Source organism: Quercus suber, unplaced genomic scaffold, assembly GCF_002906115.3.
Source record: "Quercus suber isolate HL8 unplaced genomic scaffold, Cork oak 2.0 scaffold_334, whole genome shotgun sequence".
Lineage (NCBI taxonomy): Eukaryota > Viridiplantae > Streptophyta > Magnoliopsida > Fagales > Fagaceae > Quercus > Quercus suber.
The window spans coordinates 177,636-249,724 of record NW_027069787.1 but is presented as its reverse complement, the minus strand read 5'-3'; the positions used below and the strand labels follow the sequence as shown (position 1 = coordinate 249,724).

Here is a 72,089-nt window from a genome sequence, read left to right as displayed (position 1 = left end):
TTATGTCAAAATGGAAAAAGAAATGTAACTTGTACTTAAAATATTTTTTAAAAAAATTGACGTGGTAATTAATTTAATTAACTATAATTTTATAACAATATAAATAATTTTTTTAATTATATTCCAATAAAAACAATTTATATTTAATGAATAAAGAGTAGCCCACCAATGAAGAAAAGAAAGGTTCCAAAAATTGAAAAAAAAGACAACAAATAAAAAAGGAATGTAATATTACTAGGTTGGACCGTTGGAGAGAATATATGGGAAAGAAAAGCATAAAAAGAACAGCNTCCACTCTTTCTCTTCCTAAAAAGCGGCAGAGCTGTGCCATCAAATATGGGAATCCTAGTTTCTTTCTTTAAAAGCAATAAATTTTAATGTACTCCTCATCTTGTCTGGTGCTTTCAGCCAAATCACACCTTGAGGTTAAAAAACCGGACCAAACAGACGGTGGTGGTCAAACTGCCACAAAGGTCAAGTTGCTGTTCATGATTAGAAATTGTGGGAATGTTCTGATAGTGGCACTCATTAGGGTGTATAAGCAATTCTGATGAGGATGTAATGGCAATATTGTACAACTCCCCCTTTGAATTTACTTTCTCTTTAGAGTAAAATTCATCAAGAAATTTATAATCAAGTCAAGAGAAAATTATATTTGCTGAACTTGTAATCCATTCCCCCCAGAACTTCACTGAAGTACTTTTATTTCTTGCATAAGTGACCTCTTCAAAGTTGGATTGTTCTTTAGATAGAATATTTGGTTAGCTTTCTTTGCCAGGTTGAATTATTTTGCTTCCTCACATGAATTTTTGAAAAGCCAAACTGGATATAGCAAGTTCTATTTCGGACCCCAAAAAAAAGTTTGAACTTTCTCATTTAACATTAGTCATTTGGTATGCGTCATATTGCATGTGACACTATTAAGAAGCAAAAAAGAACTACAACTTTTCTATCTTTCACTTCCAAAAAAAAAAAAAAAAAAAAAAAAAAAAAGAGACTACAACTTGGCTTGTCCAACAAGAAGCTTCTGAAATCTAAATCTGGTCTGTACTATGTGCTTTCGAGAGACAAATTACGCGATGGTTTTTCTGTCCAAAGACTTTTAATTATATATTTATTATACGTTTTATCTCTATCTTCTTCTTTTTTGAGAAAAAGACTGCATTAAAATTAAGAAATACTGGCTAAATCAGCTTAGAATACAGAAAAAGACTAGGAGGGGACATCTTCCATCCAAGCTAAAAAACTTGGCACTTGAACAGCAAATTGAGCTAGACTATGAGCTACTTTATTGCCTTTTCTCGTAACATGAGAGTAATGCAATTGAGTAAAAAATTTAGACCTATACCGAACATCATCCAAAAGTAAACTATAAGGATAGAGATAAACACATCCACTCTTCAAAGTTTTATCTCTACGTATATTCAATCAATTGTACAAAATTTATGTTATTGTTTTTACGTTTTATAATTTGTTAGTTCTAGAATGTTCAATTCAGAATATATTGGAGTTTTATTATATTATTAATTATTTATTTGTATATGCGAAGATATATTATTTTCTGAGTTGTTCCAATAATTAGAAACACTATCATTATATGAAAATTTCTGAGTTGTTCCTATAATTAGAAACATTATCATTATATGAAAACATGACATAAGATTCAAGTTATTTTGATGGTTACAACTCATAGACTTTCATCCTAACACGATTATCATCCACCAGCAGTCAATAAATAAATAAAATTAAGACAATACTTGATTAAGAAAATTTCATGAAGCTGATGTAATCAAGTTAGCTTCATTAAACAATACTTGTCACAAATTAAGACAATACTTGTCACAATTAAGACAATTCACTGTGGAGCTTGGTTTTACGCATTTATATTTGAAGGCAACTTTGAATTTGTTATTAAAGCCCTTTCTGTGGGAAACTTTTATCTCTTGAGTATAGGACATCTTGTTAAAGACACTAAGTTTATTGCGAGTTCGTTACGAACTCATTTCTTCTCTCTTGTTAGGAGGCAAGACAATGTTGTAACCCATGCTTTAGCATAAAGAGCTAGACTTTCTTTTCCCTTACTAGTTTGGATGGAGTATGTTCTACAAGATATTTTACATTTTGTTGATGATGATTTCCAGTTTAATAATTAATAGTTTAATACCAATCGTTACTGTTTCTCAAAAAATAAAAAAGAGCCTTAGATTTTATTGGTATTATAAGAAGATCTATGGTTTGAATTTCCCTTCACCACTTATTGTAATAATCTTAAAAAAAAAAAAAAAATTCACCCACTGTAATAATAGAATTATTATAAAAGAAGGTGATAATATTATTTTTGGAATTTATAAAAGTGTATACTGTATACGAAAGATTTTATTCCAATTATATGTATAGAATATTATCATTACATATTGAATTATTATAAAAGAAGGTAATAATATTATTTTTGGAATTTATAAACGTGTATACCGTGTACTAAAAGATTTTATTCCAATTATATATATAGTATAGAATATTATCTATATATATAGAACATAACAACAATTATATTTTTATACAAAAAAAAAATTGAATATTAATCTTGAATAAAATACCATTATGTCAAAATGGAAAAAGAAATGTAATTGTACAAAATATTTTTAAAATTGACGTGGTAATTAATTTAATTAACTATAATTTTATAACAATATAAATAATTTTTAATTATATTCCAATAAACAATTTATATTTAATGAATAAAGAGTAGCCCACCAATGAAGAAAAGAAACATCAATCACATTGGCCTCCTCTCACTCTCAGATTTGAGTCTTCAGCGTTCACAGTTGCTAACTTTTTCTCTCTATCTTTCGCATTTTCCGGTACGCATTTTCTTTCTTCCCAAACACTCTCTAACTCTGTCTTTTAGCTTCTCAATTCCGTTGAAACTTTCTGAACTATCTGTTACTGATCTACTGAGAAACTCCTTTCTTTCGGATTTTGCTTTTTACGTGTATGTAATATCGCAGCGCTAAATTTTCTTGTGCTTGAAAATTAAACCGAAAATTTGGAATTTGCTGTATCTAAGAAGCTGGGTGGGACACGGCTGCCTGCGTGTCCGATCAGTTTTTTAAAAAAAAAAAAAAAAAAAAATTCATTTTAGATGTTAGTTGGTGTATCCTACTATTTCCGCCATGTTGTGTACTAATTTTTCAAGGATTGTTGTGTTGATGTGTCCTGTGTTGTATCGTGTTCGTATCTCTGCTTCTTAGTGACGCATGTTTTATATTAATTGGTTATTTTTGAATTAATGTATAATTTATGTTATCTCAATGTCATAATTTTTGGTGGTTTTGATTTCTGGCTATTATCATGTTAAATGAAAAGTTGATTATATATGTATATGACATATTTTGAATGCAAGAGTTGAAATTCAATGGGTGCTTATGATTGTGTCATTTTATTGGAATGTTTTTGAGAGATGTAATTTTGATCTTCATATACTGCGTATATATGAAGTTGATAATATCAGAAACTCTCTATGTCATTTATTTACCTCTTTTTTTTTGGGTTAAATAGGGTTTGTATCTGCCAAAGACATTTAGATGTTCATCATTGAGCTGTGATAGTTTGGACTGATAGAGATGGGTTGGTTTAGAGCTGGGTCTGGTTTAGCAACGCTTGCTATTAGGAGAACACTATCTCAAGGTGGGTCATATGCAACAAGAACACGGATCCTTCCCTCACAGAATCGATATTTTCACACCACTGTATTTAGATCAAAGGCGCAGGCGGCACCTGTTCCTCGTCCTGTGCCCTTATCTAGGCTAACTGACAGCTTCCTAGATGGGACAAGCAGTGTTTACTTAGAGGAGCTTCAAAGGGCTTGGGAAGCTGACCCAAGTAGTGTTGATGAGTCGTGGGACAATTTCTTTAGGAATTTTGTGGGGCATGCTGCCACTTCCCCTGGAATCTCAGGCCAAACAATTCAAGAGAGTATGAGGTTGCTGTTGCTTGTGAGGGCTTACCAGGTTAATGGTCACACGAAAGCCAAGTTGGATCCTTTGGGTTTGGAAGAACGAGAAATCCCAGCAGAATTGGACCCTGCTCTTTATGGGTTCACAGAAGCTGATCTTGATAGAGAATTCTTTTTGGGTGTGTGGACGGAGTCTGGGTTTCTGTCTGAGAACCGACCTGTACAGACCCTTAGATCCATATTGACCCGACTTGAGCAGGCTTACTGTGGGAGCATTGGGTTTGAGTACATGCACATCGCAAATCATGATAAATGCAATTGGTTAAGAGAGAAGATTGAAACCCCCACGCCAATGGAATACAACAGGCAGCGCCGTGAGGTAATGCTTGATAGGCTTATATGGAGTACACAGTTTGAGAACTTCTTGGCTACTAAGTGGACAACAGCAAAGAGGTTTGGGCTTGAAGGTGGGGAGACTCTGATTCCAGGCATGAAGGAGATGTTTGATAGGGCAGCTGATCTTGGCGTTGAGAGCATAGTTATTGGAATGCCTCACAGAGGAAGATTGAATGTATTGGGTAATGTGGTTAGGAAGCCACTGCGTCAGATATTTAGTGAGTTTAGTGGTGGTACAAAGCCTGTGGATGAAATCGGGCTTTATACAGGAACTGGTGATGTTAAGTATCACCTAGGAACTTCTTATGATCGACCAACTAGAGGTGGAAAGAGAATACATTTGTCTTTGGTTGCAAACCCAAGCCACTTGGAAGCTGTGGACCCAGTTGTTGTTGGAAAAACTAGAGCAAAGCAATATTACTCAAATGATGAGGACAGGACCAAGAATATGGGTGTTTTGATTCATGGAGATGGTAGCTTTGCTGGACAAGGTGTAGTATATGAGACTCTACATCTTAGTGCTCTCCCAAACTACACTACTGGTGGCACTATACACATAGTGGTGAACAACCAAGTTGCGTTCACAACTGATCCAAGGGCGGGGAGATCTTCACAGTATTGCACTGATGTTGCCAAAGCCTTGGATGCCCCAATTTTCCATGTAAATGCTGATGATATGGAGGCAGTTGTTCATGTTTGTGAGCTTGCAGCTGAGTGGCGTCAGACTTTCCATTCAGATGTCGTGGTTGATTTAGTGTGTTATCGTCGTTTTGGGCACAATGAGATTGATGAGCCGTCCTTCACACAGCCCAAAATGTACAAGGTTAGCCCTTTCTCTACAGTTTTTCCAAAGTTTTTTGTTCTTCTTTGATTTGAGTTACATTCTTACTGAATTTTTGATATTTTTTTCTCCTCCAAGATGATCCTCATTTGTTCTCACTGCTTATGGTTCACATAGATTACTCACTGCTGCTTTTGAGTTTAGTCAACCAAATTGCTTTGATTTCTAACTTGATTGAGTGCTACAGGTTATCCGGAATCATCCATCAGCTCTTGAGATATACCAAAACAAACTTCTAGAATCCGGGCAGGTGATGAAGGAAGACATTGATAAGATACACAATAAGGTCAATACAATCCTCAATGAAGAATTCTTGGCTAGCAAAGATTATGTTCCGCAAAGAAGGGACTGGCTTTCGTCTCATTGGTCTGGGTTCAAATCACCTGAACAGCTTTCACGTATCCTAAACACTGGGTATGTTTGTGTTTTAATTTTTGTTCAAGTTGACGGAGTGGAAAGAGCTAGAGGGTGGCCTGAAATAACATATTTATAAGTAATGAAGAAGGATATAAAAATTAGAGAGGCATAAAATATGGTTTGAGATATGATAGAATGGAGAAAAGAATACACATGGCTGATTCTAATTAGTTGAGGATTGGTAGTGAACCCCAATATAATTGGGATCAAGGCTTAATTAAGTTGAGTTGAGTTGTCAATTTTCATCTCTACTATGATTCTGACTTCAAATGTATTTATATACGTACTTAGTGATGTATGTATGCGTGTATATGAGATGTATGTATGTGTGTATATGAAAATAATAAAATTGCTTCGCTGATATACAGGGTAAAACCAGAAATTCTGAAGAATGTTGGCAAAGCAATCACACATTTTCCAGATAATTTCAAGCCTCACAGAGCAGTAAAGAAGGTTTATGAGCAACGTGCACAAATGATTGAAACAGGTGAAGGCATAGACTGGGCAGTTGGGGAAGCACTTGCTTTTGCTACCTTGCTAGTAGAAGGTAACCATGTTCGATTGAGTGGTCAGGATGTTGAAAGAGGTACATTTAGTCATCGCCATTCAGTAGTTCATGATCAGGAAACAGGGGAGAAGTATTGCCCTCTGGACCATGTTATCATGAACCAAAATGAGGAGATGTTTACTGTTAGCAACAGGTAATCTGTGGTAACTTTCTTCTTGTGTAATTAACTTAAAACAATATTAGCCTCTGTTTTTAACAAAATTCTTAATTTTGTTTCACAATTGTGTTCACCGCAAGTTCTGCTGTGTATGAGCTTTATGTCTGATACTTTCTTCTGAAGCCATGACAGACCTATTTTATGGCCATTCCAGAATGTGAGTGCCTTATGTCAGAATGCATGTCCATATTTTGATGGTGGTAGGGATGCTGTTGGATTTTTGCATCACAGTGCAGAAGCAATTTGTTTCCCCTTACCGTAATAAAAAATAACCTCAAAATTATATTAGAGTTATGTGTTATTGTCTACTTTAGTGTTGATCAATTTGAAGTGTGAGGTCCCCCCCTCATTTATATATTTTCTGTGTCAACCCTCATGCTTCAATGTATATAGGAATTGCAACTTTAATTTTTGTGGTTTTATAAACCTTAAAAGGTCCTTGTAATAAATATATAATGTTGTGCTGTTTCAGTCAGTACTTATAAAATGTATGCAGTTGTTTGATAAATAATTTGAGGGATGATATTTATTCATTTCATCTACGTTCTACTATCTTGTTTGTAAGAAAGAATGTTATAAATTTAGATTATATTATTCCTTAGATAGGGTCCTTTGAACAATTTAATCATGTGTATTTTTTCATGTGTACTTAAATGTTGATATAGATTAGGACTAAGTTTTCCTCAAATATGATCCAGTCCTTTACATGGTGATTAGACGATCATTCATGTGTATTTTAATCACATAACTTCTTAAGTGATTTAAACCAGTTACATGCCAATTAAAAATACAATCACATAACTTCTTAAGTGATTTAAACCAGTTACATGCCAATTAAAAGTACACTTGGATGGTTAGTTAAATTACCACATAGTGGGTCAAAGGGACTTTCCTTCAAACTGGTTTTGAGGAAAATTCTTTCATATGGATTGTACATGGATATTGTTAATGAGACATTGTATACTTGTTTCCCAAACTTCTGTACTAGACAGCTAACTGTCAGCCCAAACATTAAAGACTGCTGAACTCCTGGATAGCTCTTGATACACAGTAATTTTGCTTAATTGGTGCTTTTAATGTCTCCTACATGAGCAATATATATATTTTTGTGTGCAGTTCTCTTTCGGAGTTTGGTGTTCTTGGATTTGAGTTAGGTTACTCCATGGAAAATCCAAATTCATTGGTAATCTGGGAAGCTCAGTTTGGCGATTTTGCTAACGGGGCCCAAGTTATATATGATCAGTTTTTGAGCAGTGGGGAGTCTAAGTGGCTTCGTCAAACTGGACTTGTTGTGCTGCTTCCTCATGGATATGATGGGCAGGGCCCTGAACATTCTAGTGCACGGTTAGAGCGTTTTCTTCAGGTACTCTGCCCAAAGAGTTCATTGCATTATTTATGTATATTGAGTGCTTTCCTGTTATGTCTCTTTATAAAGAATTTTTCTTCATAATTTTTTTGTCAACATTCTCTAGCATGTTCTTGTGCTTATATATATATTTTTAAATTTTACGGCAGATGAGTGATGACAATCCTTATGTTATTCCTGAGATGGATTCAACTCTTCGAAAGCAAATTCAGGAATGCAATTGGCAGGTTGTGAATGTCACAACTCCTGCTAATTACTTCCATGTCTTGCGGCGTCAAGTGAGTGCAATTAATTGGAATATGAATTACTTTCTATTTTTTTTTTAATAAAAAGTTTCTTATGATTTTCTGTTTCATTACCCAGATACACAGGGAATTCCGTAAGCCTCTAATTGTGATGGCTCCTAAAAACTTGCTTCGTCACAAGGACTGCAAATCAAATTTGTCCGAGTTTGATGATGTCCAAGGCCATGCAGGTTTTGACAAACAGGGCACCAGATTTAAGCGTCTCATAAAGGACCAGAACAACCACTCTGATCTTGAGGAGGGTATTCGACGACTGGTTCTTTGCTCTGGAAAGGTTGTGCTTCTGATTGCTGCATTTCATTTATTTATTGGTTTTTGGATTTGGGAGGGATGGAGGGAGAGGAGAGGAGAGTAGAGCGGAAAATGGCCCAAACTAAAAATTTAGGATATTTTGGCCACCTGCTGCTCTTCTCTCCTCTTCATTCCTTTTCACCCTCCCTCCATCTGATCATAGGTTTTTTGGCCTTTTCCTTTTCTTTTTTTTCCTAATAAATGCAAACAAATATTTAGCTTCTTATAGTTAAACTACTTTAGTGCATGTTTGGTTTTATTCAATTTTCCAATAAATGCAAACAAATATTTAGCTTCTTATAGTCAAACTACTTTAGTGCATGTTTGGAACGAAAGGAGATGGTGGGAGAGTAGTGAAGTAGGCTGGAACTAATAATTAGTACATTTTTGGTCACCTTATACTCTCCTCTCCTCTCCTCCCTCCATGCAAACATATATATATATATATATATTACCTGGGAGTTTATTGATTTCAGATGTTTTGGTTTTTCCATCAGTTCAATTTCCTCTCTTTCTCTGGTTAGGAGCTAACTTAAATGCAAATTTGTTTGTTGCAGGTTTATTATGAGCTTGATGAGGAACGGAAAAAGGCTGATGCTAAGGATGTTGCAATATGTAGGGTGGAACAGCTGTGCCCCTTCCCATATGACCTCATCCAGCGAGAGCTGAAGCGATATCCAAGTATGTAGTTTGAATTTACAACAAGAAAAACAATCAATTAGGTTTTAATAAGGAATATCCCATAAATAGTTTAGGAAAATTGTGCTGTCTCCCCATTTATAAATAGTAAGGAAAATTATATTTTAAACCCCATAGTTTAGGAATGGAGAGTTCATCCTTTTGGAGGTTTCAAATTAAATCCTACACTTGCAAAGACTTTTCAATTCAAACCATACACTAATTTATGGTGACGCTGTTAACAAAAAAAATACTCAAACAAAATGACGCCCTATCATATATTACTTCACTCTATCTAAGCCCCAAGATGTCGTTTTGCTTAATTATTTTCCATTAATGGCATACCTAAGAGGTTTATGGTATGAATGGAATTGTTTTTTGGAAGTGTGTGGTTTGATTTCAAACCATCCCTACATTAATGTGTTTAAATGTATTTAAGTTAAATAGTATTATATAGCTAGGCATAGATGGTCATCCAGGACCCTTGCAAATCTTTTAGACCAGAGAAGCAACCATGGAGTATGAACATACTAGAATATAGGTAAATTTCAATGGGGGCATCACATTCTAGTGGCCGAGTCATTCTGTTGTTTTTCATCAATTGAGTACTATAAATTCTGTTGACATTATGAGGCTTACTAATTCTTCTTGGATTCTGTTAGATGCCGAGATTGTTTGGTGCCAGGAAGAGCCAATGAACATGGGTGCTTTCTATTACATTTCACCCCGCCTCTACACTACTGTGAGAGCACTGGGGAGAGGAACTATAGATGATATCAAATACGTTGGCCGTGCTCCATCTGCTGCCTCAGCCACCGGTTTCTATTCAGTACACGTTAAGGAACAGACTGAGCTTGTGCAGAAAGCCTTGCAGCGTGAACCAATAAACTTTTGAAGTTCTTTCCAAAAATTACTTCTCAATAAGAAAAATGGCATTTAAAGGTCCATATATATTAGTCTCTCCCAAGATTGGACCATTCATTTTACTCAATGCTGGCGTTTCAGTTTTCCCCTCAGCCAAGGAACGACGGTTTTTTTTTTTTCACACAAGTTGAAACTGCATCTATGGGTATACGCTACATAAAGAAAATTGTTTAAAGTCGCAATAATGTTAACTTCGAAATTGTATTATCTTTTGATAAATTACCAGTTATCCTAAAATCTTAAGGGGGTGTTTGTTACTGTTGTTTAAATAACAGTTTTCAGTGTTTAAACAACATTACACGTATTTTTATATACTTTTTTACTTATACGTATTTTCACAAAACAATAACAATGTTACTAGAAATCTTTTACTAAACAGGCCCTAAGTTTTCAGAAAAGAGGTCCAAACTATGGTCGTCTACTATAATACCATAATAAGTTATCAATTGCTCTAAAAACTTAAGTTGTTATATAAGAAAATTTAAATTTAATTGCTTAGCTATTACTTTATTACTAAAGATTTTGGATTGAATGATGCACACACACACACACATATTATATATGAGAGATGCTATGTTTACAACAATTTTACAACATTTTTACAACAAATCACAGATGGTTAGTTGTTATTGGTTTAGATTAGAAACTAAAAGATTACTTTTTTGCCCCAACAATAACAACCAGTAATAATCTGCCATTTAGAATTTGTTGTAAAAATGTTGTAGACATCATTTTTCTATTATATATATATACGACGGTGATAATTACTAAATTATATCATATATATAATGTCACAAAAATTACAAATCTAAAAAATTTAAAAGACAAATGGATATATATGGTGATTTTCTCACGTATGTGTGAGTCATACTTGTGGATCTACGTTTATATAAGACGTACTCGTCACATGAGATTCTAACCTACAAGAATTTCAAATCACCTGGCTTAACTATCTTAATTGCGTCTTGCTTTCAATGCCACATGGATTGGTCCTTGCAAAAACAAGTAAATATATGGTTGCAAATAAAACCAAGGGGAGAGAGAATTAGTTCTCAGATAAGGATCATATTAAATTTAGTGCTTCTTCTTTTGAAAAAATGATTAAACTTAGTGCGGCATGATATATGGATTGATAAGAAAACTTGTAGTAAAAGCACAGAACAGAAAAAGATTCCAAAGTCCAAACAGTTTGCTTTTTCCTCTTAACAAGAAGCAAGAGACATGGTTTCTAACTTTCTATTACTAGATTTATTACTAATATGAGATCTTAAGGCTTGATCCTAGTATGGTTATGACTTATGAGAGGAATATACTTGTTTGTGTTGGTAAATAAGCCTTGCTTATAATGATTAGCTTTGGAGAGTGTTAGATCTGTTGAGATTGAAGATATTTGTTTTGAAATATACATATAATATAGACTCCTAATTTGAAATATACGCATGATATTGTTGTGTTAAGGATCACAAAAAAAAAAAAAAAAAAAAAAAAAAAAAAAAAAAAAAAAAAGAAGAAGAAGGAAGATGCTTGATAGGTTGTGTATGAAAGGTGTTGGCAAATGCTTTGGGCAAGCTCAAAAGGGCATCTATTTGGGCAGCCTAATAAGCTTAAAACATCCTATCCCTAAAGTTTTAGTATAGCAAGGGATAGACATAAAAAAAGTCGCACAAACATAGCCAACCACCTTGAAGAAACCATAGCCATTTAATTAGGGATGGAAAAGGTTTTCTGTCTTACTTGACTTGTCCTATCTCTCTTTGCCCTACGAGTTTCCATGCCATGAAAAGGTGTCGTGGCGAAGATGAGGTTTGTTCGCTCCGTCTCATGTATATATTTGCTTTATGTACTATATATTTACATTGTTTATATATATGATTTAATATTTTTTTATCCACATTTAATTTACAATTTTTTTTTGTATATATTCTATTATTATTCCCAAAACACTTGTGTTATATCCCTTTTAGTAGTCTTACGACTATATGTCCTTTTTTTTCTTTCATCTTTATCTCACTAATGTTGAAACCATCTCATTAGGGATAACAAAATACATCTACCTTGCCTTGACTTCAATCTTATACACTTTTGCTCTAAGGGGTTTCCCTTGGTTGAAAAAGGGGATAGATCATACAGCACCCTTGACTTGACCCCATCTCGCCTTGTTGTCGTCCCTATATTCACTGTTTCTATCATCTTGAGGCTCTCTTTTGCCCTAGTGTTCCATATGCATGTATGTTGATTATGGGATGTTGATTATGTGAGATGAATTGCATTTTCATTCAACAAANGTTGCAGTCACCACTCCGATAGATCCAGCACTGACGACACAAAATTATGGCATATGCGACTTGGCCATATTGGTGAACGTGGTATGTTAGAGCTGCATAAGAGAAATTTATTGAAAGGGGTGAAGACATGCAAGCTAGACTTCTGCAAGTATTGTGTGTATGGGAAGCAGCATAGAGTCAGTTTCAAGACAGGCTCTCATACAAGTAAGGGTGTTCTTGACTACATTCATTCAGATGTTTGGGGTCCAGTATCAGTTTCTTCTCATAGCAGTGCTCAGTATTTTGTCAGTTTCATTGATGACTACTCTAGAAAGGTATGGATTTATTTTATGAAGCATAAGTCTGATGTGTTGGCATATTTAAAAGGTGGAAAGCACAGGTTGAGAATCAGACTGGCAGGAAAATAAAATACCTTAGAACAGATAATGGACTAGAGTATAGAGATAAAGAATTCGTAAAATTTTGTGAATTAGAAGCATTACTCGTCACTTCACAGTTAAAGGAACTCCACAGCAAAATGGGGTTGCAGAGAGAATGAACAGAACCTTAGCAGAAAGAGCCAGATGCATGAGATTAAATGCAGGGTTGCCTAAGGTGTTCTGGGCAGAGACAGTTAACACAGCAAGCTTCATTATTAATAGATCTCCATCATCAGCCATAGATTTCAAGATTCCAGAAGAGGTTTGGTCAGGTAGACCAGTTGATTATTCGAGTCTAAAAATCTTTGGTTGTCCAGCTTATGTACATGTGCAGAGTGGAGAGCGTTCTAAATTAGATTCGAAGTCAAGAAAATGCATATTTCTTGGTTTTGAAAAAGGTGTTAAAGGCTACAGGCTTTGGATCCAATCTCAAAGAAAACGGTGACTAGCAGAGATGTCATATTTGATGAAGCCTTTATGTTGAAACAGAATGAAGCAGAGACATGTGATGATAGTCCACAGGAGAAATTAACTGTTAAGGTGGAGTTTGACGAGAATAGTTCATCCAGTGATAAGGTGATGCTGAGATTGATCCACAGCAGCGACAAGAAGAGTCTTATTCAATTGCTAAAGGTAGAGAGAAGCGGGTTCACAAAGCACCACAGAGATATGGCTTTGAAGATATGGTTAGCTTTGCTCTCATAACTAGCAGTGGAGATCCATTGTCTTACAAGGATGTAGAAGAGATGGGGTCACTACAGAAGAATAAGATTTGGGAATTATCTAGTATGTTGATAAAGCCAATTCCAACAGACAAGTTCAAGAGCTACTTGGACTTGGTTGATGTTTGCAGCTTGTAAGCCCTTAAGGGCTAAGGTGGAGGCGATGGAGGAGTTTGCTCGTGTAGCTTGATCAATTCAAGCCAAGGTGGAGATTTGTTGACGTTGGGCCCAACGTGTGGCTTGAATTGCCAAGCCCATGTCAACACAATACCTAATACTTGTTATATTAGGAGTCCTAGTGTTGCCGACTTTGATATATATATATATATATATATTAGGTTTGAGATGAAGAAGCAGCCGTGGAATTAGAGAATTCCAATTAACCTAGTGAGCAGCCGCATGAGAGAAAAATAGAGAAAAGAGAGGCAGCCAGCTTCTATTCTTATTGTTTCTGTGAGAGAGTGCTAGGGTGTAATTGGAATTTGGGTTTCTTGAGAGTGTTATTGTGCACTATTGTATCTCCCTATTTTTTATAGTGAAATTTCTCCGTCGTCTCCGTGGAGGTAGGCAGTTTGCCGAACCACGTAAATTCTTGTGTTCTTTGTGTGTGCTTGTTATTTAATTTCCGCTTATTTACTATTATTGATTGGAGTCTTGGGGTGCTATCTGCACAACAACCAGAAACCTCTAAAATTACCAAAATAGGGCTTTGGGGTATCTTAGTCATTTTTTAGGTTTAGGGGGTATTTTGGTTATTTTTTTTATGTTTAGGGAGTATTTTGGTCATTTTTTTAGTTTTATGGGGGATTTCGGTAATTTTTTAGGTTTAGGGTGTATTTTTATTGACTTATAGGTTTAAGGGGCTTTTTTGTCATTTTATAGGTTTCAAGGTATTTTGGTCAATTTTTAGGTTTCGAGGATATTTTGGTCGTATTTAGGTTTCAGGGGTATTTTGCTCATTTTGTAGGTTTCAAGGGGTATTTCGGTTAATTTTTAGGTTTTGAAGGTATATCGATCTTTTTAAGGTTTAGGGGCTATTTTAGTCATTTTTAGGTTTCTAGGTTATTTTAGTCAATTTTTAGGCTTCATGGTTATTTTGGTCAATTTTTAGGCTTTGTGCTTATTTTGGCCATTTTAAAGATTTCGGAGGTATTTTGGTCATTTTTAGTTTTCAGGGTTATTTTGGTCAATTTTTAGGCTTCGAGGTTATTTTGGCCATTTTTTAGGTTTCAGAGGTATTTTAATAATTTTTTAAGGTTTTGGGGGGTATTTTGGACTTTTTTTTGGGTTTAGGGGGTATTTTGGTCTTTTTTTTTTGTTTCAGGGGTATTTTGGTCATTTTTTATGTTTCGGGGGTATTTTGGTCATTTTATGGGTTTTGGGGGTATTTTGGTAATTTTTAGGTTTTAGGGGTATTTTAATCTTTTTTGGGTTCCAGGAGTATTTTGGTCATTTTGTAGGTTTGAGATTATTTTGGTAATTTTTAGATTTCAAGAGTTTTTTGGTTATTTTTTGGGTTTTAGGGGTATTTTGTTTTTGTTTTTGTTTTGTTTTGTTTTTTGTTTTTTTTAATGTTTAGGGGGTATTTTGGTAATTTTTAGGTTTCGGGAGTAGTTTGGTAATTTTTTGGTTTTGGGGGTATTTTCGTCATTTTATTGGTTTTGTGGGTATTTTGGTAATTTTTAGGTTTTAGGGGTATTTTGGTCATTTTGTAGGTTCTAGGGGGTATTTTGGTCATTTTTTGGGTTTTGGAGGTATTTTGGTCATTTTTTGGTTTTGGGGGGTATTTTGGTAATTTTAAGGTTTGGGGATATCTTGGTAATTTTTAGGTTTTTGAGGTATTTTGGTCATCTACTTGGGTTTTGAGGTATTTTGGTCATTTTGTAAGTTTCGTGGTTATTTTGGTAATTTTGAGGTTTTGGGGTATTTTGGTCATTTTTGAATATTTTAGTGTACTTTGGTCATTTACACTTTAGAGGCATTTTGGTAATTTTGATAATTGGGTAATTGGACTGGGTTGGGGTTTACCCATAATAATTGGGTTGGGTTGGGTTTGGGTTAAAAGCAATTATTTAAATAGGTTTTAATGGGTAAATGAGTTTTATATTCCCAACCCAATTATGCCCACCCTAAACCCACCCAAACCCACCCATTTGACCCCCTAATATTAATACACCATTACTCTAATAAAAATAGTGATACATGCATTTAAGGGGGGGAAAAAAAGATCTATTATTAGGATTTCAGTAAAACTTCATTAAGATATAGAAAATAGAGTTATTCGTTGGGTGGAGGCCTAATGGACTAAGTCCAGCATCCTGTTAGAGATGGAAGCTAGGTTGTGTCGAGTCTCAATCAGCTTGTTAGTACTGGACTGCCACACTTTAAGGGAATAAAGTTGCACCATTACTATTAGCTATAACTTTTGGTGTAATGAGTAAGCGCTTGATGATCCTAATATTATTATTTTATTAAACTCTCAAACCATGGAATGAAAAGAATATTCTTTAAAAATTCTTTTCCTTACATTCCGTTCGTCCTATTCCGTTTTCAATATAAGTTAGTATAAAGAAAGAAGGACGTGTTAAGATTGATTTGTATCCATGAGAAAATGAATAAGAAAAAAAAAAAAGAAAAAAGAAAAAAAAAAAAACAGTATTTAAAGTGAACTTTCATTCTTCATTTTTCTCGTGACCTTTTTGCATTAGAGAGAAAGAAAGAGAGACTTCATTTTGCTCGTAATCTATTTGCATTAGAGAGAAAAAAAAGATAAATTTAGCTTAACGTGTCTATGGAGTCCATAACTCAATTGTATAATAAGCTGAAGCCATTTTTGGCAGCATTTCTATTGCAATTAGGCTATGCAGGGATGGCCATAGTTAGTAAGTTTGCTCTAAACAAGGGAATGAGCCAACGTGTGTTCGTAGTCTACCGACATGCCATTGCCACCGTTGTCATTGCTCCTTTTGCCATTGCCTTGGATAGGTCTCCATTTCCTCTCTTCTTATTGTTTACATTTGTTTCAACTCTTTTCTTCAGCATTACATGTTGAACGAGATGAAAAAGCTAATCACATTAATTTATTACTCTTAACAGGAATATTAGACCAAAGTTGACCTTCTCTGTCTTTGTAAAGATTGCATTGATCGGCTTAATTGAGTAAGAATCTGGACCATCAAGCAAATAACCTTCAAACAAACACTTTACTATTATTTTTCTCACTTATGCTTTCATTTTCTGCTACTCAGGCCTGTAATGGACCAGAACTTGTACTACACTGGGATGAAAATGACTACAGCAACTTTCGCAACTGCCATTTGCAATGTTCTTCCTGCCTTTTCATTTGCAATGGCTTGGATTTTAGGGTAACTCTTTTTAGCCCTCATTCACGTTCTTGCATTGTACGCATACATACATATATAAGGTACAAAAATTTTGGGTTGCTTCAAATTTATGAATGCTTTTGTAGTCTTGAGAAAGTATATCTTAGGAGACTGCGTGGCATGGCAAAGGTATTGGGGACTATAGTCACGGTTGGGGGAGCTATGTTTATGACTCTGGTTAATGGACCTATGTTGAATTTGCCATGGACTCATGGAAATGGCCATCAAGAATCTACTAGTGCAGCAAATAATCAAGATGTCATCAAGGGTGCTCTCATGATGCTAGCAGGTTGTGTCTGCTGGTCTGCTTTCATTATTCTTCAAGTAAGAGTCTAACCGGCATTAATTTAATTTTCAATTTCAGTTTAAAATTATCACACGCACAGACAAGTGGATCAGGTTAGTGGTCATCGAAAAAAATTAATTTAAAACCCCAAAAGCTTATGCATTGGATTAATTGAATAAATAATTTAGGAGGTGTTTGGTTGTGTTGTTTAAACAATAATTTTCGTTGTTTAAACAATATAACAAGTATTTTCATAATACTTAAACAACGTTACTAGAACAACATTACCAAACGGTCCTTATATTTCAAACAATTCTTCCAACATAGTAATTTAACAATAGTTATAACATAACCAAATCTAAAGCAATAATATTGAAAGTAGTGAACAAACAACACACAAACTTTTCAAAGCAAAAATCACCTTGGGGAATCCAACCCCGCAGAAAATCCACTAAAAGAAACAAACGTCTCACTCGCCTTTCCACTGTAGTGGTTCCGGAACCTTTAAAAATCTTCTACGCAAACTCTGCAACTTGGAACTTCGACAACCAGCAAAAAGGACTCACTACTGAAGAGAAAACTCTGGTTTCAAAAAACTATTTAAGCTCAACGTGAATAAATCACACAATGGGTTTTCCATTTAAGAACAAGTGCTAAAAGGGCTTTTTGGTTTTTTTTTTTTTTTTTTTTTCTTGGGCTCAAGGAGAAAGATTTTCAGATTTATGTGGCTGTTCTCTCTCCTTCAAATATCGTCCTTAAGAGATTTCATATAGGTAGGTTAAGGACTTAAGGTTAGGCAGAAAATAGATTTCTAATAGAACTTGAAAACATGTTTTTACAATCTTACTCAGGAGAGGGTCAAGACTCAAGTGAGTGTTGTGTGAAATTTCTGCCTACTTTAATGTTTCACTTGAGCAATCTTGCTTTCGTTGACTGAAATTCTTCAACAAGCTCTTGACGCATTTCTAACCAAATTCATTGTCAAAATCTAAAACGTACATAACAATAATCAACATCATTAATTATTGTTGCCGCTAAAATTATTATGATTTTTTTTTTCTATTATAATAGAGTTTACCCCCAAACTGGATCTAATGAACATTTCTTTAACCCACTACATGGTGAATAAAAAGACAATCCACGTGGACTTTTAGTTAGATGACTTATTTAATGAGTCATGGTATAATATATGTGGATGATTTTATAAATTGTCACATAAGGAGTAAAACTATGTCCATTATTATTATTATTATTATTTTATAATCATCAAAATTATTATGATTATCAGAGTACGATAAATGAATCCCATTTTTAAAAGACAATTCACATGCACTTTTGGTCATATGAAATATTTAATGAGTTATGTAATTTAATACATTTAAATGGTTTTATAAATCGCCACATAATTTTGAAAGAAATCCTTGTCCATTTGTTTTATAATCACCAAAACTATTATGATTATTAGAGTATGATACATAAATCCCATTTTAAACATTACAATCAACTTCTTCTTGCACAAGACATTCCAATATATATTTTTTTAAATAATAATAATTTGATAGTTACAAAAATGGGGAAAAGTGGATTTGAGCCATGGATGTTTATGTTGAAAATACTATAAACTGCAAATTAAGCGACAAGTTAACATTTCAAAACGTTTTTGTTAGCTTTAATTAGTGATGAAATATAATTGGTGATTTGTAGGCGATTACACTGAAATCATACCCAGCAGAACTTTCCCTAACAGTTTTGATATGTTTGATGGGCACACTGGAAAGTTCCATACTAGCCGTTGCAATGGAATGGGGTAACCCCACGGCCTGGTCAATACACTTAGATTCGAAGCTCTTAGCTGCTGTATACGCTGTGAGAAAATCTAACTTTAGTTACATTTTCTTTTGATGTCTTTTCTCTTTGCATTGCTTCTTACAATTTTGTGAGGCCAGCTATGTCTAAGACTTGTATTAATACTCACAATTGAAATTTTCTGCAGGGTGTAGTATGTTCAGGGTTTACCATTTACATTCAAGGCCTAATAATGAAGCAAAGGGGACCTGTTTTTGTGTCTGCTTTTAATCCCCTAAGCACAATTCTAGTCGCAATTTTAGGCTCCTTCATTCTGTCCGAGATTATGTACTTAGGAAGGTATGTATATCCTACTAGGCCTACTAAATCCAGTGACACAACATTTTTTTACAACTGTTAACATGACTTGCTGACATTGTGCTTGAAATGCCCATTCAAAATATTTTGTGTCATTTGGGACATTCATTAGATAACACACTATTTAATTGTTGTAAATGATTTTGATTCATTTTCGTAAAGGGAAATTTTCGAAAAAATATTTGGAATGATAAATACTATATTTGTCTTACTCAGATAATTGAACTATTTTCAGGGTTATTGGAGCAATTATCATATTTGTTGGCTTATATTTGGTTTTATGGGGCAAAAGTAAGGATCAACTAGGATCGAAGTCAGACAATGAAAAAATACTACCAACAGCTCAAAATGTGGCTACTATGGATGAGAGGATAATGACTTCAAATCAAGAATTTAGGACCATCAACGTGACAAGTATTAAATCTACAAATGGGACCGCTTGAAAAGAGCGGATATTGTACATTTATGCTAATATATAGTTGGAATTGCTTTCTTCCATGTGGAAAAAGTTTCACTCTATAAAGATATTTCATTTAGTACTTTTGTTTTTACACCAGTTTTAGACGTGGTTTCAATTTAAAGGAAGTGCACCAAGTGCAACTAAAAAAATATTCGTAAATTTTTTTATAAAAAATTAATTCTTTTTCAATAATTTGTCTAAAAAAACATAAATAGTGTATATATATAAAATGTAGGTTATAATGTTTCTCAAAAAAAAAAAAAAAAAAATGTAGGTTACAATATGTGTTGAAAAAAATTAAAAGAAATAGAGAGAATTTTTAAATTTTATTTTTGAGAGGGCCGCTTGAGTGGGCCCTAGGCACAACTAGAGTGAGTCTTGTGGTGGTTCATATTGGAGGAGGGAATGGAATGGAATGAAAAGGAATGAAAGGAATCATTTTAGAATATTCTTTCATTCTCTTGTTTAGGAGTTTTAATAGAGAGAATGGAAAGTTCATTCCCTTATTTGAGAGTTTAAGTGGGAGGAAATGGAATGAGTAAGAGGGAACACTCATTCCTCTCTATTCCCTTAAAACCTCAAATTTCATTTTCCCCCGAAATTGGGAGGAATGGGAGGAAACTGAATTAGATTTAATGATTTTTTTACTAAAACTCCCAAAATACCCATATATATTTAACTTTTTATTTTAAAATAGGGGTCTAATAGTAATATTGTCATAAAATGATTCCATTCCATTCACTCCATGTTACTCCCAAACATGATTATTTATATTTCATTCACTTTCATTTCTTTCTATTCCTTTATTTTAAAACATCCAATCAAAGTTACTTAATTCCATTCCATTCCATTCTTTTTTCTTCCCTTATGATCGTTCCATTCTATTCCCTTTCCTTATGAACTCCTAAGCAGAGCCTTAAAGGAGTGCCAATTGTGAGATCCCTTTTTTGGCTTGATTTGGAAATTGTCGGTGAATTACGTGTGTTATGCACGCGTATAGAGATGCCACTTATTTCACTATAGAAAAATAAGAAAATTTTATGAAAATACAATTTTATTGAATAATTTGAAGAATTACATTGATGGAGAATAAAGATAAAAAATTATATGGCTTTAGTCCTAGTTAAGAAAAGAAATTTAAGAAACTTTGATCATAATTATGTTTTGAGAGATCGTTTCAATCTATGACTTCTATTTTTGATGATAGCTCCTTATCATTAGACCAAGACACCAATTGATTTTTGGTGTCGACGGGAATTAAACTCCGGATCTTTTATTTAATTATCAAAAACTTTGTCAATTGAACTAACCAAAATTTATAATCACAATTACATTCTAAACAAAGAACAAAAAAGGTAAATTATTTTGATTCCTTAGTTACAATTTTCATAAATTGATGGCTATGTTATATTACTCACCTTTTCATCTAACATGTCGTTATGCATGCAATGCTTGAATTTAAAAATGCTCCACCATGTGATATTGACAGAAATTAAAATCTAATATAATACATGATCATACGATTATATCCATAAAAATGCTAATTAATCCATATCAACCATGAAAATGATATAATTTTAAACCTGCATGCACAACCTCTTTCAAGTGGTGTGATGATAGACTTCTCAATCCACGAGTCTTTCACTTGATTATTTAAGGGAGTTGTGCGTGTTGATATATGTAGGAGATTGTGGTGTATGATTTGAAGAAAATAATGAGGCTTTTAGCCCCTTTGGTTCTCTTAGGGAATTTTTGGGCCTTTGGTTTATGGGTTTTCTAGCCCACTCCGTGTAGAGACTTATATGGATGTGGGTCCAAAAATTCTGAAGTGATTAGAGAGGGTGGTGTTGGGCAAAGACCAACCCGGGTAGTGTAGGGAGTGATGTTATTGGGTCCATTTTTTACCCTCATTTTTGGTCCTTTCTTTTAATTGTTGACTGGGCAACTATCCAATTAGATTACGCCATGTGGCATGAAAAAGGAAAAATTATCCAATGAGATTAGGTCACCTGGGGTGATAAAAAAAAAATTTATCTGAATAACTGACAAGAATCTTGAATTCCTAATAATGCGGTTTTGCTTTTTATTGGGTGGCAGATAAAGAGGTTTCCATATACGTTATAAACAAAACTAGGGGCGTTTTGAACTAGTGCCCCTTAGCCTACACTCGGCAAGGACAAATTCTTTTTCCTTTCTTTTTGCGGGTGTTGGGGTCTCTTTCTGTCTTCTTTTTCCCCACTTTTGGCTATTAGTTATGTCTAAATTTGTCGTCTTGAATAGTGGGGGTGATTTATTTTTGATAGGTATTCATCAAATTTGATGCAATTTTCAATTTGGCTTTTGAGAATTATTGCTTGATTGGTGAATTTAGGTGGTAGATGGTATCAATTAAGTTTTAATAAGTTGAGTGGAACCACAATTAAAATTCATAATGTTTTCAAGTTTTTGATTAATCTTATTTTGAATCTTATCCAGAATTAGGGAGTCATTGAAACTTTTTTTTTTTTTTTTAATTTATAAAAAAAAGTGTATTACACAAATGGGAATTTGAAGGGGAAAAAAAAAACCTTTGAGCATATATATATTAGAAATAACGCAGTAAGCGAGATTCAAATGATCGTTTAGTGGTAATTAGCATTTTTTAATGATGTCTTACCTCCTACGTCTATACTCTATTAGTTCAAAATCCACCTCCTCCTCCTCCGTCCCCCACCCCATTATCTAGATATAACAAAAAGGAAAGAAAAAATATGCAACAAATGCGAACACGCCCTGAAGACATTGCTTTAAGTATGAGATGGATGGCATTTTCATTCAACAAAGTCAGTTAAACAAAACTATTATCACCACTAGTTTAAAAAAAGGCTGCAGAGTTTGGCTTGGCCTCTTCCGATGCTTTAATTAGTGCCACTAAAGCAAACTCAACATTTAGATTCCAGAAATGAAGCTTTATAGATCTTATAATATCTTGAGGTACTCAAACTCGTATGGGTAAAGTTTGAAAATTAAAAGCAAAAATAATGTCTTGCATCAATAATTAAAATCAATTCTGATTCATCCTTAGTTACGTTTAGGCAAATTCAACCAATCCCCCACATTGCATATGGACACGTTTTCTTGGTGCACTGAGTCCTCACTCCTCACCCTGGTCAGCGCTGAGTCACAGTGCTTAGCGTGGTATTAGGAAAAGATTGCAGGTTTTCTACGGGGAGTGTCAAGATTCTTAAAACTTAAGAAATTTATAAACTAGTCTCTGAGCATGCGCTCATACGCGTGCGCAAAGACTATCTTTTTTTTTTTTTTTTTTTTTTTTGTGTAAAAGTTAATAATTTATATCTATTATAATGTAGAAATATATATTTTTATTTTTCAAACAAATAAAAATGATAAACTTTAGAGATAAGTAGTAACTGTAATTTTTTTTTGAATGTGAAAGAAAAAAAATCCTAAATTGAAAAAAAAAAATCCTTAATTTTAGGAATTCTCTTTTTGAATTCAAAATGAAATTTGTTATTTGACATTTATGACCTCATTTCTAAAAGAAGTTACCCTTCATTAATGATGATATTTTTGAACCACATAAAAGTCCAGTTAAAAGAGATGAATATAGATGATATGAAATGGATAAAATACACTAATATAGGGGCGGCGCTACAAGCACGTTTGAACCCTCTCACCTGGAAAAAAGAAATTATATATATATATATATATAAAATATACTTCACTAGTTAAATTTACCTATAAAAATATTTTCGCACACGCTGAATTAAATCTCGCACACCCTAATCTCAAGTCAGTTCAGCCTAAAATCAAAAAATAACAAATATTAGCGAATTCCAAGACCATATAACGACATGTATTAGTTAATAACGAAACCAAATAACAACACAAAGTACAAAGATCTCTCTCTCTCTCTCTCATGAATGTGTGCATGTATAGTATAAATATAATATAATATATAATTTTATATAATTTAATAATTAAAAAATACAAAAGGTTTGTTAAATTTGTGTGTATTATTATCACGTTATAATAAATTTTTGTTATAAAATTAGTGATTCTAGAAAAAAAAGTAAAGTTAGTTATCATTCAAGCATTTGATTGTTTTAAATAGCTACTTAGTATATTGTTTATGTTTGGTTGTATAGGTCAATATTTAATACAGTGTAGTTGAATTGAATTTTATGATTTAGCTTACAATATTTATATAAAAACTATGACAAATAGATATGACAACTGCAAAATAAAATTGTAACACCGATTCACATTGACAATAGATAATAACAACTAGTAATAAATTGTCATGTAAAGATTTTAAAATATAAATTTTTTTTGAAGGAAATTGTAAAAATTTATATATTTACATTTTTTCATTTGGTCGATAACTCGATATATTCAAGTTCTCTTTTTATTAAATTTTATTTAATTTAAATTCCTTAATAATCCATTGAAAAAAGTTTCATGGAGCTGCCATTGATAGAATAGGAAAAGAAAAAAAAAAAAACATACAAGAATTACATATTTGCCTCCTTTTTGTTTAAATGTTTGTAAAGAAATGTAAAGTAACAATATTTGGGATTTGAGTGGAAAAAATAATAATTTTATGACATTATTCTTATCATCATCATCATCATCATCATCATTATCATTATGTCATTTCTTTAACAAAAAATATTGTAAAACATATTTCTTTCCATCATTTCCTCCAAATTTTGGAGGGATTAAAAAAAGACTTACGACGAAAAGAAATAGCAAAAATGTTTTATTTTTTCTCTCCTATCTCTCAGGAATGAAAATAATTTTTTTATTTCTTTAATTATTTTTTACATCCCATTCCCTCTTTTAATTCCCCTCTCCCAAACAAGTTATAAAGGTGGAAGTATTATGATTGATTTTTATCCATGAGAAAAAGAAAAAAAAAAGGACTCTATATATAGCGAGCTGCATACTTCATTTTTCTTGAACCTTTTCACATTAGAGACTAGAGAGAAAGAAAGAGAGATTTAGCTTAACATGTCGATGGAGTCTAGGACTCAATTGTATAAGAAGGTGAAGCCATTTGTGGCAATAATTTTAGTGCAACTTGGCCATGCAGGGATGTCCATAATCGGTAAGTTTGCTCTAAATAAGGGAATGAACCCACGTGTGTTCATAGCCTACCGATATGCCGTTGCCACTGTGGTCATTGCTCCTTTCGCCATTTTCTACGATAGGTCTCCATCTCTTCCCTTCTTATTAAATTTACAAGATTGCTTTTGGTCTTAAGCTTCAACCAAAACATTTTACATATATATATATATATATATATATTTTTTTTTGCCCAGTTGGATTACACTTAAACTTTCATTTTTTACCACTCAGGCCTGTAGCTTACCAGAACTTGTACTACGAGGGGGTGAAGCGTACTACAGCAACTTATTCAAGAGCATTGTTCAATGTTGTTCCTTTGTGTACATTTGCAATGGCTTGGATTTTACGGTAATTCTCTTTAGTTCCATTCACGTACGTTTGTGCATGCATATATATACATGATGTATTAAATATACGGGGTGCTTCAAATATTTGTGAATGCTTTTGTAGTCTTGAGAAAGTAAATATTAGGAGACGGGCTAGCCAGGCAAAGGTATTGGGGACCATAGTCTCGTTTGGAGGAGTTATGCTTATGACTCTGGTTAAAGGTCCTTCTTGGAATTTGCCATGGACATATGGACATAGCCATCAAGAATCTGCGAGTGCAGCACATACGCAAGTTGTCGTCAAGGGTTCTCTCATGATGCTAGCAGGTTTTTTCTGCCAGTCTGGTTACATTATTCTTCAAGTAAGAGTCTAAAAGGCATTTATTAATTTAAGGATAAAGTTTAGATACAAAATCGATTGTAGCTTTAGGCTACAAACTCACTCAATATCTTTTTATTGGAGATGAATTTTGACAAATCCACTATTGGATTGCATCTTCTTCTTATATCCTCCATGTTTACAAAATTTCAAGAAAATTAAAGATCAATAGCTGTGTCATCAATAAATTTTTAAATTGCAAGTTTTTGTAACTTAAAATTATGCATAAAATATAAGATTATAGATTATATAGTAAATGATATCCGATTGACACAAAAATTTACATGTGCATTAAGAGCGTAAGGAACATGTAATTCAACGGTTAGATTTTCAAAATATACAGTAATTTTATTTTATTAAGTGAGTTTGTAGCCTAAGGCTACAACCAATTTTGTAACTAAACTTTGTCCTTAATTTAATTTAATTTAATTTGCAACTTCAGTAATTTAAAGTGAGCATGCTCGAACAAGTGGATCAGGTTAGTGGCCATTGGAAAATTTAATTTAAACCCCAAACACTCATGCAGTGGATTAATTGAATAAATTACGCATGTTCCAAACAGATATTCCAACACAGGAGGAATGCAATCATTGGTATAACATACCAAAACCTTCTACACATATTTCCTCCACAAATGAACCTTTTTTGCAATGACTCAAACACAAAAATTTGCAACCCTCTTTCACGCAAGTTTTTAGTTTTGTCGCATGACCTTTGTAAACATCTAAAACATTATAGTAATCAACATAATTATTGTTGTTGCCAAAATTATTATGATTCTTTTTTTTTCCTAGAGATTACTTCTAAACTAGTTTGGAGGAACATTTTTCCAAAATTATCATTGTACTTCAGTCACTTGACATATTTAATGAGTCATATTTAACATATGGATGGTTTTATAAATCACCACAAAATTTTGGAAGAAAACTCTATCCATTTTTTTTTAAATAATCAACAAAATCAGAGTATGATAAATGAATCTCATTTTATACATTACAATCAACTTGATCTTCTTGCACAAGGCTTTCCAAAATTTATTTTTTTTCCCTTTTTTGATTTTATAATTTGATAGTTACAACAATAAAAAAAGGAGATTGTACACTCTAGAAGTTTCCGTTAGAAACACTAAAAATTGCCAATTGAACCACAATGTTCTTAGCATTCCAAAAAAGTTTTAGTTAGACTTAATTAGTGATGAGATATAATTGTTGCTTTGTAGGCAATTACACTGGAATCATACCCCACAGAGCTTTCCCTAGCAGCTTTAATAAGTTTGATGGGCACACTAGAAAGTACCATAGTGGCTCTTGCTATTGAACGGAGGAACCTCACGGCTTGGTCAAGGCCCTTAGATATTATGCTCGTAGCTGTTGTATATGCTGTGAGAAACTCTACATTCAATTACATTTTCTTTTGATGTGCTTTTTTCTTCACAATGCTTATTTCAAAAAGATTTTGAAGCTCTAGCTATGTCTAAGACTTGCGTTTATACTCTCAACTGAAATTTTACGCAGGGCATACTACCTACAGCGTTCAGCATTTACATTTACGGAATGGTAATAAAGGAAAAAGGACCTGTTTTCGTGACTGCTTTTAGTCCACTAAGCTCGATTCTAGTTGCAATTATGGGCTCCTTCATTTTGTTTGAGGCAATGTCCTTAGGGAGGTACGCATTGATTTTTCTATCCTACTAGGCCTAGTAATTAGTACATAATAAAAGTGATATTAATAGTGAAAAAATAATGTTGCTTTAATTATAATATGCCATATTAATATTTGTAAAAAGAATTTGTCCCTAGCATTACAATTATGCATAGAGAAAAAAAAAGTGTTTGGAATTTTGATTCAAAATCTTTGTTTCATTTGGGGCATTCATAAAAAAAACACATTATTTTTTTTTTTAAGAAAAAAAAAGATTTAATTATTGTAGTTGATACGCTTTATTTGGTTAAAGAAAATTTTTGGAAAAAGATTTAGAATTATAAATATTGTATGACTCTGGACTAACTTAGGCAACTGAACTATTTGTAGCGTTATTGGAGCAATTGTCATTATTGTTGGCCTATATATGTTTTTATGGGGCAAGAACCGGGATCAACCATTGAAGTCAGGTGCTGAAAAGGTAGTACCAACTGTCCAAAATACGGCTACTGCAGATGAGCGGATGCCGACTTCAAATCATCAAGAATTTACGGCCATCAATATGACAAGTGAAAAATCTACCGATGGAACTGCATGAAAATAGCGGATATGATATATTATAAGCTTTTTTTTTTTTTAGAAAAAGGTAAGGGACGATATATTATAAGCTGATTGCTGTAATTGGTGTTTTCTATATGAAAAATGCTCCATTACTTGTGAAATCATATGGTATATAATAAAATTTGGATTTTAATAGTAGTGGTCACACTAAGTGGCTATTTTAATTTTCTCCATGACAAGTGGTTACACTTTCATTAATTATTAAATTTGTTTATCTCATTTATTGTTAAGATAGTTTAATTTAGTTAAAACTCTATTACCTAATAAGTTTTAAGAAATTAAAAATTCTTCCCTAACTATAAATATCTATTTCTTAATATTTCAAGATATTAAAACTAAAATTTTATTTCGTTTTAATAATCTATCATAATCCTATATTTGATATAATAAAACTTGCACACTACATATTGTAAGTGGGTCAAATGAGTATCTAGTAGGGTAGGTAATTTAGTTTCAAGTGACTCACTAATTATTATAATAATAATTTCAATAATATTTGTAAAATATTTTTTTACATAAAATTTTTGATTAATCAGTCACACGAGCATACTATTAGTATGATTGTATCTCTTGTAATACTTTGTCTTTGCACTTCTAGTGTTATATATATGGCTTGAATTTTAAGGTATGTGCACGAATTGCATCTCCATTTCTACCAAAAGATTGTTGCATCTCCATTATTTGGTTTTGTCCGTTACTTTCTCGGCATTGAATTCACGCCTTACGTTTCACTTGTTCTTTAGGCAAGGAATGAAGGAAAGTACACACTACATATATGATTTGTTGACTACAAATCACATGTAGGATGCTAAGCTTGTGTAATATGTTTGTTTATAGGTATTTAAAAAAAAAAAAAAAAAAAAACTGGACTGGACAGAATCTGAAGAGAGTGATTTTTGATTGAGTTCGTTTGGTTAAGGTGAAATGGGGGTGAATAAAAAATCAAGGGAAAAAATGCATGAGGTTTTTAAGTTTTCCTTTGTTTGGTTAGATTGAAAAAATAGAGGAAAGAAAAAAGGGGGTAATTGGACGTTATTTCTTGAGCCCATCAAAATGTATTTATCCGAATTGGAAAGAAAAAGAGAGTAAAAAACAACTGGATTGGGAAAAATTAGACCCAAACTCATTAACCCCCCTGAATTTGAAGGAATATATATCATATATATATATATATATATAGATAGATAGATAGATAGAGATTTTTGGACCTGTGAACAAAAATAGGTCACCCTATACCCAAACCACTAAAATGGCTAGTTGGGTCAAGTTGCGGGTCACATGAGTTGAAACTTTTTTTTTTTTTGGTAATGCATGATTGGCTACCTAAACTAAAATCATCATAACATTTTACCCCCTTCCATTTGTTTTGGGGTTAAGTTTCTAAGGAAATTGAGCATTAAAAGACCAATTTACTCCTCCCTCCAAATAGATGGTGTAGATGACTAAATTTCTAGTTTGAACTTTGAAATAAATCAAACAAGTAAAATAGTTTCACAAATGCGAATCTGTATTGATGAATGTGTGGTACAATTCTCTAAAATTACAAAAGAATGATTCTCTGATTCGTTCTCCTTGAAAGACTCGTTGATTGGAATTGTAATAATGTAATTTTGACTCAAACACAATATATTCTTCAATTTGGTTGAAGGATGGATCAAAGACACTTGAAACAGAATCACAATGAATCTCTGGAAGTTCTTCAGTGTTTTAGAGGCTTAAATCCATAAAGTTTCATTGATTTATGGTTTGTTGAGGTTTATGGAGGCTTTTGAGCTTGATTTCGATAAACTTTAGGATCCAGGCATATAGTTTGGATAATTCTGCTTTGAATGTTCTTCGATTTTGAAGTTGAAGTTCTTGAAGGCTTTGAGGCTTGATTCTTGCAGAGCTTCTGTATAGTGCTTTTGAATCTTCTTTGATGCTGCTTATGCTCTAGAAGGCTTTATCTCCTTAAATGTCTTAGAAAGGCTTCTATTTATAGGAGTTTAGGGTTGGGTGAGTGACATGTGGCAGAGTTTGATTGGTGACACATGTCACAGCCTGATTAGTTCGCTTATGTCATCGCTTACACGTGCTGGGTTGCATTTTTCATCGCTTACACGTGCTGGATTGCTTATGTAATCGCTTATACGCACTGATGTATGATTGGTTTTTGCATGACACTTGACAAATTTCTGTTGGTTTCTAAGTAGTGATAGCAAAACCTAGCAGCAGTACGTGACGCTTTGTAATTGGCTGTATTTTGTGGACTTGGTAGTATGATGTGTCAGTTTGTGATAGATTGGAAATTTTCCCTCTCTACAGATGGTTGAGGATAAATTGATCTTTTAATGCTACATTTCATTGGATTTAATTGAGAAAGTGACAGGAGGGAGTAAAGCATTACAGGTCACATGAGTTGAAACTTTTCCAAAGCAATTTTTTTTTTTTTTTTCCTATAATGCATGATCGGCTCCTTAAAGTGAAATTAGCGTAGCATTTTAACTCCTTCCATTTGTTTTGGGGTTAAGTCTCTAATGATATTCAACATTAAAGACCAATTTACCTCTCCTTCCAAAATAGATGGTTGAGGGTAAATTGATATTTTAATACTACATTTCGTTAGATTTAATTGAGAAAGTGACAAGAGAGAGTAAAGCGTTGCACGAGTTTTAATTTAGATGAAAAAGTGCATTTTTTTCATAAATAAATAATAATAATAATAATAATAATAATAATATCGCAACTAATACAAACACACCATGAAAACACTACTTTAAACCTTTAACTATGAGGTGGATTGCATTATTATTACAGCTGAACAAAACTATAATCACCTTTAACTAAAAAAAAAGGCAAGATAGAGATGGCATGGCCTCTCTTGTCTCTATTGCTTTCAGTGTGCTTTCGCAATCAATTATATGTTAGTTTTTTTGTTTAAATTATCTATCGTTTGTGGGTCTCATACTACCTTTTGTCTTAATTTTATTCAAATAATCTAAGTTTCAGCTTTTTAATAATAAATTAATTTTTAGCTTGTTGTCACACATTATACAAATTAGCTACCAAAAATAAATAATTTTCAAACATGTACATAATTAGAGCCACTAATATATATGTATATATCTTTTTTGAGAAGGAAGTCTGAACTTTCATTTAATCGAATACAAGCTAAATCAGATGAATCAAAAAATCAATTTCTGTGGGAACATCCTCCACATTCAGACTAAATGTCATAACATAAATTTGCCCTCTGTGCAAGCACAAGATCTACTACATTTCCTTTTCTCCCTACATGCTTGAAGCTACAAACCTTCACATCTTGAGCTAAAACCATAGCATCATCAATAATCTGCCCAAACTGTGTAAACAGAGCCGACCCTTTCTGCAATGCTAGAACAATGAAGAATAGCCTTCAAAAAGTACTTTTGACAGTCCGATCTCCCTATAAAACAAAATGGCACGACTTCGCCGCAAGAGCTTCCACAACATCCACATAGTGAGGTAGAGGGATTTTTTGAGTGAGTGCAGCAATAACCAGACCTTCGTGATTGTGGACGACGACCCCAATACCTGTCATGTTGGACACTTCAAACGTAACTCCATCAAAATTAATTTTGGAATGCCCCTCTACCAGAGCAATAAATTTCACATAACTTGGATGAGAAGGAACCACCTGAGAGCAGATAATGTGATCTTGGAACTCCAGAAGCCGCTCTTGAGCTTCGTTCACCGGTACCACAGCCTTATTGTGTATAATATAATCGGCAAACTCTTCAATAGAGGTCAGAAATGGAGCTTTTACATGCAAAATGTTTAACTCCAAATATGTTTGGAGTTTTGAGTTCTAACAACTAATAGAAAAATTACATTTGTTCCTAGTGGCGAAGTCAGAAATTTATCTTTGGGGGGTCATATATAAATTTTTTTTGTGTGTACGAAATTTAAAATAGTAATGTACATTATTTCATAACTCAATATGTGCTATAAGCAACTAGACATGGCAAAACGGGCGGGTCGGGTCGGGTTCGGGTCGGGTCAATCGGGTTACGGGTCAAACGGGTCACGGGTCAAAAACGGGTCACTTTAAACGGGTCAAAATCAGGTTCGGGTCAATCGGGTTGCGGGTCGGGTCGGGTTGACCCGTATTTTTCACATGAATTTTTTTTTATTTAATTTTTATATAGAAAACAACATGTATCTGTCATTTGGAAAGTTATGCAACAAATTACTTAATGTAAAATGCATTATTTTGAATTCACCACTTATATCAAGAATGAATTCAATTAAACTTATTAATACTTATTCAACAATTTTAAAATTATACAAATCCTAACATTACTATCTAAAACAAAATAACACAAAGATAAGTAAAACAAATACACAAGTTTTATTTCTGCACAATATCAACATTCCAAATATAAAACAAAATTACAAATGACTTATTGGATAACTCATTTGATAAAGAATAAAAATATATAAGAAATTTACAATCTTGAAAATTAATTTTATAATCTATTATCAGTTGTGGTTGACACTCTATTTCAATTTGAGATATACTTTAAAATTTGATTGCTTACTTATTTATACATGGTCTCTTTTATGAATATCATATTATTGTTAAGCAACACACACTCTAGGATATATCATAATTTATTTTAAAAAGCTGTTTATTTTGGACATAAATTATTAAAAAATAGGTCTAAGTATTCATAATTTATGCTAATTTGATACTTTAGCTTCACTATTTTCACACTTGTGAATATTTCTTACATGTCTACAATTTTAAATTTATATTTTTAACTCTACTATAACCAGATTATCTTGACATGTACTTTACTATTTGATATCTAAAAATATTCACTCATTACAGAATGTTCAACCATTAATCTTTCAATTAATTTGCATATAGTTATGTAAATGTATCAATTGTTTCCTTAAAGTTCACAATAAACAATTAAACCAATATTGTCTTAGTTTTACTATTTTTTTTACCAAAAAAAAAAAGTTTTAAAAAAATGGTTCGGGTTCGGGTCGGGTCGCGGGTCGGGTCGGGTTGACCCGCAAAAAACACGGGTCGGGTCACGGGTCAACCCGTTTTTGCTTCGGGTCAAAAAAATTGGGTTCGGGTCGGGTATTTTTCAGGTCGGGTCGGGTCGGGTCAGAAAATTATGACCCGTTTTGCCATGTCTATAAGCAACAACTAAATACGTGTTATTTTTTTTTTTTTGAAGTGCTAAATATATGTTAATATAGTAGTATATATTGTATATTTTAATCAAACTAATCAAGTACATTTATAAATTATAATGCCATATGGTATATAATATATTGATTATTACAATAACAAATAATATATTATAAGGAAAATAAAAAAGAAAGCAAATGAAAAGTAAAGTAAATAAATCAAAAGAAAGCAAATGAAAAGAAAAGTAACATAGGTGCACTGTACAGGGTTAATGGGCCTATAAAAACTTTAAGTTTGTCTTTCACTCTTTTTTGTCTAGTCTAGTCGTACAGAACTTTTACTTTTATATTGTGGACACAAAACTGTGGCAGTAGTGGGAAAAGGAAAGAACTGAAGAAAAAAAGAAAAGAAAAGAAGAAAAAGGCAAATGCTAATAGAGACAAAGAGAACAAGAGAGAGAGTCACTTGTGAAAGCATTGTAAGCAAAATTTTCTACAATTGTGTGGGGAATTGGTGGTGCAGTGAATCAACGAAGCTACTGACCTTTCAATTTTTCTATTGCTGTGGTACAAGTAAGCCCTAGATGTGTTGGGATGAAAATTATAATTTTTTTCCCTTTTATTTGTTGAGGCAATTGTTAAAATACCTATGTGTTCATTTTAAAGATGCTGAATGTTTAATTATTGTAATTTTTTGACACACACACACACACACACACACACACACACACACACACATATATATATATATATATTTATGGATAGTATTTTATTTTACAATATTTTTACAAAATGTTGATGTGACCAACATTTTATTGGTTTTCATCTAAACCTACCATTAATACCACATTTTTATTTACCAATAATCACTCATTACATTGATAGTTTGTAATATTTTTTGTAAAATAGTTTATATCTCTAGTATGATTCTTCTATTTAAATGAAAGTTATGTTTATTTTTAGTCTTTCTTAAATATATATGTATATTATCGGGTATGGGGGCCAAAATGATAAGGTTCTTTTAAAAAATTTCAAATCATTTGGGATAATTCTTTAAAAAAAAAAAAAGTCCTTAATTTTTTTGAAAAATTTTACGGGGGCCTTCGGTCCTATTAATGATCCGCCACTGTTTGTTCCTGACTCACTTAATCCAAACTCTTATTGGCAAAGCTTAAAAATTAAAAAGGCATATATATATCTTTATGTTGTAGACACACAGAAAGTGATAAATGTTGTTAAAATGTTGTGAACGTAATATTTTTTTTTTGCAAAATGTGATAATTAAATAGCTAAATAATATCTAAATTCTACGAATGTGTACGGTTTTTACCACTTTTTGTGTCTTTACAATGTAATTTTATATTATAGAGTACAGTGTAAAAGAAGAATTCCCCACCAAATTAAGAAGATAAATAAAAAATTTCCGTCCTTAATTAAATGCAGTCTGATTCATCCTCAGTTTCGTTTTAAACAAATGTGGACGGTTTTTACCACTTTTTGTTTAAATGTTTTAAAGGAAATGAAGTGAATGTAAATATAATCATGTTTGGGATTTGAATAGAAAAAAATAATTTTAACCCATCATCATCATCATTAATATTAATATTATGCCATTTCTTTTTTTCTTTTTCTTTTTTTAAATTGCTGTGCGTTTAAGTGAAAAAACTGATTTTGGAGAGATAAAAACTTCAGTACAATTTCATAAAACATTTTCATTTCATTTAATTCCTCCTACTTTTGGAGAGATAAAAAAAAAGGACTTATGATAGAAAGAAATGGATTTTTTTTTTCTCTCCCAATAGACGAGTGAAAAGAATATTATTTAAAATTATTTTCTTTAAATTTCATTCCCCCTATTCTCTTCTCCCAAACAAGTTAAAAAGGTAGAAGTGTTGTGATTGATTTTTAATTGTAAAAAGTCTAGCCACAATTAATTTTTTTTTGGTAATTGTTAATATATCCAATCGCAATGAAGACATTTTGTAGTTGTTAATCCAAGTCTAGTCTCAATTAAGACTTTTTATAGTTGTTAATTTCTCAAAACCCAAATCAATCACAATCTCTCTCACTTACATTCTCATAGTCCATATGGGGTTACCAAATTGGGTTTGATATAATTTGTAATGGCTCGAGAAAAGCACTAATTACATATGCGTTATACCCATAAAGTACTAGTTTAGTTGCAATTTGGGCTCTTTGAAATCTCTTACAAACTCAAGATCCACTAATAACACTTGATGTGAGACTCAACACACACAAACAATCCAATTTGTGGTATCACAATAATTTTGATGTTCCAGATTAATTGGATATTGATAAAGTGTTTGTTAAGTAAGTGTATGATGAGTCCCATATCAGGTTTATACTAGATTGATAATAGCTACATTAACTACTACAAAGAACCTCGATTTTGAGTTTATAACTAAATTAGTCATTTTGGAATATAATGCAAATGTGGTTGAAGTGGTTATAACTAAATGTGTATATGACTAATTTAGTTATAAACTCAAAATGACTAAAGTGGTTAAAGTGGTTAAACGTGTATATGACTAATTTTGTAATTAATTGAGGTTCCTTTAGTCCCGTTCACGTTTGTGCATGCAAATACATGTTGTAATAAATATACGGAGTGCTACAAATATTTCTGAATGCTTTTGTAGTCTTGAGAAAGTAAATATTAGGAGATGGCGTGGCCAGGCAAAGGTATTGGGGACCATAGTCACGGTTGGGGGAGCCTTATGACTCTGGTTAAAGGACCTAAGTTGAATCTACTGATATGCAGCAAATAAGCAAGATGTCATCAAAGGTGCTCTCATGATACTAGCAGGTTCGGTCGGTTGGTCTGGTTCATTATTCTTCAAGTAAGAGTCTAATCGGCGTTAATTTAATTTGCAATTTCAGTTTAAAATGAGCACACGCACGAACAAGTGGATCAGGTGAGTCGTCATTGGAAAATTTAATTTAAACCCCAAACAGTAGTCATGCAGTGGATTAATAGAATAAAATATGCATGTTCCAAATAGATATTCCAAAACAAAATTTTTTTTTGAGAGAGTTTCAATATATAACGTTTGCTCTTGATAATAGCTCTTTATTATCAGATCAAGACACCAATCAGTTTTTAGTGTAGGTGGAGATTAAACCTTAGATCTCTTATACAATTATCAAAGACTTTACCAATTGAGCTAATTGGAACCTACCAAAACAAGAATTCAATCATAGTTATAAGGTACAAAATCTAAAGCAATAATAATGTACCCAAATAGTCATGCAGTTGATAATTATGAAATGGAAAACAAATAAGTAAACTATTCAAAAGAAATAAAATCATTCAGGTGATCAAACCCCGAAGAAAATCTGCTAAAAGAAATAGTTATAATCAATTAGAACATACAAAACTGTTAGGTTCATATTTTTATATAATTGACATATCCTATGACAAAACACACTTTACTTGTATTTAGGTAAATCTAAATAGGTTCAAGATGACCTTACAAGTGGTTACATTGAAGACATGAAGATTACTCAAGAACTGTTTAAAAAAAACTGAATCAGTAGGTTCTGATACTTCCTTGATACTTATTAATCTATTGAGATTTATTAAAGCTCAATACTTGTCTTGATATGTCTCGATTTATCGAGCTTACGAGATTTCTAATATAGCCTGCAAGTTTTGATTCCTAAAGGCTATTTGTTTATGAGTTTGTATAATCCTTATATGATTAGGAAAGCCTAAGGGTTGTGTAAACCTAATTGGAATAGGAGAGCCTATTTAAAAGGCCCATTAAGCTCCTATATTTAAATACGGAGGTGGAGAAAGAAAACCCTAACTCTAGAAAGCTTCATAAGGTTTTTTTTTTTTTTGAAACCTTAGCCTCCTCCTACAGAAGAAAGAGTTCTTGTTGCATTTCTTGTACACCTTTGGGTTTTGTAACGAAGCAAATTCTCTAGCACCAACATTAAAGATCTTATTAGTGTTTCTATGTGAAACTGTTGCAAATCAACTACAATAATCAAATGGTTGCTGTTGAGGTAGTCATATATTAGGATCCATGCAAAGGAGTTAGTCACATATTGGAGATTTGTGTAACAAAGGAAAGAAGTTTGCTACAAGATTAAGTCCAATTAGGTATTGGAGCAAAGGTTCAACTGTAAGTTGGTATTTTAGGATAAGCTAGGGCAGTGGTAAGATTCCTCATACTTGTAACTTTAATTAGTGGATTCTTGGAAGTGGTGACCTTAAATTCACACAGTGAGGTTTTTGTCTTGTGAAAGGTTTTCCCCATTTGTTAACAAATCACCGTATCAATTTAATTTCCACTGCGTTTAGTTTATTTGGTGATTTGTTGGTACCTCCACAATTTGTATGTAATTTGACCTAATTAATCAACTTGGGTAATTAAATTAATTAATTGGGGTCAAGCTATCTTAATCCAATTAAAACCTTTATAACCTAGACACTCTATGCAATCTCAGCAAATATCACGCTTCACTTTCCATTGTAGTGGTTCCAAAACCACTGGAATTCTTCTACACGAATTTCCTCCACGAATGAACCTTTTTTGCAACTCCAAACTCTAGAAATCAACATCAATGACTCAAACAGAAAAATTTGCAACCGTCTTTGACGCAAGTTTTGTCACATAAAATTTGTCAACATCTAAAATGTTATAATAGTAATCAACATCATTATTGTTGTCACCAAAATTATTATGATTTTTCTTTTCTTTCTAAGATTTACTTCCAAAAACCAGTTTGGAGGAATATTTCTCCAACTCATTACGTGGATGATTCAAAAGATAATCATCGTACTTTTAGTCATATGACCAATTTAATGAGTCATGTAATTTGATTAAATAATTTATTGAGTCATGCAATTTAACATATATGAATGGTTCTATAAATCGGCACATAAATTTGGAAGAAAGCTCTATAATCTGTTTTTATAATAAACAAAATTAGAGCATGATACATGAATCCCATTTTAATGTTTGTTAGTTTTTTTTTCCTTTTGATTTTAAATTTTGATAATTACAACAATGAGGGAATGAAGATTTGAAGTCTAGATACCTTTATTACAAATACTGGAAAGTGACAATTGAACTACTTTTAAGCATTCCAAAAATGTTTTTGTTAGATTTAATTAGTGATGAGGTATATTGTTGCCTTGTAGGCAATTACCCTGAAATCATACCCCACAGAGCTTTCCCTAACAGTTTTGATATGTTTGATGGGCACACTGGAAAGTACCTTACTGGCCCTTGCAATGGAATGGGGGAACCTCATGGCCTGGTCAATACAATTAGATATTAAGCTCTTAGTCGCTGTATACGCTGTGAGAAACTCTACATTTGATTACATATTTTTTTTATAAAATTTTTATGTCCTTTTCTATTCACAGTGCTTCTTACAAAAAATATTGTGAGGCTAGCTATGTTTAAGACTTGCATTTATACTCACAAGAGAAAAAAAAAAAAAAAGGAAGTGAAATTACGCAGGGCGGAGTAAATTCAGGGCTCAGCATTTACATTCAAAGACTGAAAAAATTAAACATTAAAAAGACATATATATATATATATATATATATATATCTTTATGTTGTAGACACACAAAAAGTGATAAATGTTGTCAAAATGTTGTGAACGTAATACTTCTTTTTGCAAAATGTGATAATTAAATAGCTAAATAATATCTAAATTTTACAAATGTGTACGGTTTTTACCACTTTTTGTGTCTTTACAGTTTAATTTTATATTATAGAGTACAGTGTAAAAGAAGAATTCCCCACCAAATTAAGAAGATAAATAAAAAATTTCCGTCCTCAATTAAATGCAGTCTGATTCATCCTCAGTTTCGTTTTAAACAAATGTGGACGGTTTTTACCAGTACTTTTTGTTTAAATGTTTTAAAGGAAATGAAGTGAATGTAAATATAATCATGTTTTGGATTTGAATACAAAAAAATAATTTTAACCCATCATCATCATCATTAATATTAATATTATGCCATTTCTTTCTTTTTTTTCTTTTTTTCTTTTTTTTTTTTTTAAAAATTGCTGTGCGTTTAAGTGAAAAAATGATTTTGGAGAGATAAAAACTTCAGTACAATTTCATAAAACATTTTCATTTCATTTAATTCCTCCTACTTTTGGAGAGATAAAAAAAAAGGACTTATGATAGAAAGAAATGGATTTTTTTCTCTCTCCCAATAGACGAGTGAAAAGAATATTATTTAAAATTATTTTCTTTAAATTTCATTCCCCCTATTCTCTTCTCCCAAACAAGTTAAAAAGGTAGAAGTGTTGTGATTGATTTTTAATTGTAAAAAGTCTAGCCACAATTAAAATTTTTTTTTGGGTAATTGTTAATATATCCAATCGCAATGAAGACATTTTGTAGTTGTTAATCCAAGTCTAGTCCCAATTAAGACTTTTTATAGTTGTTAATTTCTCAAAACCCAAATCAATCACAATCTCTCTCACTTAAATTCTCATAGTCCATATGGGGTTACCAAATTGGGTTTGATATAATTTGTAATGGCTCGAGAAAAGCGCTAATCACATATGCGTTATACCCATAAAGTACTATTTTAGTTGCAATTTGGGTTCTTTGAAATCTCTTACAGACTCAAGATCCACTAATAACACTTGATGTGAGACTCAACACACACAAACAATCCAATTTGTAGTATCACAATAATTTTGATGTTCCAGATTAATTGGATATTGATAAAGTGTTTGTTAAGTAAGTGTATGATGAGTCCCATATCGGGTTTATAGTAGATTGATAATAGCTACATTAACTAGTACAAAGAACCTTGATTTTGAGTTTATAACTAAATTAGTCATTTTGGAATAGAATGCAAATGTGGTTAAAGTGGTTATAACTAAATGTGTATATGACTAATTTAGTTATAAACGCAAAATGACTAAAGTGGTTAAAGTGGTTAAACGTGTATATGACTAATTTTGTTAATTGAGGTTCCTTTAGTCCCATTCACGTTTGTGCATGCATATACATGTTGTAATAAATATACGGAGTGCTACAAATATTTCTGAATGCTTTTGTAGTCTTGAGAAAGTAAATATTAGGAGACGGCGTGGCCAGGCAAAGGTATTGGGGACCATAGTCACGGTTGGGGGAGCCTTATGACTCTGGTTAAAGGACCTAAGTTGAATCTTCCATGGACAAATGAAAATGGCCATCAAGAATCTACTGATATGCAGCAAATAAGCAAGATGTCATCAAAGGTGCTCTCATGATACTAGCAGGTTCGGTCGGTTGGTCTGGTTCATTATTCTTCAAGTAAGAGTCTAATCGGCGTTAATTTAATTTGCAATTTCAGTTTAAAATGAGCACACGCACGAACAAGTGGATCAGGTGAGTCGTCATTGGAAAATTTAATTTAAACCCCAAACAGTAGTCATGCAGTGGATTAATAGAATAAAATATGCATGTTCCAAATAGATATTCCAAAACTTTTTTTTTTTTTTGGAGAGAGTTTCAATTTATAACATTCGCTCTTGATAATAACTCTTTATCATTAGACTAAGACACCAATCAGTTTTTGGTGTAGGCGGAGATTAAACCTCAAATCTCTTATACAATTATCAGAGACTTTACCAATTGAGCTAACTGGAACTCATCAAAACAAGAATTCAATCATAGTTATAAGGTACAAAATCTAAAGCAATAATAACGTACCCAAACAGTCATGCAGTTGATAATTATGAAATGGAAAACAAATAAGTAAACTATTCAAAAGAAATAAAATCATTCAGGTGATCAAACCCCAAAGAAAATCTGCTAAAAGAAATAGTTATAATCAATTAGAACATACAAAATTGTTAAGTTCATATTTTTATATAATTAACATATCCTATGACAAAACACACTTTACTTGTATTTAGGTAAATCTAAATGAGAAATGCTATGTCTACAACATTTTTACAACAATTTTACAACAAATCCTAAGGGGCAGGTTGTTACTGGTTATTATTGTTGGGGCAAAAAAGTAATCTTACTATTAGTTTCAAATTTGAACCAATAATAACTAACCACCTATGATTTGTTGTAAAAATGTTGTAAAATTGTTGTAGACGTAGCATCTCTCAATCTAAATAGGTTCAAAATGATCTTACAAGTGGTTACATTGAAGATATGAAGATTACTCAAGAACTGTTCAAGAAAAACTAAATCAGTAGGTTCTGATACTTCCTCGATACTTATTGATCTATTGAGATTTATTAAAACTCGATACTTGTCTTGATATGTCTCGATTTATCAAGTTTATGAGATTTCTAATATAGCATACAAGTTTTGTTTCCTAAAGGCTATTTGTTTATGGGTTTGTGTAATCCTTATATGACTAGGAAAGCCCAAGGGTTGTGTAAACCTAATTGGAATAGGAGAGCCTATTTAAAAGGCTCATTAAGCTCCTATATTTAAATACGGAGGTGGAGAAAGAAAACCCTAACTCTAGAAAGCTTCATAAGGTTTTTTTTTTTTTTTTGGGAAACCTTAGCCTCCTCCTACAGAAGAAAGAGTTCTTGTTGCATTTCTTGTATACCTTTGGGTTTTGTAACCAAACAAATTCTCTAGCACCAACATTAAAGATCTTATTGGTGTTTCTATGTGAAACTGTTGCAAATCAACTACAATAATCAAATGGTTGCTGATGAGGTAGTCACGTACTGGGATCCGTGCAAAGAAGTTAGCCACATATTGGAGATTTGTGTAACAAAGGAAAGAAATTTGCTACAAGATCAAGTCCAATTGGGTATTAGAGTAAAGGTTCAACTGTAAGTTGGTATTTTAGGATAGGCTAGGGCAGTGGTAAGATTCCTCATACTTGTAACTTTAATTAGTGGATTCTTGGGAGTGGTGACCTTAAATTCACTTAGTGGAGTTTTTGCCTTGTGAAAAGTTTTCCCCATTTGTTAATAAATCATCGTGTCAATTTAATTTCTACTGCATTTAGTTTATTTTGTTATTTGTTGGTACCTCCACGATTTGTATGTAATTTGACCTAATTAATCAACTTGGGTAATTAAATTAATTAATTAGGGTCAAGCTATCTTAATCCAATTAGAACCTTTATAACCTAGACACTCTATGCAATCTCAGCAAATATCACGCTCTACTTTCCATTGTAGTGGTTCCAAAACCACTGGAATTCTTCTACACGAATTTCCTCCACGAATGAACCTTTTTGCAACTCCAAACTCTAGAAACCAACATCAATGACTCAAACAGAAAAATTTGCAACCATCTTTGACGCAAGTTTTGTCACATAAAATTTGTCAACATCTAAAATGTTATAATAGTAATCAACATCATTATTGTTGTCACCAAAATTATTATGTCTTTTTTTTTTTTTTTTTCTTTCTAAGATTTACTTCCAAAAACCAGTTTGGAGGAATATTTCTCCAATCCATTACGTGGATGATTCAAAAGATAATCATCGTACTTTTAGTCATATGACCAATTTAATGAGTCATGTGATTTGATTAAATAATTTATTGAATCATGCAATTTAACATATATGAATGGTTCTATAAATCGGCACATAAATTTGGAAGAAAGCTCTATAATCTTTTTTTATAATAAACAAAATTAGAGCATGATACATGAATCCCATTTTAATGTTTGTTAGTTTTTTTTTCTTTTGATTTTAAATTTTGATAGTTACAACAATGAGGGAATGAAGATTTGAACTTTAGATACCTTTATTATAAATACTAGAAAGTGACAATTGAACTACAAGGTTTTAAGCATTCCAAGAATGTTTTAGTTAGATTTAATTAGTGATGAGGTATATTGTTGCCTTGAGGCAATTACCCTGAAATCATACCCCACAGAGCTTTCCCTAACAGTTTTGATATGTTTGATGGGCACACTGGAAAGTACCTTACTGGCCCTTGCAATGGAATGGGGGAACCTCATGGCCTGGTCAATACACTTAGATATTAAGCTCTTAGTCGCTGTATACGCTGTAAGAAACTCTACATTTGATTACATATTTTTTTTATAAAATTTTTATGTCCTTTTCTATTCACAGTGCTTCTTACAAAAAATATTGTGAGGCTAGCTATGTTTAAGACTTGCATTTATACTCACAAGTGAAAAAAAAAAAGGAAGTGAAATTTCGCAGGGCGGAGTAAATTCAGGGCTCACCATTTACATTCAAAGACTGATAATAAGGGGAAAAAAAAAGACCTGTTTTTGTGACTGCTTTTAGTCCGCTAAGTGCAATTCAAGTCGCAATTATTGGCTCATTCTTTTTGTGCGAGACTATGTGCTTAGGAAGGTGCACATTGATTTTTCAATCCCACTAGGCCTACTATTAAGTCTAGCAATACATTATCTTTCACAACTATTAACATAACATATTGTGATTAGTATATAATAAAAGTGGAATCAATGGTGAATCTGGATGAAAGTAATGTTGCTCTAATCACAATATGCCATGTGAATAGTTGTAAAACATTTTGTCCCTGGCGATACTATCATGTACAAAAAAAAAGAAAAAAAGTGTTTATAGAATGTCGATTTAAATCTTTTGTTTCATTTGCAACATTCATCTAATGCCACAGTTTAATTATTGGTGTTGATATGCTTCATTTGGTTAAAGAAAATTGTTGGAATAAAATTTGGAATCATGAACATTGTATGACCATGGGCTAACTTAGGCAACTGAACTATTTTTAGTGTTACTGGAGCAATTGTCATTGTTGCTGGCCTATATATGTTTTTGTGGGGGCAAGCGAGGATCAACCAGGATCAAAGTCAGGCGGTGAAAAGGTTATACCAACTACCCAAAATATGGCTACTATGATTGAGGGGATAATGACTTCAAATCAAGAAGTTGTGGCTGTCAATGTGACAACTATAAAATCTACAGATTGAACTGCATGAAAATAATGGATATGGTATTTATGCTTATTATTGTAATTGGTGTCTTCTACAATATTGAAAAGTACCATTTCATGTGAAATCATATTCTATAGAAAAAAAAATTGAGTTCTAAAAGTCATAATTGCACCAAATGATGAATAAGTCATATCTGTGAATTTTTTTCAAAGTCGAAATGACATTTACAAATGAAAAAAAAAAAAAAATTATTGATTAGATAACTATCCAGTGACATTTACGTAATTTTTTGTTGGTTTAATTAATATAGACTCAAAAAATATTTAAATTAAAATAACTAGACTCATCTGGGTGCTATGGTCTTAAACGTGATAAGCATTGCCTCAAAAGTATACACAGATGCACGCATGCATTGCAACCACACTGCCCTAGTGAGCAACAAATGATTATATCACACGTCCAATATTGTATGCTGAAAATATGGTGCGCGCCTTTTTTGTGTTCGGAGCATTTGTTGTAGTTGTTGTCGGAATGAGATCTACCATTGCACCGTGCAATTCACCCCAACTCCCTCACAATTATTATTATTTTTTATTTTTTTATTTTTTTACTTTTATTCATTTTTTATATTTAATGGTTGAGATTTAAAGTTTGCTTTTTGCAACTTTAAATCTCAACCATCCATACCAATCCAGTTGTTGTCTTATATATGGTTTTATGGGGGTTAAGAATAAGGATCTAGATCGACGGTGATAAGTACCAACCCAAAATATAGCTACCATGAATGAGAAGATAATAACTTTAAAACAAGAATTTGTGGCCATTGATGTGACATGTACAAAATCTACTCATGGAACTACTTGAAGATAGCAGATTTTGTGTATATATATGTTCTTAATATGGAAGACAAATTCCAATCAATATGTAGTATCTAGTGTAATATTTTTGTTTAAAGTTTAAACACTTCCAGTGTTAGACGTGGCTTGATTTTAAATGAGGTGCACCGAGTCTCCATTACTTGGTTGTCACTTATTCTTTAAGCAAGGAAATTAAGTATATCTTTATGGACAAAGTTTGACTACAAACTTAATTTGTAACCAATGGTTACAACTTCACTTAGTATCTTATTATTGAGTATGAATTTTGATAAATCTACCATTGCATTGCATTTCTTTTTATATTCTTCATGCTTACAAAAATTTTGGAAAATTAAATATTAATAACTATGTTATCAAACAAATGTTTAATTTCAAATTTATAGTCTAAAATTATGTATATAACTTATGGATCGAATAGTAAATAACATCTATTAACACGAATTTCACATGCACGTTAAAAATATAAAGAATATGCAATCCTACGGTTAAAATTTTAAAATATGTAGCTATATTAATTTGTCTATCGGTTACAAAATTTGTGTACAAACTTAATTGTAGTTTAAGGTTACAGCTCTCACTAAAAAAATAAACATGACCACATGTTTTGAAAATTTAATCATTGAATTGCATTATGCTTTATGTTTTTAACACATATGTTAAATTTTGTGCAAATTAGATGTTATTTCTTATTTAATTCATAAATTTATTTTTTATGCATAATTTTAAATTACAAAAACTTAAAATTTAAACTTATGATTGATGATATAGCTATTAATTTTTGATATTTTGAAAATATTGTACATATAGAGAATATAAGAAGAAAATGTAATTTAACAGTAGATTTGTCAAAATTCACACTCAATAAAAAAATATATATATATATTGAGTGAAATTGTAGCATTAAGCTTCAACCAAGTTTGTTGCCAAACTTTGACTATATATATACATATAGAGAGAGAGAGAGAGAGAGAGAGAGAGAGAGAATATCATAGTAATTCCTATTTAAAATTGGTTCATTTTTATTGTGCCTTTTCAAACAACACAACAAATGTTCCATGTTGTAATTTGAACTCCACCTCCCTCTCCTCCTTTTTGTTGTTGTTATTGAGAGTAAAAGATTTGAACACTTAATATCTTTTTCTCCTTTATTATCTACGTACCTATCTTAAATAAATAAGAACAAAACAATGCAACAAATGTAAACACACCATGAAACACTGCTTTAAGTATGAGATGGATCGCATTGCCATTCGACAAAGACAGTTAAACCAAATCAATCACCATTATCTAAAAAAAAGGTAGGAGAGAGATGGTGCATCAGCATGGCCTCTCTTCCCTCTGTTGCTTTAATTAGAGGCACTAATATATAATCGGCAAACTCTACAGATGAGGTCAGGAATGGAGTTTCTAAAAATTAAAAAGTTTAAAAATTAATACTCTCTCCTACCTTATTTGTGGCCATTGATGGATTCAAATTCTTAATGGCAAAGTTTAAAAATTAAAAAGTCAAATAAAAAATTTCCATCCTTAAATTAATTAAACCCAACCAAAAGCCCGCATTGTGGACACGTTTTCTTAGTGCACTGAGTCCCCATCTCCTTAGTCAGCTATGATGGCGATTAACATTCTATAGGTAAAAGACAGCTGGTTTATAGTGGAGTCTTAAGAGTCTTAACCTTGGAAGTTTATAGAGAATGAAATGATATGGTTAAAGTAGAAAAAAAAATGTAAATAAACATAAAAGACTTAAATATTTATCTCTCTTTTGTTCAAATGTTTGAAAGGAAGTGATTTTTTTAGAAGAAAAAGGAAAGGAATTGCATGTAAATATATTCGTGTTTGGGATCTGAATAGAAAAAAATAATTTTAAAATAACATTATTATTATTATTATAATTATATATGCCATTTCTCTAGGAAAAAAAATAAATAGCCGTGCATTTAAGAGGGAAAAAAAAGTATTATAAGAACTTTAGTCAGAATTCATAAAACATTTATAATTCATTTCATTTTCTTTCTCATCTTTTGGAGAGATTAAAAAATGGACTTATGATAGAAAGAAATGAAAAAAAAAAAGTTTTATTTTATTTTTTCTCTCCATGAAAAGAATATTCTTTAAAAGTTCTTTTCCTTACCTTCCATTCTCATTATTCTCTTCTCCCAAACAAGTTATACTTCCATTCTCATTATTCTCTTCTCCCAAACAAGTTATAAAGGTAGACGTGTTGTAATTCATTTTTAACTCCACTTAAATCTTGACGTTGTAGACAGAGCCCATTTTGTGGAATAATGTCTTTAAACCCACATGTGGTTATTAGGTTAGCTTTAATACCAATTGTAATGGTTAAAAAAAGAATACTAGTCACATCTATATTATAATCCAAAATGACTAGTTTGGTTGCAATTGCGGTTCTTTGCAATATTTTATAAACCCAAAATTTACATAATAAATACTTGATGTGAGACTCAACACACATTCAGGCAACCCAATTTGTGGTGTCACAATAATTGTGATGTCCAAGATTAATTGGATATTGATTAAGTGCGCGTGCATTGTGTGAATATGTCATGAGTTCCACATCAAGCATATACTGGATTGATTAGAGTTATATATATATATATATATATATATAAAGAGCCTCAATGGTCGATTTGAGATATAATACAAATGTGGTTCGCGTAAAAAAACAATATTGTGCATATAAATATAGTGAACTCCATGCTTCATTTGAGAGAAATTTAGCTTAACATGTCTATGGAGTCCAAGAATCAATTTTATAACAAGGTGAAACCATTTCTGGCAGTAATTTCAGTGCAAGTTGGCTATGCAGGGCTGTCCATTATCAGTAAGTTTGCTCTAAACAAGGGGATGAGTCCACATGTGTTCATAGTCTACCGGTATGCCATTGCCACTGTTGTCATTGCTCCTTTAGCTATTGTCTTGGATAGGTCTCCATCTCCTACCTTCTCATTATTGTTTACATGTGTTTCAACTCTTTTCTTCAGTGTTACATGTTGAGTGAGATGAAAAAGCTAATCACTTTAATTTAATACTCTTAACAGGAATAGACGGCCAAAGTTGACCTACTCTGTCTTTGCCAAGATTGTGTTGCTCGCCTTATTGGGGTAAGAATCTGGATCATCACGCAATAACTAAGCTTTTGGTCTTAAGCTTCAAACGAAACTTTTTTAATTTTTATTTTTGGCAATTTGGATCACACTTAAGCTTTCATTTTCTCTTACTCAGGATTGTAATATGCCAGAACTTCTTGTACACTGGGATGAAGTATACTACAGCAGCTTTTTCAAGAGCCATAGACAATGTTATTCCTGCGTTTGCATTTTCAATGGCTTGGATTTTAGGGTAATTCTCTTTAGTCCCATTCACGTTTGTTCATGCATACATGATGTATTAAATATATTTGTGAATGCTTTTGTAGTATTGAGAAAGTAAATATTAGGAGTTGGCGTGGCCAGGCAAAGGTATTGGGGACCATAGTCACGGTTGGGGGGGCCATGCTTATGACACTGGTTAAAGGACCTATGTTGAATCTGCCATGGACAAATGGAAATGACCATCAAGAATCTACTAGTGCAGCAAATAAGCACGATGTCATCAAGGGTGCTCTCATGATGCTAGCAGGTTCTGTCAGCTGGTCTGGTCTCGTTATTCTTCAAGTAAGAGTCTAATCGGCTTAATTTAATTTGCAATTTCAGTTTAAAATGAACACACGCACGAACAAGTAGATCAGGCTAGTGGTCACTGGAAAATTTATTTAAACCACAAACACTCATGCATGCATGTTCCAACTTCCAAACGGATGTTCCAACACAGGAATTCAGTCATAGTTTTATTATTAACACACCAAATCTAAAACAACAATAATGAAAGTAGTAAACAAAAAAAGAATAGAAAAAAAAGATAACCACGAGGAAAACTAATAAAGTAACTATTCAAAAGAAAAATCACTCCAAGGAGTCAAACCTCAAAGAAAATCCACTAAAAGAAAACGTCAGAATCAATTAGAACCAAGGACGGAGGGAGTCATGGACTTGGGGAGAAAAAAATATAAGTATATACATAGTATTAATTTTAGCATTTTTGTTTTATAAAATTACATTTTACTTCCAGTGGTGACTCTAGGATTATTTTTTAAGGGGTTAATAAGAAACATAAATTATATAAAATTTTAAATAAAAGAGAACTTGAATATATCTTTATCGTAAAAAAAAAAAAAAAAAAAAAAAAATTTACAATTTTGCTTTTTATGATGTTTTCTATTTTGAAATTGTTGCATTATATTTTTATTATCAATCTTACATGCTACATCTCTTTCAATGTACACAACCAAACAATCATTCATCAATTGATCTCATATTTAATTGATTTTATTCCAAATTTATTAAGATCTAAATGAGTTTTTTCTAAGGTTTAAGATTAACAAATTTCTACTTTGTTGTTGGACTTATTAATTTTTTTCCAAATTTTATATCAAATTGGTTTTTGTGTGTGTATGTTTAAAAAGACCAAAATATTGTTAAGAGAATCATATTGAAACTTATTTTAGCTGAGCTTAAAAAAAAAAAAAATTAAGATCAAGGTGTTCAAATTTTTATTTTACTGGTCAAAACCAAAAAAAAGTAAAACATATTATATATATATATATATATATATATTGGTTTCAATGCAGGGGGTTCATTTGAACCCCCTGAGCTCCAAGTGGAGCCACCCCTGTTTGCCCTCCTTAATAATATCATTGATCATTTTAAGTGAATACTATAATCATAAACTTTTCTATAACATTCTTACAAACTGTTGAGGTAGCAATTACTCATATTGGTTTGCATCTTGAGCCCACCATTTACATCACTTTTTTTATTTACTAAAAACTACTCACCACATTAATAATTTGTAAAAACGTTTATAGTTCTAGCATTTTCTTCCTTTTAAAGGCTATAAAAAATTTATAGATTTAAAATCTAAAACAAAATATACAATTCCAAAAAAATTAGCCCAACAACAAAAATTACTAACAATAAAGCTAAAAAAAATTAAGCCCACCAACCTATTTTTACCAAAAACAAACAACCCAACCTTTACCCAAAAATTAAGCCCAACCTATTTTTAACCAAAATTTTTAAACAAAATAATTTTGTCCTTACCCAACAGTAGATGCAAGCAACCAAAAAAACCCTTAACAGTTAAGCACCAAAGTCGAAGGCTGGAGCTGCTACATGTAGTCAGCAGCAAAACCACCTCCTAACTTCAAGTCCTGGCTCCGTACCTAATTAGAACATACAAAACTTTCATAACCTAGACACTCTATTCAATCTCAGCACTTGTCTTTTCATCCTAATTGTTCCAATACCTCAGAAATTCTTCTACAACAATTTCCTCCATAAATGAACCCTTTCTGCAACTTGAAACTCCATAAACCAGCAACAACTCAAACACAAAAATTTGCAACCATCTTTCATGCAAGTTTTGTTACATAACCTTTGTTAACATCTAAAACATTATAGTAATCAACATCATTTTGTCGTCACCAAAATTATTATGATTTTTTTTTTTTTTTTTAGAGTTTACTTCCAAACCAGTTTAAAGGAACATTTCTCCAATCAAGGTTTCAGACCCGGACCATTCATTGAACGTAAAAGGGAGAGGTTCAAGGTTTTTGAAGTTGAACCGAGGTCGAACCGGGGTCGAACCATGATGACATCATAATTAATTTAATAATTAATTAAAGCCTAAATATAGATATTAAATTTATAAAACTAGCAAAATTGACTTATATATCTATATATGTGAGGGAAATTTAATGATTTTCAAGCATATATTTAATAATTAAATAAGAAAGTTAATAAAATAAAATAATAACCATGAAAACATTAAAATTTATGATTAATTTTTGAAGTAAAGTTGAATATCTTTGAAGAATTTTAATTATAATTTTTTTATTCCTTGTAAGAGATGGATAATTTAATTAAGTAGAATAAAATTGTGTTAAGTTGTTTTTTATAAAAATAAAAAAAAAAATTGCTAAGGGATTGGACCGCACGGTTCTTGACCGGTTCGTATGGTCCAACCCGGTTTTAGGGGTTCACAGAATTGTCACATATGCCCGTTTTTTATGCTTAAAAAATTGGTTTTCATCACGGTTCATGGTTTTCATGGTCCGTCCGGTCAGGTTCTGAGAATTATGTCTCCAATCCATTATGCGGAGCTTCAAAAGACAGTCAATGCACTTTATATCACATGACTTATTTAATGAGTCATTTAACACATATGGATGGTTTTATACATAAATTTAGATAAAAGCTCTATCTTTTATTTATTAAATAATCACTAAAATTAGAGTATGATACCGAATCTCATTTTAATGTTTTTTTTTTTTTTTTTTTTTTTTTTTTTTTTTATAATTTGATAGTTACTAGTTACTTATGACAATGGATGAATGAAGATTTGAACTATATACTTCTCTATTAGAAATATCAAAAAGTGCCTTGAACTATAAGCTCTTAGCATTCCAAAAATGTTTTAGTTAGACTTAATAGTGATGAGATATAATTGTTGATTTGCAGGCAATTACGCTGAAATCATACCCCGCAGAACTTTCCCTAACAGTTTTGATATGTTTGATGGGCACATTGGAAAGTACCATGGTGGCCCTTGCAATGGAATGGGGGAACCTCATGGCTTGGTCAATACACTTAGATATTAAGCTCTTTGCTATTGTATACGCTGTGAGAAACTCTACATCAGTTACATTTTCTTTTGTTGTCCTTTTACAAAAATAATCTGAGGCTAGCTATGTCTAAGACTTGCATTTATACTCACAAGTGAAATTTTACGCAGGGCATAGTAACTTCAGCGTTCCCTATTTACATTCAAGGATTGGTAATGAAGGACAAAGGACCTGTTTTTGTGACTGCTTTTAGTCCACTAAGCACAGTTCTAGTTGCAATTATAGGCTCCTTCATTCTGATGAGGCAATGTGCTTAGGAAGGTGCGCATTGATTTTTCTAGCTATCCTATTAGGGCTATTAATAAGTCTAGAGNGTTTGGGATAGATCTTATTTATTATGTGTGTGTATTGTCATTCTCTATTATGTCTTGATCTCTTCATTTTTGGCTTATTAATCCATAATATCTCATTTGCATTATTGAAGTATTAAATTTAATATCCCATGCGTAATGCAGGATAGGGTGTGCGTAGGTTGAGCACTTTTAACCAAGCCTAGTTGGGTGAATGGTTGTGACTTTTTAGAGAGGAAAAGACTCATTTGTGGAAAGGGTGGTTTTATTGAAATATTTTGGTGAAGAATAGGGTTGATTGTGATACCCCGCATATCTTTATTCGAGGTTATTATATATATATATATATAATTGATGGCCCATAAGTACTCTTGTTAGAAATTGCAGCCCACTACCCCACTAAGCCCACATCTCTGATGTGTTAATTATGGAGTAGAGGAAGAGATAAATTAGGGTTTTCATAAGAAGGCTTTCACCACTAAGGAGGCTAGGAGGTGTATTTTTTCACTTGGAGTTTAGAACACATACAATTGAAGAGGCAACCAAATTGTTCAAGGTATGATTTCTCACTGTTAGAAACAAAGAATTAAAATTTTAGAATTTTATCATGGAAAATGTTAGGGATGTGTAGATTGTTTAAAGGGGTATTTTCCTAGGATATGATTTACACTATTATGTTAGTGCTTAAATCCTAGGTTGCCCACTGTGTTTTCATTTGGAATTATATATATAAAATCCTAGGTTGCCACTGTAAATGGACAGAACCATTCATGGACTAGCCCGCCTAATTTTGTAAAAAATAATATAATTGTATAACTATATATTTAGGTACTAAATTTAGCAACTTCGTTCAATAAAATTAAATTTTGTCCCCTTATTGATCATTATAAGAGAAATGCTACAATTACAAATTTTTTTACAACATTTCTACAGACTATTGAGGTAGCAAATTCTTATTGGTTTGCATCTGAGTCCACTACTTACATCACTTTTTTACTTATTAATAACCACTAATCACAACAAAAATTTGTAGATCTAGTATTTTCCTCCTTTTAAAGTCCATAAAAAAATTATAGATCTAAAATCTAATATATATATATATATATACAAGTCCAAAATATTAGCCCAATAACAAAAATTACCAATAGGCAATAGCAAAGCCAAAAAAAAAAAAAAAAATGAGACCAATCAATCAATTTTACCAAAAACAAACAACTTAGCTCTTTCAAAAATTTTAAACAAAATAATTTTGTTCTTATCAACAAAAGACACGCTCTACGAAAAAAAAAAAAGAAAAAAAATAAATAAATAAAACCTTTGCCAGCTAAGCAATAAAGCCGAAAGCCGAAGCTACTGCATATAACTAACAATAAAATTGCCCTTTCTAACTCCAAGTTCTGGCTCCGTTCCTGCCACTGTACGTATTCTAGAACAAAAGCCAAAGTTATAAAATCATGAATATGGATTTCACGTTTTTTTCTTTGGGATGTATATATATTAAATCCATGAACAAGTCATGTAGTTTTGCTCACAGTGTTTTATTGGGGTTATATGCTATTAAACCCATTGGGAGATATCTGTATATATCCGTGATCAAGTCATGGATCAAATCTGTAGTCATGAGGCTTTCACCTTTTCAATTGTGATTATATATATATTAGGATGGCTGTAAGGTTTTTAATTGTGGTTATATATATTAGGTGGCTTTAACGTTTTCTTTGGGGTTATATATATTAACTTAAATCCTAGGTTTGCCCATAGTGTGTATTTTAGAACAAAGTCATGGTTATAGAGCCTAATTCATGTTTAAGTTTTTACTTTTTTTTTTTAGGACATATATTAAAACCTAAAGTATTGGCTGCTGCCTCTGAGTTTTGAGAAATTCAAGGAAACATAGTTTTGGGTAGAGATGCTTTGCATCAGTGTTATCATTTAGTTCAGCAAAGTATTTTCCTAGTGAGTCAGTTTGTATAATTCGATAAGCTTTATATTTTGTGGAGGATATTAAGTAATTTCCATGGTTGATTATAGGTCCTATTTAAGAGTGTTTTGAGATTTTTGGAGGTTGTTTTGGTTGGACTTTCAAAGTGATTCAAGTGCTGTAAGTAATTATGCATAATATGCACAAGTCTTGTTCTTTAGGTTCTTAGAAGTCAAAGGTTTTCAAAAGTTATGATTTTAAGCTTACGTTATCTAAAGTTTATCAAAAGCATTTTTACATCAGTGAAAGAGAAACTTCGACCTTTAAATAATGTTTTAGAGAGAAACTTTGAATTCTAAATAACGTTTTGAACATTCGAATCTCATTTAAAAGATGATTTCTAAACTAAACTATTTTCAGAAAAGAATTGAGTTTCAAGACAAGTTTTCTAAAAAGGTTCTTGATCTTTAAATTTGTTTAAAACCAAGGATTTCAAATTCATATTCCATGGATTTGGGTCGTGACAGTGTATGGTATTAGAGCTAGCCTAGTAACCCTGTGTGGGCTTAGAGACATTACCCCATAAATTGAGCCTTAACGAGGACATTAGGGATTTAAGTGGGAGAGATTGTGATGTTCCAATTTGATTGATTGTGTGATGTGTGTGGTGTGTGGAGTCCCACATTGGGCATATACTGGGTTAAACTGGGTTTTATTAACAATTACAAGGAGCTTCAATTATGACTAGTCATTTTGAGGTATAGCGCAGATGTAGCTAGTGCATTTCCTTGGGTTGTTACATTGATGGTCAATGAAAGGGGTAAGAGGTGTGTATGGTTGTAGCTTATGGAGGAGTGTAAGAGCAGGTTGGGATAGATTTGTGGAGGTTGTAAAATATGATGTTGGGGATGTTAAATGTGAGGTTTTTACACAATAAGTGGCATGGATAAATCTTTTTGAGAGAGCTATACCCAAAGTTGTATGCGATTGTTGAAGATAAGGAAGCCTTAGTTCATTTTTGTTTAGAAGGCAAGAAGGTAGGACCCACTCTTGGAATATTAGGTTTATATGTGATTTCAATGACTGGGAGTTAGAGTCAGTGGTTTCTTTTATATTTTGTATTCCAACATCCCAAATAGGGCTGGTCCAGATTGAACGAGGTGGATGTTGAACAGCAGTGGAAGATTTTAATGTTCTGTCTTATTATGAGGTCTTGATAGGCTCTAGTGATTTGCTATGGTGACATGGGGGAAGATGTGGACTTGGTGAGTCTAATGAGGAGAGGTATTCCTATGGTAGAATGGTGTTACATGTACAAGTGTAATAGGGAGACTGTGGACCACTTGTTTCTATGTTGTGAAGTCACTTATAATCTTTGTGGCTTCATTTTTTTTGTAGTTGGGGTGGAATTGGTCTGCCAAAATGTGTGTTTGATCTTCTAACTGGATGGAGGAAAGTAATCTAATTTCTTGGGTCATAGAGAATTTCAATCTACAATTAATTTTATTGATTTTCTAAATCTTGGATTGTAATTCATATAAGTTGTAATTCTGTAGAGCTATCTCACGTTATCACCAAGTGTGGATGAGGTAGTTCCTTTTTATAATAAAATTTTTGATAATGAAAGAAAGTATTATTCTGATATCCCTAATTGTCATTCACAATTTACAGTGAGTTAGTGAAAATGTGCATTCGAAAAGATCGGCATAGTGTGTGATTGAACATATGCTATCCTGTCATAGTCTAATTTATATATCTTTATTTGTTTTGATTCTGCAGGTAAGGCATCAAGGACTCTCAGCTGGTGGTGTTTCAATCCAGGAATTGCCTTGGAAGAATTCCACAAGTTGGATGTGGGCTCAATCATATTGACATCTGGGACGTTGTCTCCCATGGATTCATTTGCGCAGGAACTGAAATTGTAAGTGACTCTTATGCTAATTAGGTTATTCCATGTTTCACAATTCCTAAATAGAAAATGCAATATTGGTTATTCAGAGAATTTCCTGTTCGGTTGGAAAATCCTCACGTCATCACCCCAAGTCAGATATGGGCTGGAGTTGTATCAGCTGGCCCTTCTTGTTGCTCTTTCAATTCTTCTTACCGGAACCGTGATTCTGTAGAATACAAACAAGAGCTTGGAAATGCTATTGGTATGTAAGATAACCACTACTAATGCTGCTTTTCATAGGCTGAAGGTGTTGTTATTTATTATGACACCAATGATTCAAACACCGCCTGTTTTGATAAATGTAAAAGGTTTATTGTTTCTTCAATGAAGGGAAATCTTAGAATGCATGGTCCCTAGTTAAAAGGTGGGATTATTTGATATTCAACTAACATATCTGTATGGGATATGTTAAATAGCTTTGGCATGTTGATAACTCACAGTTGATGTGTAAAAGATAGATTGGTAGTACAGTGAGGTTTCAATTGAACTTTTCATTCATATCAGCTAGGATAATCTTCTAGCTTGCTATCATGAGCGCAGATAACCCTAGAAAGTTGGGGCTTTTGAGAAAAAAAAAAAAAGAATAGAATATTAAAAGAAGTAAAAGTCAAAACCAGCTATGTTTTAATATTTCTATATTCTGGAGGATGGCTAATTTGTCGAGGATCGCCCGACCCCAAAATTTTGGGAATAAGGCTTTGTTGGTTTGTTTTTGTTGTGTTCTGGAGGACAACATAATTTTCTCCCTTAAAAACTCAAGTGGTTCATAACTTTTTTAAAAATTTTGGCTTTGCACTGAATTTTAAGCATATTCCCTTATCAGATTTGAAGTTTATTCAAATCGATAGCCTGATAATTGTTGATGCTCATTTGAGAAGTTATGCTTATATTTTTGTCTTCCAGTAAACTTTGCTCGAATTGTACCCGATGGACTGCTTGTATTCTTTTCATCTTACTACATTATGGACCAATGCATTGGGTGCTGGAAGAATATGGTAGAGGTTTGAATACTTGAAAGGGTGAAATCTGTTTGCTTTTATTTCATGAAAAATCATGTTCCATTTTTTGTAGAGTCATGCAAATTCAACTACAATATGGGAAAGAATCTGCAAACATAAGAAACCTGTGATAGAACCTAGACAGTCTTCAATGTTTTCTTTGTCAATTGAGGTAACCAACATTACCTATATATCCAATTAATTGTCACATATGTATAAGTATGCTGTCTTCTCTTTTAGTCTTTAGGTAATCCATTTGGTTTGGTTTTGGCAGGACTATATGGCTAAGTTGAAGGACACCTCAGCTTCTGGTGCAATTTTTTTTGCTGTATGTTATGGGAAGGTATTTTTTTGACTTGGCAGGAAAATATTTGTTTGTTATGCATTTGCTGACTTCTAAATTTTTTTGTGGACCAATTGGATTGGATGAGATTTGCTTTGCATGTTTTTGACTATCATACAACCACTAAGGGGTTTTGGAAGTTTCCAAACTTTGTGTATACAATGCTTTAAGATTGTTTAATAGAAAGTATGTTACTCATCTGGCATCATTGTCATCCGGGGATATTTTCAAATAATTTTTAATTATTATTTTTTTATGATAGTCTCTGGAGTGCATGATACACATTTAAAATTGACTAGCTCCAAGATGGTAAGTAGAGATGCTGTAAAGAATCATGAATCTGTGTCTTCTTGGATAATGTTTCATTCGTCATTAGCAAGTTCATTTGATGAGTCCTCTATTTGGCAATATTTATTGTCTACTACCCTCAAAATTTTGTGAATTGGTGCTTTTATGTATTTTTGGATCAATAAAGTAGTAAATGTTTTATTGGACAGAAAAAAAGTGAGGCTACAGTACGAAGGGAGTATGCTATGGGGCACTCAAACAGAGGAAAAATTAAAAAGATAAAAACAAGTCAATCAAGAAACATGCTATCTAGGAAAGACAACAAATCAAAACCTCAGTTAGGGGAAGGAGAGAAAGCCTGGTTCAATGCTAATAAATTTTTCCTTTAATTGCGATTTAAGCTGGGGTACTGAGGAATCTTTATTTTCGAAAATGCGAATTCCTTTCTCTTCCAACAATCCACATTAAACAAGATGGAATCAGACTCCAAATTGCCAACCTGTCAATCTTAATCGGAAGACCAGCCCAACGCAGCAGCAAATCCGACACCAGTCTAGGCATCACTCAATTCACACTCAGAAGACACCACATGAAATCCCATTGCTCTCTTTGGTCCTTATATTTTGAGGCAGTTGAAATATGTTGCCTTGAAATGTTCTGTTTGGTGGACTCCTTTGGTCATATACTTTTGGTTACATGCTTGCTGAGTCACCCAATATTGTGAACAACACTGTTAGTATATATAAGTATTGGGTGCAATAAGACTTGTAGTTTCGGTTGACATCTTCCTGGCTAGCAAATAGTTTTAAAGTTAGATTTCAATATCTTTCCCAAATTATTTAGCATTTCCTAGATTTTCAGAAAATGAACTTTTTCTTTGGTTGGCTGATGCTTCATTTCTTGATGCAAATTTGGCAAGCATAATAAAATATGAAGGTTATATATCTGCTATGTCTTTTTTAAGTTCAAGTCCATTTATCACAGCTGATTCTTATCTGTTATTTAGGTAAGTGAAGGACTAGATTTTGCTGACCAGGCTGGAAGAGCTGTAGTCATCACTGGTATGCCATTTGCTACGATGAATGATCCTAAGGTTTGATAATCTTTTTGACATTTTCTTTTTCTTGAGACTTGATTGTTCCTTGCTCTTTTGCATATCATGCAAATCCTTTGCCATTTTATCTATACTTAAAGAAGCTGCAGTGCGACATCTACTCTGTAAGGCATTTTATGATTCATCTGCATTTGGTGACTTTGACTTGATACTTTATAATCAATATGTGACTTTCAAATATCTAGACCGGGTTTTGCTAGCATTTTGATTTCAATTTTTGGACTTGAAGTTAAACTTTTTAATGTCGAGATAGATATATGTAATGCTTAGCTCTAACCATTGCTGTTCCTGAAGTAAGCATTCACTTGTGATGGTGATAATTTATAATAGTTGACCCATTGTTTGGGGGCTACCCCTTCTATCTGTTTACCAAATCTTAATATTTATAAAAAATGAAAACAATAACAAAACCATTGATGTTTAAATGTTAGCTTCTTCATAAGTGGCTGGTTACAACAATATATTTTCAATCTTAGTTACCTGAGCCTTCATCATTTGGGATGGATTTGGATTGCACTGAAAAGGAAACAGACGCTCGTCTGTGTTTTTTCTGTGGGTCCCATGCACTATTCACGGGAGCCGCAAGTACAGATTTCAGCAATTTTTTCAACAAAACTGGGTACCACGGCATTATTCACACATTTAAAAATTATTTTGTTACAGTGTTTTCAGTTTTCAATTTTCAGCAATAAGCGGTATCTAAACAGACCCTTGATCTTAATTATTTTTAGAAGATGGGATAGTATTATTGTGCATAAATTTTTTGTGGCATTCATTAATTGACAAGCAGGGATTTAAATTTCATTTTGCCATTTTACATGGAAGTCTTTACATACACAATTAAAGTCATGTTAATTTATTATGGGTTCCCATTTCTTTCAAGTCAATTAGTTTCACAACATATTAGTTTATATGTTCTTTATTACTCATACATCTATAGGGTTTGCTTTTTCATGTTTGGTTTAGGAAATATCCTTGGGTGCTTGCCATTGGAGTTGGCTATCATGTTTGCTATAATTACAACACTGTGTTTTACACAAATAATGCAAAGTTTATCCATTTGCTGGGACCAGGAATACTTAAATTGTAACAAGTGAATGTCATGATTGATCTTTTTTGCCGTGTAGTTACTTAAGTAGTTCTGTCATGAATCTTATGCTTATTTTCACATATTAGCTTTGCTCAACTGATATGAGAAGTAAATCAGGTTCGTTTAAAACGTGAGTACTTGGATCAAGAGGGACAATCCCAAAGCAAAGTGTGTAAGGTAATCATTTTACTGCTTGATTGAGATGTCAATTTTTAAGTACCTGATGTTTTTCCTTAGGTTGTGTTCAGTTTGTAGGAATTTAAGGTGAGAATTTAAAGTTATTGAGAGTTATCAAAACTATGGGTGTTTGGTTAACTAATATTGTGGAAGTTCTGAAAATCTCAGGATATTGCCATTTCCAAAATTTATGGGATAATAAAGTCTCAACTTTTAAGAATTTTATTCTTCTGTCTCGCACTTAATTAGAATTGTAACAAATCACGCTTAAAAGTTAAAACTAGTTAACATTTCCTATCAGGTTTCACTACTATAATGTGCACCTTATAAATCACATTAAAAATATTTTTCCTTATTAGGTTTCGCCTACCATAATGACCACGTGGGTTGTTTTCTCTACATCAAATGTTCATTAAACTCTCAAGATTTCTAAAACTAGTTTTGAGCTACCGAACTCTGAGATTGAAATTTAAATTCTTAGGAATTTAAAGTCATGAGAATCTTAAATTCTAAAGAATAAAAAATCTTACCAACAAAACATGCCATTGTTGATTTTGACAATTGTTTTACCAATTTTTATTTGACTTTGACTTTGTAGGTTCTAACCGGAGAAGATTGGTATAATCAACAAGCATCACGAGCTGTGAATCAGGCTGTTGGACGCATAATCCGTCATCGTCATGATTATGGAGCTATTATTTTATGTGATGAAAGGTTTTTCTTTCTGTTGGTTCTGTCACTTTGGTCTTTAATTTCAACAGAATGCACAAGCATGTGACTTAGCAAAAATATCAGGAGATGATCATTTCTTATTTGTCTTGTTTAGTACTACTTGTCCTTTTTTAAATCTTAATTTCATTTTATTTCTCTTTATTTAGTTTATATTTTATCTTCACAACTTATAGATAGTGTCCATAATATCATCAATTCATTAGCTTAGAAGATATTTAGAATGTATATAAATAATGTAATATCCACTTTACCTGGTTGTAAGCCATTTGCTATATGTTTTAGAATATGATGGCCTTTTCATTGTCCCCTCCTGTTTAAAGAAATATTGGGGAAAAGAAAAAAACTGATAAACTTCTGAACTATCATTCTAATTCTTGACTATTTGGCATTCAACAGTTTTTTCTTTTTAAACCTTGTACAGAAGCTTCATGGTTGGATTCTGAACTCAACAAATTTTGTGAATTTTCTGGAGCTGATTTTTCTTTTGTCATTTTAATCTTTGTTGAATTTTAAGCTCTAATTCAAATAGAATCTCCTTCCCTTGTAAAGTGCAAGGTGGAACTCTGCAAAAGATATTTAACCACCTGTTTGGAAAATATGCAATACATAATTACATGCAAAATGCAAAATGATCATTATTGTTTCCAGTCATTGAGAAGGTTATGGAAATCCATCTTGGACTTTGGCTTGCAACCAATTAATGCCTTTCTCATCATTATTATTTTTTATTGATGTGACTATGTTAAATTTTAATCTTGACATTTACGTGTATATATATTTTTTGAATTATGCTTTTTCTTGTGAGTTATAAACAGGTTTGCACACCCATATCGACAATCCCAAATATCACTTTGGATACAGCCGCACATCAAGGTGTGTTGTCATCTTTTGGAACAACCTTCTGAATTCTGATCTCCAAATTTCTAGTGCTAACTCATTTCACTCTTGCAGTGTTACTCCAAATTTGGGGATGTAGTTTTTGCATTGACCTGGTTTTTTCGGGATGCAGGAGCTCGAGGTTCTACTCATCTAAGGTTAATACAAACAGAAAAGAGAGGTAAGTATCTTCCTGCTAAAGAACATGACCAGTTTCATTGTTTTTATGACTTTTATATCTACCTATGTATTCCCCTAAAAGTGTTGGGTAAATGTATATGTAGGTTGGATATTATTTTTCTCAGATATTCGAAGTTTATATTGAGTAACTATGTGACACATTGTTTTATGAATGTTTTTAGAATGAGGGCTTTCTATACATTATGCATTGCAGATCCAAAAAATATAGTTGTGTCTGTGTGCTCAATTGGCTACCAATACATACAAAATGTAAAAGATTCTTGCCTTTATGGGTAATAGATCTATTTGAATGGATTAGATCAAGAAATAATCTTAACAAAATATATAAATATGGGTATGTGCAGTGGGTTCACCATCGTGAACACATTGTTCTTTGCTCTTTACTAAAATTTCTATTATCTACCAAAAAAAAAGGGTACTTCCCTTTCAGTCTTTTGATATTGTACTCTCTCTCTCTCTCTCTCTCTCTCTCTCTCTCTTGCGTGTGCGCACGCACACACACACTTGAAATAAAGATATCAATAAAGGGTCCAATGGCTATCTGTGACACTTTCTATCGCTTGGCTGTTCTATAGTTAGAAAGTAAAGCTATTTGATCGCAAAGTTATAGGCATGTGAACTCTTGGTGTTTCTAAAGAAGACATCCAAGGTTCAATCCTCTCATTCCTAACCATTGACATATCAAAAAGTTACTTTATTCTTTAAAAAATAAGTTATAGGTATGTGAATTGAAAAGAAATATCCAAACCCCGATCAGTTAGATTACTTGCATCAAATTGCAAGCTTCCCATTAGCTGGGTCTGTGATGCGGGATACGCAAGAAAATTATTGTTTAGTATTATTTATGTTTGCAAGCAAATTGTATTTTTATGTTTTAGGTCCTATTAGTTTATTGGGTTTTTAGTATTTTAATTTAGAAGTAAGGTTATTTTTGTAATAAGGAAATTAGGGTTTCTTAGCCATTAGAACTAGGGTTTAGCAATCCTTTATAAGCAACCTATTGTACTTCTTGAGGAGTTAGTTGATATTTTGATGAATAAAAAAATTGCTGTTTGGTCTCTTCTTTGGTCTCGTGTTGACTCCAGGTCTACCCTAGGTGCTGACTCTTAGTGCTTTTCCTGCTTAGTGTTGACTCCAAGCAAGGCCTAGGTGCAGACTCCTAGGTCATATCTTTTTATTTTATTGTTATTTCAGTTTTGTTCTAGTTGTCCTGCATCAATTTTGGTATCAGAGCAAACACTGATTTGTTTGAAGTATCATCGCAAGTCAATCCAGAAGCAGACCAAAAAAGAAAAAGAAAAAACTTTCACTATATATTTTCCACCACCAGAAATCCAGCCACCACACCACCTTCAAAATCCCTTCACGACATCTCTGCCAAACCACATCAAAAAACCATCTCTCAATACCCACACGTATCAAGCCACCAGAAGGTTACCCGTCAACCAAAGCCCTTTGACCCAACAACCAACAGACCCCATCTGTCAATCTTGGCCACTATTTAAGCGCCACACCAGCTACCAGAAAAGCTAGCCACCACAACCACAAACCTACCCACAACCCACAGAACCCAAGTGCCGTTGTACATCGCGCCACCTTCACTGTTCCGCCGCTAGCCACTGACAATAGCCTGTGACCTCCATCGCCAACCATGTACCCACCGCAAAACCAACCCTCACCTGGGCCACCACACCACCATCCAACTGTAGCACAAGTGCCTCCCATCGATCTGATCTCAAAGGTAATGCTTAACCTGGTCCTTTTTCTTTTTAATTCAAGTACCCTTTAGTCTTAGAAAACCCTCATCCGACCCATTTGTTAATCAAGTTCCCCCCCTTGTTTTTGACCCACCCAATTAGGAAGCCTTTTGGATTTTAATATTCCCTAACCCAAGTAAACTACGCAAACCAACAAACCAACCGAAGTCAGTTTTTAAACCCAAGCCTTTAAGCCTTTAAGGCACGAAATCCAAACTTGTCAATAAGCCCAATCCTAGCAACTATTTGGGAGAACAGTCTTAGAAGCCCATTCCAATGATTTGTCTAGAGAAAATCATAGCAACTATTTGTTGAAGTACTATTTTAGAGTGTTAAATTACCGATTGTTCCAAAAGTTTAAATTGTTAGGAATGGTGAATTTAATCATTTAACTATAAGTCTAGCACTCCCTCTCACTTGTGGGCCTAAACTTCCCCTTAATAAGTGGGGGCCCAACAAGTGGGAATTTAACATTTTAAATGGGAGATAGAGTAAAGTCAGGGATCGAACTCAGGATCTCCTGCTCTGATACCATATTAAAACTATTGATTGTCCCAAAAGTTTAAACTGTTAGGAAATAGTAAATTTAATCACTTAACCATAAGTTTAACATAGAGAATCATGGTAATATTAGAAGCACCTTATTTTGATGGTTGTGAAACTTATCCACGAGATTTTGTCAATTGGATGAATGGGATGGAGCAATTCTTTGAGCAAGCAAATTTTGCAGATAACAAGAAGGTTAGGTATGCCAAGTTGAAGTTAAGAGGTAAAGCACAAAGGTTTTGGGAAAACCTTGAATATTTCTGCTATATGAAGTATGAACCTGCCATTGTGGGAAGATATGAAAGAAAAGCTTTGTGATGAGTACTTGTCACCATACTATCGAGCTAAGTATCTATCCCAATCTCAGTGTGGTATTTTTCAAATTGAAGCAAATACGATGAATCCTCATCGTCATCCCATTTCATGCCCTCAGCGCACTTTTGAACAATCTATCAAGGAATTATCTACCAAGGAATTAAAGGAATTATCTGTAAAGCTCATGAAAGATGTTCAAGATAGGATTGCTCAGATGAAGCAAAATAAGACTCAAACCGATTCAATTGGAAAACCAAGGATACTTGATCACAATGAACTTATTGCTGCCCCAATAGAAGACAACATTGATTATGATATCTTGGTCGTAGAGAATCCTCCAGCAACACCAAAGCCTAATGTTGACACAGATGTACATGCCTCGACAAGTGTTGCTTTAACATGCGTGCAAGGAAATGAATCTATTGAAGAGCAGCAAGGTGAAGAGATAGTGTCTAAAGAGAGTATTATGTTAGAGGGTGCACATGATGTGATATTGGAAGCTAATGAATCTGCTTTTGATCAGCCTTTCATGGTGCATGAAGACAAAGAGTTTGCTAAAGTGGAGAAAGCGGATAACATACTGCTTCCAATGGTTCAAGATAAGATTATGTTGATTACACACATTGATTTTGTTATTCCAGAAGAGTTTTTCGTGGTGGAATTCAAGGTTTTTCTTTTCTCTATGCTCCCTAAGGTGATTCCAGACTTGAAGCAAGTGTTACTTGTCGGCATCCTAATCCTTCAACGCTTTAGAACTCGAGGTCGAGTTTTCTCCAACCATGGGAGAATGATGCGAGAGATGCAAGAAGATTATTGTTTAGTATTATTTATGTTTGCAAGCCAATTGTATTTTTATGTTTTAGGTCCTATTAGTTTATTGGGTTTTTAGTATTTTAATTTAGAAGTAAGGTTATTTTTGTAATAAGACAATTAAGGTTTTCTAGCCAATTAGAATTAGGGTTTAGCAATCTTTTATAAACAACCTATTGTACTCCTTGAGGAGTTAGTTGATATTTTGATGAATGAAAAAATGGCCGTTTGGTCTCTTTTTTGGTCTGGTGTTGACTCTAGGTTTACTCTAGGTGCTGACTCCTAGTGATTTTCTTGCTTGGTGCTAACTCCAAGCAAGGCCTAGGTGCTGATTCCTAGGTCATATCCTTTTATTTTATTGTTGTTTCAGTTTTGTTCTAGTTGTCCTACGTCAGTCTGCCTTACATTTTTTGGGTTAGCCTTAAATTTTTTTAACAGAATATATAAAAATGGGTACTGCCTATCAATCTTTCTCCCTCCCCCACTCTCTCTCTCTCTCTCTCTCACACACACACACACACACAGATATCAATTAAGGGTCCAATGGCCACTTGTGGACACTTTCTTTCTCCTGGCTGTTCTGTAGTTTGATAGTAAAGCTATTTGATCACCAAGTTATAGGTATGTGAACTTAAAAGAAATATCCTAACCTTAATCTGTTAGATTGCTTGCATTTGACTGAAAATTGCAGGCTTCCCATTTGCTGGGTCTACCTTATATTGTTTGGGTCTACCTTATATTGTTTGGGTTAGTAACATCCTGATCCTGTTGCTTTTACTGGAATAAAGAAACCAGGAGCCAATCACATACAAGCCAAGTCTTCACTTAGGTCCTGAACCAACTTCAATCTGGGAACTTAAGATTAGGTTTAGGTGTTTGTTACAATTTAATGGCTGTGTTAGAGGTATTAGGTTTATGTGTGTAGCCCAAGAGGCCCAATTATTTTGTAAGCCCATTTATGCCTAACCCTAGCTCTCTCTCTCTGCCTATATAAACCCTACTTAGGGTTCATTGTAACTAACTGAATTGATAATATAATGAAGATGTAGCCGTCAAGGATTACTTTTTGTGGATGTAGGCCGAACCACATAAACCTTGTGTTCTCTCTCATCTCTCTATATTCTCTTTCTCTACACTTCATAAAATCTAACATGGTATCAAAGCCACCTTTCTGTGGCCATGGTTTTCTGTCCTTATAATGTGTTCAATAGCGGTCTTTGTCTTCCTTAGTGTTTCTCCGCTGTGTTCGTCTTCTCTAGCCTCACACTACTGCAGTCAAAACTCTCCGGTAGAGTCTAGTTGCCGTTAGAAGTCGCATCACACTGCAAGACCAATGTCTTTCACAAGCCACTGTCACAGAGCCTCCTTTCAACCACCACCATCAAAGAGTTGATCTTGACCCATTTTTTGTTTGTCTTCCGCTGCCATCAAAAGCCAAAACTCATTGCCGCTGCCTAACTCACGACAATACCATCATCTAAAGCTGTGGCTGTGTTTCTATTGCATTTGGCACCAACTGTGTTGGAAGGGACCAACAAGTCTATTACTATTGTATTAGTGGCATTCTGGCCGAATGATTTATCAATGACTTAAAGAATCCTCTCGGCTTGTGATAACAAGTACTGACCGCCGAATGTCATACCAATAGTTCAAAGACTTGCTATTGGGTTGTGATAATTAGCAGGTTCAACGTGTCCTTTATGTATGCAATTCACTCAATCAAGAATGAGTTTGCATTTTTAAATATACAAGGCACAGTTTGATTTGCAAATTTTGGATCTTTTGAGATTATTTTCTACTCCGCAAGTGGGTCTTTTGCCTTTAAATCTGTGGCCCTAGTTGTTGAAGACTGCCACATCACTCCTAGTCAAGTCAACAATACAAGATTTTTTTTTGTTTTCATCGCTATAATCCACTCTACAGAATTATCCCAATTTATTTCTTGTCATGGATAGCATATGGACAACCTCAACAATTTTGTTGATTTTGGCTATATTCAATGCGCAAATGCATCTTTCACATCTTACCGGTAGCCTCTAAAGGTATAATTTGTATTGTGCTCTTCATTGAAATTATTGGCTTGTTTGGCTTTTGTTCAAGCCTTAATCATCGGGTGCATCTTGCTTCAAGCATCACCAAACGTTGCTTGATTCAGCATTTGACCATTTTGACTTAGATTGTTGATAAGAGTTGAGTAATTATTTTTGCGTAGATTTTGATTTTGGGATCCATTTGTCCATTTGAGGCACCCAAATCACATGAATTGACCCTTGTCTCTTTCGGTTCAACATCTATGACATCATCACATGCTTCATCACAGCGCCTTGTTTGCCAAAGTTCCTCAAGCCTTCAGTGTAGCGGTCCTCAGGTCATAGTAGCCCCTCCTACTTGGTCACTGTTGTAGCCTTCTTTGGCCCTTATTATCTCTTGGTAGTCTTTTATAGTTGTTCGCTGTCATCTTCAGCAATCCGCATGTTCATTATCCGGTCTATTTATAGTCGTCTTCATGGTCATTTTCAAGGCATCTTTGAGGGATCTTTCTTCATCTTCAAGGCTTCTTCATCTTTGCAAGTTACATTCTAACCTCAAGGTTCCATCAAGCCTCCACCTTGAGTTTGAGAGGGGGTGTTAGAGGTATTAGGTTTATGTGTGTAGGCCCAAGGGGCCCAATTCTATTGTAAGCCCATGTATGCCTAAAACTTGCTCTTTCTCCCTATATAAACCCTACTTAGGGTTCATTGTAACTAAGTGAATTGATAATATAGTGAAGATGTAGCTATCAAGGATTACTCTTTGTAGATGTAGGCCGTTAGGCTGAACCACATAAACCTTGTGTTCTCTCTTCTCTCTATACTCTCTTTCTCTACACTTCATAAAATCTAACAGGTTGTTTTGTCTACAATGACAATAATATGCAAGTATTAGACCCCAAACTGTGGGGTCCACTTTGGATCCTCAACAAAGTGATCAGGGTTGGCCACACACCCCAACTTGTATTTGTAATTCATTCATAAGAAAGTGACTAATTATTCTGTTGTTTTCCATCCTACAACAACTCTCTTATTTCTGGGCTTGGGATTTGGTTGTGAACAATATATATGATGACACTATGCACAAACATGGGTGGAGTTTATTGGTTGTTTTGTTTACTTCCCAAAATTTGAATTGAACCATTGGCTTGTCATTTGTGCCCTTCCTATGGCGTGTGTATTATTAAAGCTAATTTTCTGTAATAATGCAGCCTATTTATGCTACGGCTAATACTATATGTTCTTTCACAGGAGAAACAAAAGAGACGCAACCTGAGCAGCCTCCAAAAAATTTTTTCACCCTGGTAAACCCTGGACTTTTTATCTGTGAAGATGTTCATATTTAGATGTAAAAGTATTTTCTGATAATGCTATTTGTGTGAACTATTTCTTGGTTATGAGAATTTTCAGGCAACACAAATGAGTTTCTTCTGTAAAGGCATTGTCTCAAATACGTGACACTAAAAGAGGCAATAGTTCAACTTCAAGCCAATTGGGAGAAGTTCTTCCTGCTAATCGCTCATCTGTCTCCCTTTAAGAGTCAATCTTTAATTTTGAAGTGTCAGAGTGATCTTATCAGCAATGAGAAAAAAATTTTGATGCCTGGAAGGAAAAATATGCAATGTCAAGATCATGAAATAACTGATATGACTGGTTATTCTATATTAAATGAAAAACCAAGCAAAGAAAAAATTAGAGAACCTTGTTCTGCTAGGAAGCGTAAATTATTAAACATAGAAAATGCTGCGATGCAACAAATTGAAGTTTCTCATGATCAGTCATTTGGTGCAAAGAAGTTTGAAACAACTGGCCCTTTGGGTATCAATTCAGTTAATCTTGAGAATTTGCAAAATTCTGATGGCATCAGTACACAAAATACTCAAGTTGGTTCATCAGTACTGCATAAAGATCAAGGAACTTCTCAAGAGAAGCAAGCTCAGTTTTTCAGGCAGAAGAACAAAGGTGTTCAGTCCAACCCTGTCCCCAGTGGTAATGAGGAATCCAGGGGATCTGCTTTTCTGATTCAGGTGAAGTGTTTTGACAATATAAAGTAAATTATTTAGTTTATGTGATTGTTCCTTTGTTGTAAATGAGAAATATGTGGCAAGAAACTGGACAGGAGGCTGGCTTCTAACACAACAAGAAGAGCTTCCACTTGTTAACCGCAGAATAATTGAACTTTTACATTGTTATTACTTATTGGTGACTTGAAATGTTTCTGATTATATGCCATTTTGTCATCATTTTCTGTAATACTTCTAGAATCTTCCCTCCCTTCTTTGCATGCCTCCTAAAAAAGCATTTCTCTAAAGCAAGTGGTTTTCTTGGAATTTTGCATTGGATGCCTGAACCATATTGAAGCAGTCATGTTTGTTTGTGTTTCTTCTCTGAAACCAATGAGCTAGAGGCAATTCTCTGACTCACCAAGTTTTTCGTATTTCTTTCTTGTTTAAAATGTCAATTAAGAAATTGGTTTTGGATTTTGTTCAAACCTATGCCTACAGGTTAAAGAGAAGCTTAGTGCTGAAGAATATAAAAAATTTGTGGAGTTTATGAAGGCGCTTAAGTCTAAAGTAATGAAAATAAGTCAAGTTTTACAATCCATTGTGAGATTATTCTCTGGACCAGAGAGGCTTCATCTTCTTGAAAGGTACTCATTGCTATTTGATTTTAATACTATTGGCGGCAATTGCCTATGTGGCTTTGCATCTAAAGTTTGACTTGAAGGCTGAGGGTTCTTCATAAGATAGTACCTCCTATTAATGCCATGATTGACATTGATTATGGATGCTATTATTTATGGCATAGGTTGGGTGCTTCATTCAGATACTAGTGTTAATAAAATTCTTTTGGGTTATGATATTGATATTTAAGTACAAAAAAATTATTTACTCTTTCATTTGTGTATTGTGCTTTCTAAATGTTGCTAATTTGGTATGATTGATAAATTTTTAAGCCTGAAAATGACAAATGTGACACCTTTTATTTGTTGTTTTTCTTTTACATTATGCATAGAATGTCTCCCTTTCCCCTAGTCTTTTTTGAAAATTGAAATATCCAAATTTATCTTCTTCATACATTTTGTTTCTTATATTCAATAATTGTAGCATTTCCGCTCTCACCCTTGCTATCGTCATTGTGAACAGGTTTAAGGACTATCTTCCTGCAAAGTATCATTCTCTGTATGAGCAGTATCTTGAAACAAATAATGACAAACTTTGACGTGCAGTATTGTTCTTTGTATTTTATCCAAGTTTTTAACTTTTGTCCAATCTCAAGTAAGCACATTGGGTTTCTAGAACAATATATGAGAGGGAGGGATTGGGTATTAGCAGGATAAAGGTTGACTTTTTCAATCTTGAAAATTCCAGTATCTCTTGAAAGGGAAAGGTTTAATATTTTGCTTTTCACGTATATGGTGTAGCTCAAATAATCAGATAACCTTAATATCCCCATTGTAAATTTGGCTTGGAAACCCAAGAGATCCGTTTGATGCAGATGAATTGTGTGAGTACTTTTATAGTTGTGGAACTTTGTTTATTAATTGAGATTTGCAATTAGTAATTACATTTTGTGTTTGGTTAGTAATGTTTTGTTGGGCTCACCCACAGTTTTGATGGTTGCTTTTTGTCCAGGAGGAAAAGGATACTTGTATAAGCAACTCTTTTTTTATCGTGGTGAGTCCAATCCTATGCTTTGTATTGCTTTAAAAGAAAGTCTGTAAGCTAAAAAATGCATGGGAAAAAGGCAACCTCAACTATTGCTTGTGGGCATCCACAATATTTAGTAGTGCAAGAGAGTTTGGATCGCCATGAATTTTTAAAAGAAAGGAATTGAGTAACATATGCATGATTATTCTAGCAATATTTCTCGTCGAAGAAACGGTTTTTCTTTGGTATTATTATTACTAGTCGCTAATCTGTGCAATGTACGGGAAAATCTTATGAAAGTATAGTTTATACATTAAAGCTTTTTAATTTTACATGAACTATCATAGTTTTAATAATATTTGAAAAATAAAATAAAAAGTGAAAACTCAAGCCAATTGAAGATGAACCACTGCAATAATAAAGACAATCCTCCTATTCGATATCAAGTAAAAATCACATTTGCACAAAACCTAAATAGACATCAACAATTTTACCAAGTTTTTTTCTAACTTCATAATAATTATGGAACACCTTGCAAGCTTTAATCACCGCTGGTACATCATTGATGTTGAAGTTTATACATGTTTTGCATGTGGTATTAAGTTTTAAGGTTTTATAGATGTGGCAGCCAAATGATACTTGGAAAGACTTTTATCACATAATAATGATGCAACAATCAATATATAAATATACTGTGTGTAACAACATTTAAAAGGAACAAATAAAAAATAAGTGTGCTCATTGTTTTGAATTATCCATTCATTTTAATCAGAATTTAACAAACTAAATTTGATAAAATAGTTTTCAAATGAATAAAACTTTATAAAGCTTGAGTATAGTTTCCTCTTATTTGCAAAAGTTTCCACATAATTCACCCAAAAAAGTCTACAACTCTTCCCAGGCCTTATTTGGATAAGTGAACGACTCTTCCCAGACCTTACCAAACCTAAAGGAAAAGATTGAAAGAAAACTTTAAATCAAATAACCATTCAGAGGAACAATTGCAAACAACTATGAAAATTTTATGACTAGAGTTTTTATTCATTGAAATTGAACATTTACATGTTTCCTACCATAAGGTTTTGGATTCTAAGTCCAATGCCAAATGCCATGTTGCTTAATGTAAAGTTGTAAACTGTCAGCTTCTCATCTTTTTTAGGAATCCATCACCTCTTCTCAAAGGCATCATCCTAGCACACTAAGCCTTCATCATCCCTGTTAAACTTCAGCCCAAACAACTATATAAAGATGCTTGAATCCCAAACATACAAAATAAAAATCCAAAACTTATCATATGTATTATATCCCTACACTTTCTTAATAACCAAACCGAAATTATTTAAAAAAAAAAAAAAAAAAATACAAACTTGCACACAATGATACAAAAAGAAAGAGTGTTTTTAAAATAATACCCAATTGTGATAATCAGAGTCCACTGGCAGTCCATGTATAAAATACTTGTAGTCAACAACAGTGCAATGCAATCTGCTAGATAGATTAAGATCATTCACCCAAAAAAAAAAAAAAAAAACCCAAAAAGTGTGAAATGGGAGATAATAAACTTGAACATCTTAGTAAATCCTATGAAAATTTCAAAGTAATCTGACTTTCAAATTAAAATTTGCTA

General features: G+C 32.9%; 4 protein-coding genes and 1 pseudogene across 4 annotated transcripts; all 5 read left to right on the top strand.

Moving 5' to 3' along the window:
* Positions 1 to 2,756: 2,756 nt before the first annotated feature.
* On the top strand, positions 2,757 to 10,170 carry LOC111990971 (uncharacterized). The gene is made up of 9 exons (XM_065759611.1): positions 2,757 to 2,861; positions 3,559 to 5,174; positions 5,380 to 5,606; positions 5,978 to 6,310; positions 7,451 to 7,697; positions 7,850 to 7,978; positions 8,064 to 8,279; positions 8,854 to 8,977; positions 9,637 to 10,170. The coding sequence occupies exons 2-9, from the start codon at positions 3,624 to 3,626 to the stop codon at positions 9,867 to 9,869; spliced, it is 3,060 nt and encodes a 1,019-aa protein (XP_065615683.1). The 5' UTR covers positions 2,757 to 2,861; positions 3,559 to 3,623; the 3' UTR covers positions 9,870 to 10,170.
* A 5,945-nt stretch (positions 10,171 to 16,115) lies between these two features.
* On the top strand, positions 16,116 to 19,675 carry LOC111988852 (WAT1-related protein At2g39510). The gene is made up of 7 exons (XM_024020663.2): positions 16,116 to 16,309; positions 16,421 to 16,483; positions 16,573 to 16,689; positions 16,794 to 17,031; positions 18,698 to 18,859; positions 18,987 to 19,138; positions 19,392 to 19,675. The coding sequence occupies exons 1-7, from the start codon at positions 16,116 to 16,118 to the stop codon at positions 19,597 to 19,599; spliced, it is 1,134 nt and encodes a 377-aa protein (XP_023876431.2). The 3' UTR covers positions 19,600 to 19,675.
* A 4,960-nt stretch (positions 19,676 to 24,635) lies between these two features.
* LOC111991816 (WAT1-related protein At2g39510-like) lies at positions 24,636 to 27,755 on the top strand. The gene is made up of 6 exons (XM_065759608.1): positions 24,636 to 24,830; positions 24,880 to 25,094; positions 25,197 to 25,434; positions 26,671 to 26,832; positions 26,966 to 27,117; positions 27,483 to 27,755. Exons 1-6 carry the CDS (start codon positions 24,636 to 24,638, stop codon positions 27,688 to 27,690), a joined length of 1,170 nt encoding a protein of 389 aa, XP_065615680.1. The 3' UTR covers positions 27,691 to 27,755.
* A 19,621-nt stretch (positions 27,756 to 47,376) lies between these two features.
* Positions 47,377 to 51,844, top strand: LOC111991653 (WAT1-related protein At2g39510). Its single transcript, XM_065759596.1, is given in 8 exon segments — positions 47,377 to 47,576; positions 47,691 to 47,753; positions 47,875 to 47,991; positions 48,068 to 48,305; positions 51,210 to 51,371; positions 51,484 to 51,610; positions 51,613 to 51,634; positions 51,829 to 51,844. Coding segments are annotated over 8 exon segments (945 nt in total).
* A 2,984-nt stretch (positions 51,845 to 54,828) lies between these two features.
* Positions 54,829 to 70,402, top strand: LOC112012056 (regulator of telomere elongation helicase 1 homolog; annotated as a pseudogene).
* Positions 70,403 to 72,089: the final 1,687 nt, after the last annotated feature.

Coding starts and splice junctions, on each gene's coding strand:
- LOC111988852 (XM_024020663.2), top strand. CDS start 16,116: ATGGAGTCCATAACTCAATTGTATAATAAGCTGAAGCCATTTTTGGCA. Junction 17,032..18,697: donor CTGCTTTCATTATTCTTCAA/GTAAGAGTCTAA, acceptor GGTGATTTGTAG/GCGATTACACTGAAATCATA. Junction 18,860..18,986: donor TCTTAGCTGCTGTATACGCT/GTGAGAAAATCT, acceptor AATTTTCTGCAG/GGTGTAGTATGTTCAGGGTT.
- LOC111990971 (XM_065759611.1), top strand. CDS start 3,624: ATGGGTTGGTTTAGAGCTGGGTCTGGTTTAGCAACGCTTGCTATTAGG. Junction 7,979..8,063: donor TCCATGTCTTGCGGCGTCAA/GTGAGTGCAATT, acceptor TTCATTACCCAG/ATACACAGGGAATTCCGTAA. Junction 8,280..8,853: donor TGGTTCTTTGCTCTGGAAAG/GTTGTGCTTCTG, acceptor TGTTTGTTGCAG/GTTTATTATGAGCTTGATGA.
- LOC111991816 (XM_065759608.1), top strand. CDS start 24,636: ATGGAGTCTAGGACTCAATTGTATAAGAAGGTGAAGCCATTTGTGGCA. Junction 26,833..26,965: donor TCGTAGCTGTTGTATATGCT/GTGAGAAACTCT, acceptor AATTTTACGCAG/GGCATACTACCTACAGCGTT. Junction 27,118..27,482: donor GAGGCAATGTCCTTAGGGAG/GTACGCATTGAT, acceptor AACTATTTGTAG/CGTTATTGGAGCAATTGTCA.